Raw genomic sequence first — 60,948 nt, 5'->3', positions numbered from 1 at the left:
TGACTTCAGGTCCCCTGAGGTTTGCCCTATACATTTTATGTCCCCTGGTTTGATGTCACTAGTATACATATCCCCTTTTTGTGTGACTCTGGATTGAAGGTCGTGTTGGTCTTTATCTTGACCGTCTTCACATTCTAGGTTAAGTCGGGCTGTGGTGTGCTGGGTTTGGACTTCTTGGTATAGAGCTTTCTGCTTTAGGGCTTCTTTCTCTAATAGATCTTGTGTTTGCCAGTGCTGCATGGCAAATTGCCACTCTCGTGCTTTGTAATCTTTGTCTCTCCAGCCTTGAGTTCTCCAGTCATTGGATTGACAGTCTTGGGTTGTCCAGTCCGTAGATTGCTTTTGTGAGTATTGCCAGAATTGGTATTGCTGTATTTGGGATTCTGAATCTTGGCATAACTGCTTTGGCATTTTCTCCACTTGAGCTTGCTGTCCTTCGGGTTGAACACTTTGGGACCATTCTTTTGGGGATTTCTTCTCTTGGGCCTGCTGGTCTTCAGCTTGCTTCTTTGAGTGTTGCTCCTTCTTAGTCTGCTGGTCTTTAACTTGCTCATCTTTAGATTGTCCTTCTGGGTATCGTTCCCCTTTGGCTTGCTGATCTTCAGCTTGCTGATCCGGGAGTTGCTCTGTGGTTTGATTAAACTGAGTTTGCTTATCTACGTAGTGCCTCTTTGGGAATAGCCAGTCTTTGATTTGCTGGTCTAAGGATTTCCGCCTTGGAGATTTCCAGCCTTTGCTTTGCTGATCTAAGGAATGCCTCTTTGGGGATTTCTGGCCTTTGGTTTGCACGTCTAAGGAATATCTCCTTACGTATTGCAAGCTTTTAGTTTGCTGGTTTAAGGAATGCCGTCTTGAGGATTTTCTACTATGGAGTTCCTCCTCAGCTTTCCATTCTTTGGTTTCTTCCATAACTTCTGATCTAATATTTTGATATGACATTTGTAAATTTTGCTGATTTTGAGGGTGAATGTTTTCTAGTTGACGATCTGGGGGTTGTTGAAGTTGGTGTTGTATTTTAGGGACCTCTACAATATGGGATGTTGAGGCTTCAGGTAATATGACTTGTTTTGATACAGCTTGGGATAGCACGTCTTGGGAAGTTATGTCTTGGGGTGACACATTGTGGGATGGCGTGTCTTGAGATAGTATAGATAGGGATTGCATGTCTTGTGATGCCATGTCATGAAGCAGCATATCTTGGGATAGTATGCCTTGAGGGGACAGGTCATCAGCTGTCAGATTATAAGACTGTTTGACATCAGATGATGTAGACTGGGTTTCCATTTGGGAGGGTTGTACCATAGCAGATTGTAGATCTTCATCTGTCATTTGTTTAAATGTAGAGTCTGGCTGAATGGGCATAATATTTTCTGAGGGCTTTTTCTCTAATATGGGAGGCACAGATTTCAGTTCAATTTCTTCCTCTGAAAATTTGGGAGATGAAAAGATACTTTGCTTTTGTTCATCTGTCACAGATCTCCTATCTTTATTATCTGGTTGGGAGACTAAAGGACTTCTAGAGAGTCTTAACTTGAAAAAAGCATAGCCTCCAAAGAAAACAGACTGTGCATATGTTGTTGAATCATCACTGGAAAACTCTTCTTGAAGCACAAATTGTAATTGAGCATTTTCTTCTGGGGCAGGTTGTTCACCATTTTGAGTAACATCCGAAGGCAAGAAAAACAGAACCTATAAAACAAAGGGTGAGGATAATTAATGTGACAGAATCATTGTTGATGACTTTTTTGTTTTCCAAGTTACTTTTAAACTCTGATTTAAGACAGTATATAGGGCATAACACCTAAATGAGAAGGCAGAAAACAATTACCAGACCTGCCTTTACCGTCAACTCATTGGTATTATTTTAGAAGTCATCACATGGTAGTTTTTCAAATGTTGAACAGAGGGATTTGATTAACATTGCCTCGAAAATTCCTCCCATACTTAACATTACAAAGCTTCTGAGACATTTTATATCATCTAGTCAATATTAATATATTCATGCTTAATCTATAATGGTTTATTGATCACCTAGATGAACTACATCCTGGGGATCAAAGACAATTAGATGTAGGTTTTTCCCTTAAGGTCCCTTAAAGTGTATATGATGTACATATAATTCCATTGCAATTATATATACATCAGCATATATAACAGATAATAGTAATACAATTTAGCAAATACCATTACATAAATAAATACTTAGTGGTTTTTGGGAACATATAAGATGACCTAATTCTAAGTCTGGAAATACTTCCCAAAAGAGATGATATTTATTATGTATCTTAACAGCTGAATAGGAATTGCTCAGGCATAGAAGGTAAGATGAAATAAGACAGGGGTCAGAATCCAGGTAGAAGAAACAGTGAAAATAGTGGGTACAAGCTGGGCGCGGTGGCTCAAGCCTGTAATCCCAGCACTTTGGGAGGCTGAGGTGGGTGGATCACGAGGTCAACAGATGGAGACCATCCTGGTCAACATGGTGAAACCCCGTCTCTACTAAAAATATAAAAAATTAGCTGCGCATGGTGGCGCATGCCTGTAATCCCAGCTATTCAGGAGGCTGAGGCAGGAGAATTGCCTGAACCCAGGTGGCGGAGGTTGTGGTGAGCCGAGATCGTGCCATTGCACTCCAGCCTGGGTAACGAGAGCAAAACTCCGTCTAAAAAAAAAAAAAATAGTGGGTACAAAAACACAAGATTGTAATATAGTGCAGTGTGATGGCAGTTGGTAAGCAGTTAAATATTACTGATATTAGATGGTACCATATTAGATGGTATGCTAGGCTAGGAAATTTGGACTTTCATTTACAAACAAGAGAAATCTATTGGAGCTTTTTAAACAGCTAAGTGACAGCATCTGATACAATCTTCAATGCTTCCTATTAGTTGTCATGTTGGTATTATAATTTTTAGAAAGCTGTTATTACAGCACAACCTGCTGCTTTTTATTCTGACTCCATGAATTACATCTTTCTGAGGTAATTCATGGAGTCAGAAGAGTCTATTTGATGAGGTGGATCAGAACTCAGTGATTAAGTGAATTAATTATGCTTGTCTAGTTGGTTGGTAACAAGTCTAGGTTTACATATTCTCTTACATAAGACATTGTCATTTCCCACTCTCCTAATTAGTTTTTCACACCTATATTTCATCCCTATTGAAGGACTATTTGTGTGAATATAAATGGTACTTTGGGAGAGATTTTTACATTTCTACTAATCCTCAAACTTTTGTTTCAAACGAATTTTATTTTATTCCTTTATTTAAAAAGAGGTTTGAAAGAATGAATTACAGTTTCTCTGTTTATTCAAGCTCTTAAGTGCTATGATTTTAAATTTCTTCATCATTAATGAAAACTCAGTGATTACTAAAAGCTAGACAAGTTTCCAAAGTCATCAAGGAATTGTTATGACATCCCTATGAAGTTATTATCCTTCTTTTACAATTGAGGAAACTGAGGTTCAGAGATTTTAAATAACCAGACCAGTATCACAGAGCTGTTTACCTGCGAAGGATTTAAACACTGCAGTTGAATCCAAGATCCTGTGCTTTCCTATCTGATCTATGCTTCCTGTATTGATAACTTCGCTTTCTCCTTAACTTGAAGGTGGCTATGACTAACGACCATATGAAGTCATACTTTTAAGCACAGAAACTGGCACAGAGAACTTTCCCTGTAAATGTAGAATTCATTTTCTCTTTCCTTTTCTCGAGATCAAGGTACATATTTTATTATTTTTGAATCCTCTGTTGTACTTTGCACATTACTATGCTATTAGCAGATTAAAGATCTGTATTCACTGAATTCAATTGAACAGTTATTTAGTGTGAGTAGCTTATTTTAATATTGTTTCTAAAGGGCCTCAAACAGGGTTTGTACTCCCCTCTAGTTGTATAATACACAGATAATACAAGATAAAAGCATGAGATGAAAATGACAAAAGTCAGTACCCATTTATGATAAAAAAAATTCATCCAGTAATGGAGGAAATGAGGGACAAAAATACTATCATGCATATGGAAAAAATAGCAAAAAATGCAGAAGTAAATTCCTCCTTATCAATATTTATGTTAAGTATAAAGGGATTAATTTATCCAATCAAAATGCAGACATTATCTGAATGAATTAAGAAAAAGTGAACATGATCCAACAACGTCCTATGTAGAAGAGGCTTACTTTAGGTTCAAAGGCACAAATAGGTTGAATGTAAAATGATGGGAAAAAGTTATTTTATGCAAATGCAACCAAAAGAGACCTGAGAGTCAATACTAATATCAGGTAAAAAAGACTTCAAAAAATTATGAGGGACAAAGAAGGACTTTACTAATATAAGTTTCAATAGAGCAGGAATATATAAAAATTATAAACATTTACACACTTAAAAACAGACCCTCGAAATACATGAAGCTAACTTGACAGGATTGAAGGGAGAAATAGGCAGTTTTACAATAATAACTAGAGACTTCAATAACGCCTTTTTTAAACAATAGTTAGAACCACCAGACAGATGATAAGCAAGAAAACAGATGATCTGAACAACAGTATAAACCAAGTAGACTTAATGGACATAAATAGAGCACTCCAACTAACAACATAAGAATACACATTATTCTTGAGTGTACCTGGGACATTCTCTAGGATAGACTATTCAAGCCACACACACAAAAAATGTCTCAATAGATTTAAAAGGTTGGCATTATGCAAAGCATTTTCTCTGATCACAACAGGGTAAAGTTAGAAATCAATAACAAGTAAAATAGAAAAAAATCATAAATATATGGACATTAAATAGTACACTTTTAAACAACTAGTAGGTCAAAAAAAGCAATCACAAAAAATTAGAAAATGCTTTGATATGAAGACAAGTAAAAACAAAATATTCTCCTAAGCAAAGCTTAGGAGAATCAGTGAAAGCAGTGCTAAGAGGGAAATTTGTAGCTGTAAATGTCTATGTTAAGAAGTAAGATCTCTAATCAGTAAGCTAAATTTATACCATGGTTACCTAGAAAAGGAAGAGCAAACTAAATCCAAAGCCAGGGAAAGAAAGGAGATAATAAAGATTAGGGCAGAAATAACTAAAATAGACAATAGAAAAAGAACAGAGAAAATCAATGAACCCAAATGTTGATTATTTGAAAAGATCAACAAAGTTGATAAACCTTTACTTATATTGAAAAGCAAAAAGATAATAAAACAACTAGAATAAGAAATAAAAGTGAGGACATCATTACTGACACAGAGAAAAAGTATTATAAAAATACTATGAAAAATTATATAACAAAAAATCAGATTGTATAAGAAATGGCCAAATTCATTGCAACATACCAATTACATAAAATGACTCAAGAAGAAATAGGAAATCTTGACAGATGCATAACAAGTAAGGAGATTAAACCAGTAATCTAAAACTTCTCAACAAAGGAAACTTCTGGATCAGATGGCTTCACAGTGAATTCTACCAAAGATTTAATGGAAAAAAAAAAAAAAAGGATTCTCAAACTCTTCTGAAAACTTGAAGAGAAGGGGAAATTGCCTAACTTATTCTATGAGGCCAGCATTACCTTGATACCAAAAACAGATAAATATATCACAAGAAAAGAAAATTACAGGTTAACATCCTTTAAAAGTGTGCATGCAAAAACTACTGACAAAATATTAGCTAGTTGAATCTACTAGCATATCAGAAGGATTATGCATATGATGAAGTAAAATTTACAACCAAAATACAAGGATAGTACAATAAGGAAATCAATAAATATAATATATAATATATTAATAATATTAATATAATATAATATAAATTATATAATATATAAAAATTATATATATGATTATTATATATAATTATATGATTATATATAATATATATAAATAATCATATTATATATAATTATATAATATTAATATAATGTTGGAAAACCACCACACAATCATCTACTTGGAGTAGAAAAGGCATTTAACAAAATGGCTTTTATGAGAGTACCTCTCAGAAAACTAGGAAGAGATGGAAAATTCCTCAACATTAAAAGTTTATTTATAAAACACCCATAGCTAATATCATACTCAGTGGTGAAAGACTAAAAGCTTTCTGCCTAAGGTCAGGAACTGCATAAGAATGCTTTCTTTCACTGCTGCTATTCAGGATTATATTAAAAGTTCTAGCTAGAGCTATTACAAAATAAAAAGAAATAAAATTTATCCAAATTAGAAAATAAGAGGTAAAGCCATCTCTATTTTAAGATGACATGATCTTCCTATATAGAAAATCCTCCCAAATTCACAAGAAAGCTACTAGACCTAATAAATTCAACAAGTTTCAAGATATAAGAGCAACCCACAAAATAATTGTTCTTATATAACAGTAATAAACATTATAAAAAGAAAATTTAAAAAGCAATTCCATTTATAATGCCATCTAAAATAATTACATACTTTGGAATAAATCTAACCAGAGGGATGAAAAACCTCTATGTTAAAAAATACAAAAAATTGCTGAAAATAATTAAATACCTAAATAAAAGGACATCCTGTGGTCATGCATAAGAAGATTTAAAATTGTTAAGTTATCAATACTTCTCAAAGCAATCTACAGATTCAATATAATTCCTATTAAAATTACAACAATATTTTTCCAGAAATAGAAAAACAGATCCTCAAGTTCATATGGAATTTTAAGAGCCCCTGAATAGCCAAAACAATAAGGAAAAAGAATAATAAAGTTTTAGTGATTATACTTTCCAACTTTGAAACTTACCACAAAGCTACAGTAATTAAAACAATATGGTACTTGGCATAAGGGAAGATGTATAGATCAATGGAATCATCCAGAAATAAATGCTCATATATATAGTAAATCAATTTTTTAACATAGACACCAGGAGTATCCAATGGGGAAAAGGAGTCTTTTCAACATATAGTGCTGGAAAAACTGGGCATCCATACCCAAAAGAATAAAGTTGGACCCTTACCTACACCATATACAAACATTAACTCAAAATCAGTCAAATACTAAGCTTAAGAGCTAAAACTATACATTTCATGGAAAAAATTGAAAGAAATCTTAATGATATTGGATTTGGCAGTAATTTCATGGCTGTGATAACAAAAGCACAGGAAACAACAAAATAATAGATTAATTATACTTCATAAAAATCAAAAACTTTTGTGCATCAAAAGGTAAAGAAAGTGCAAAGACAACCTACAGAACAGGAGAAAATATTTGCAAATCATATATCTACTAAGGGACTAAGATCCAGAATATATAAAGAACTCTGCAATTCAACAGCAAAAAACAAACACACAATTAAGAAACAGGGAAACTGTAATAGACATTTCTCCAAAGAAGATGTATAAATGGATGTTCAGCATCACTAATCATTAGGTAAATGCAAATCAAAAGCATGAGATACCCTTCAACACCCATTAAGATGGCCACTATATAAAGCCAGGTGTGGTGGCTCATACCTGTAATCCCAGCGTTTTGGAAGGCCATGGAGGAAGGATGGTAAAGGCAGAAATTCAATATCAGTCCTGACAACATAGCAAGACTTTGTTTCTACATAAATAAAAATGAAAAAATTAGCTGAGTGTGGTGGCACATGCCTTTAGTCCCAGCTACTTAGGAGACTAAGACAGGAGGATCACTTGAGCCCAGGAGTTTACGGCTGCAGTGAGCTATGATCTTGTGCCACTGTACTCTAGCCTAGGTGACTGAGTCTTTGTATAGAAAAGGAAGGAAAGCAAAGGGAAGGGAAGGGAGGGGAAGGGAAGGGGAGGGGAGGGGAGAGGAGGGGAAGGGGAGGGGAGGGGAAGGGGAGGGAAGGGAGGGGAGTGGAGGGCAAGGGGAGGGGAGGGGAAGGGAAAAGGGAAGGGGAAAAAGGGAAGGGGAAAAAGGGAAGGGAGGAAAGGAGGAAGGGAAGGGAGGAAAGGAGGAAGGAAGGAAGGAAGGGAGGGAAGGAAAAGAAAAGAGAAAAGAAAAGACGGGCATGAGAAAAAAAGTATCCAGCAATCTCATTACTGGTTATATATTCAAAGGAAGTGAAAACAGCTGGAGAGACATCTGTTCTCCCATATTTATTGCAGTATTAGTCACAAGAGCCAAGATAAGGAATCAACCTAAATGCCTATCTACAGATAAAGGAATAAAATATATATTTTATATATATATATATATATATATATATATATATATATATACACACACACACACACACATATAATATATAAACTATGCACGTATTGTATATAATATATATACACACATATGCAAACAATAGAATACTATTCAGCCATAAAACAGAATGTAATTCTGTCATTTGTGGCAACATGGATTAACCTGGAGGACATCATATTAAGTGAAATAAGACAAATACTGCATGATCTCACTTAGATTTGGAATCTAAGAAAGTGGATCTAACAGAAGTAAAGACTAGAATAGTGGCTGGGGAAAGTAGGGAGGATTGGAGGACCAGAAAATATTGGAAAATGGGTATAAAATTATATAGAGAAAGAGTAAGTTCTGACTTATTATAGACAGTAAGAATAAGTTCTATACACAGTAGCATGACTATAGCAATAACAATGTAGTGTGTATATCAAGATGACTACAAGAGAAAATCTTGTCACTACAAAGAAATGATAAATGTTTACAAAGTGATGAATGTGGTAATTTCCATGATTTGTCATTAGACAATGTATACATGCATTGAAACATCACACTGTACCCCATAAATATGTACTGTTAGCATGTGTCAACTATAAATTAGAAAGTAAAAAACAAAGGGAAAATAATTACTTCCCCTTTTTCCCTGTTGGTTGGTATTGATGGAGATGAGGAGAAATTGGAACCCTTGTACACAGCTGATTGAGATGTAAGATGGTACAACCAATGTGAAAAACCATTTGGCATTTTCTTAAAAGGTTAAACATAGAACTTCCATATGGCCCAGCAATTTTGCTCTTATGTACATATCCAAAAGAACTGAAAGCAGGGACTGGAGCAAATATTTTTACACCAAAGTTTATAACAGCATTATTCACAATAGGCAAAAGGCAGAAATATCTGTGTCTATCAACAAATTAATGGCTAAACAAAATGGGGTATATAAAATGGAATTTTATTTAGCCATAAAAGGAATGAAATTTTGATATATGCTACAACATAGATTAATCCTGAAAATATTATGCTTACTCAAATAAGTCAGTGAGAGAAGGACAAATTTTGTAAGAGTCCACTTATATGAGGTTTCTAGGAGAGGCAAATTCATAATATAGAAAGCAGGATAGAGGATACCAAGGGCTACAGGGATGGGAATCAGGGGAGTGATTATTTTGTGGTACAGAGTTTGTGTTGGGGATGATGAAAAAGTTTTGGGCATAGATAGTGGTGAGGGTTACACAACATTATGAATGTATTCAATGACTTGAGTTACACAACATTATGAATGTATTCAATGACTTAAATTGTATACTTACAAATGGCTAAAATGGTAAACATTATGTTATATATATTTTATCACAATAAAAAAAGAATTACTCTAAAGGTATGGAAATTAAGACAATGTAGGATAAGTGGAACGATAGACATATTGGCCAGAGGGACAAAATAAGGTATCCTAAGAGACCTACAAATAAGTAACAAGTAAATTAATTTTCAACAAAAGTACCAAGGTGATGGAGGAAAGCATTGCATTTTCAACAAATGATGTTAGAGCATCTGGATATCTTCCTGAGGGGGGATGTGCATTAACTTCTAACCTTACCCTACAACTGTACATGAAAGTTAAAATAGATCATACATCTAAATGCAAAAGCTAAAATTAAAAAACTTCTGCAGGAAAAGACAAGAAGAAAATCTTCATGACTTGGGGATAGGGAAAGCTTTGTTAAATAGAACAGAGAAACCATAACCTTAAAAAATGATAAATGGAACTTCATCAATTTTTTTTGAAAGAAACTATTAAGAAAATGAAAAGGCAAGTCACAGAGTGAAGCAAATATTAGTAAGGGACTTGTATTAAGAATTAATTAGGTTGCTATAAGGTGAATAAGAGGAAGATAATCCAATAAAATTCAGCTAAATATTTGAACAGACATCTCAAAAGAAGATACACAAATGGATAATAAACATATAGCAAGAGTGTCATCATTAGTCATTAAGGAAATGTAAATTAAAACTATAATGAGATGCCAATACATAATGATGATATGGAGTGATTGTACCTCTCACACATTGTTGATGAGAATGAAAAGCAATACAGCCACTTTGACGAACTCTGGTATTTTCTTGTAAATATGTGGTTACCATACAATCTAGCAGTCAAATCCTAGATGAAACACTCCAGGAGAAATGAAAATGTGTCCACATAAACATGTGAATTCAAATATTCTTAGTAACTTATTGATAATAGTTCAGAACTTTAAACAATCTAAATACTCATCAAAAGGTACATGGACCAGGTATGGTGACACACCCCTGTAATCCAAGAACTTTGGAAGGTCGAGGTAGGTGGATCACTTGAGCCAAGGAGTTTGAGACCAGCCTGGTCAAGATGGAAAAACCCTGTTTCTACAAAAAACACACAAAAGATTAGCTGGGCATGGTGGCATATGCTTGCAGTCCCAGCTATTAGGGAGGCTGAGGTGGAAGGGTTGCTTGAGTACAGGAGATAGAGGCTGCAGTGAGCCAAGACAGTGTCACTGCACTCCAGGCTGGGTGATACAGTGAGACCTTGACTCCAAAAAAAAAAGTAAATGAATAAACAAATTGTGGTGTGTCCATACATAAAAGGAGTGGATTCTTGATAGAGGCAACAGCATAGATGACTCTCAAAAACATGTTTCTGCGTGAAAGAAGCCGTAGAACCCATATACAGAGAGTACTTACTTATGATTCCATGAATATGAAACTTTGGAAAGTCAAAACCAATCTTGGTGATGAGAACATTGACTGAAAATGGGTTCCAGTGAAACTTTTGGGTTGATAGGAATGCACTATACCTTGACTGTGATGTAGTTAAACATAGGTACGTTTCGTTGTTTATAAATCATACTTCTACAAAGTTGATGTAAAAAAGAGAGAAATGAAAACTCCATGAATCACAAGGCTTGTACTGGTATTTTGGGACTTGGCAAGCAGGCTCTGGAGACATACTACAGGGGTCAGAATCCTGATGTTATATGATACTGGAGAGGTTATTTAGCCTCTTTGTGCCTTACTTCCTTTGTATGTAAAATAAAGTTGTTATAATAGTTTTGTTAAGATTAAGCTGATGCTCAGTGATTATAACAGTGACTGACATAGTCAGAATTCAGTAAATACAAACTGTAACAATTATTATAAATGTATGTAGTATCAGTATTAATGGTTTGTTTTTCCCCTACTTCTTTTCTAGTGGTAGAACTGTGTCACACATCTTATGATCCAAGAACACACACCCCATGTCACAGTAATTTGGGCTCCTATTAAGCCTGATATTACATATTTTTGGCAGGGATATAAGGAGCTATGTCTGAACAGAGATGACTGAGTATATAGCAGATAGGACAAGAAAGGAAAGCATAGTTGTTTCGAATGGTGGGGTGAGCGTCAGTCTTAAGATTGTCCCTTTCTGACCTTCCTGAAGTTAGATGTTCTAGTTCAGCATCTGAGCATGCTGCTCTTCCTGCTAATAAACCAAACATCATTGTGTGCAGTATCCCAACAGGAATCTGTTCTCTTAATAACATGGAACACACCTCATCTGACTGCATCCAGCACTTGCTTCTAAAGGATGCAATAGTCACAGAGATGCTGAGCTCTGCTATGCTGATGATCAGTAAGATTGACAAAATTCCCTGCAAATAATGAGAAGAAATAAATTACATTTGAAATGAAAGCTGTTATTTTAAATATATAAGCTGAGAGCACTTTAGACTCTATCGCCAAGTATGGGAAAACCATATTTTAGATGGTTCTGTAGCCATCAGACATTGCCCAATTTTCATCTTATATCTTTCTCATAAGGCAGAGATAACAAACTCCAAAGTCCCTGGGAGCTGTGCAACCATCTTGAGAGAAAACTGAGAGTAAAAGTATTCGTAGGAGGCATCCATTACTCAGTTCCAGCCAATTGTTGTCATGTGGGAACATGGGTACCATGATGCCTATTTTGTTTGTTGTTCCCTAGATAAACTGGATATACATACTTTTTGAGTTGAAATTTTCCAGTTATGTGTTCACCTGTGTGAGCCAAATAGAACATATATGCAGGCTGAATGTAGCCCACAGATTGCCATTTTGCTCATTTTGCTTTAAGGTAATGTTTGGATTGAGAAGCAACGTGGTACCTTATGATGACTCAAGCTTAAAATATGAAGATGGAAAGATCTAGGTTAAAGTGATTTCAGGGTCACACTTAACCTTGAACAAATAACTGTGTGTTTGTGAATCTTGGTTTCCCTGCAATACACCCAGAATCTTATATATTCGATATTTGTTGGTAAAACTAAAATGTATGCAGACCCTACTCTATGCAATTTACTGACTTTTTCCATTGAGCAAGGTATACCTGGTCTTGGATTTTGTGGAACTTACATCACTGTAAGGGAGACAGACAATAACAAGCAATTAGATAATTACCTGCTTAACTAAATTGTGATAAATGCTGTGAAGAAGGACTGGGAGCTCTGTGCTACTATAATGGGGAATCTATGCAGATATGAGAGTAGAGCCGTTGTCAGGGAGAACTTTCTTCAAGAAGTGGTACTTCAGTTGAGATTTAAGTATGAGGCTGAGTTAATTGTATAACTGGCCTGGGGACCATTCAAAGCAGTAAGACGCTGATCCTATGATCATCTTGGGGCAGTGGCTGCTTGACACATTAAGGGATTCTAGGAAGTGGCTGGAATGTGGAGTAAGCAGGATAAAGTCCTGGAATAATGTTGGAAAGCTGGGTAGGATAGGTGTTACAGAGTTTGGTAAGGCCCTTAAGATTTGCGACTTAATCATCACGTTTTACAGAAAGCCATTAAGTAATTGATCTGATTTACATTTTTAAGTGATTACTCTGGTCACAGTAGAGACAATAGATTGGTCTTCAGGACAAGGGTCAGCCCAAGAGATGTCTAAAGCCCACTGTTCTGGCTCCTTTAGCTTATGATGTTTGGGTTACAAGAACTTGTTAAGCTGTGTTAGTGAGAACTAGGAAGAAAGAGTTCATGGTTCTGTAGTCACATAACTAATCTTGCAAGACCTATCCATGGAGGACAGGAAATAGCAAAATCTCATATATCTGGAGATTTAACCCTTTCAGTATATACTATTTCTTCCTGATATATAACAACATAATGAACAACATTATGCTCCTGTCCATTTGGAAATGAGCAAGAATTATAAGGTTGTATCATGTTCTTGGCCAAGTTAGGAGAGGGTTTATTGCTGATGTTGTTTTCTGGTTTTCTTTAGTAACTGAGTCCAATTTTAGAATTTATCTCAGAAAACATGAGAGGATCCCTAGGATCATTTCACCAAGTGATTGTGAGGATTAAATAAAATCTTGTGTTCAGGAACTAATTTCTCATTTCTTTTACCAAGGAAGACCATTTTCCGTGATTCTAGTTTATTTCCCTTCTAACAGGTTCAAATATTCTTAAAATTATAGAAGCCAAGCATTCAAGATATAGCTGGTAGGAGTGAAATAAAACCCTAGGACTTGATTAGGAAACTAGAGGGAAAGGCCTATTGAAGTCACTGACATGGTTAAAAATAATGTCATTGATTACTTGCTAGAGAAATACTTTAAATCATACCAACAATTGCATTTCCCAGTCAAATGATCTCTCATCTGCTTTAATGAATAAAATGGCTTCAATTATGTGAAATAACATATGTCTTAAACTTCTTAAAATCCTTACTTTATTCAATGGCTTCTAAATACCTTCTCCTACTGTATTTTGATCTTAGTGCTATTGAAAAAAATGTTTAGATCATTTTGTTCATTAATGCTGAAAAGGTAAAATTTAATTCAATCCATGTCAATAATAATTGTATTAGCTAAACCTATTGACTATTTAACTGTGCAGGGTACTGTTTTAATTTAAGCAAGCTTCACAACAACCCATGGGGTAAGCGTTCTTATTGTGTTCATTTTCCACATGAGGAAAACTGAGGCTTAGAGAGAATACAATATTAGGCCAAGGTGACAAGTTTATGTGACAGGATTCAAGCCCAGAAAATATGACTCCTTAATGATTGCAACAATAATTCCACAATACCCTTCCCTATCATCAGTTCAAATGCTGACACAATTTCAGTTAATAAAATAAAAATCAATGAATCATTGTATCACCAGCACAGTTCAGATAAGATTTTACAGATTCATTGTGCAAAATAAGATCACTTACAATGAAAAGAGTTCTACCTAAAACACATATTTCTTCAAGGGAAGGTGTCTGGCAGTATTTGTCTTGATGTCTGTAGCTGAGCATGGTGAAAGTAATCCCAGTTATCGCAACCAAGGAACTGATAATATTCATGGCCATGACAACTTGACCCTGAAAGGTAGTTAACAAATAATAAAATAAATAAAATCCAAACCAAAGCCAAAATACCTTGTAAGAAATTCTTAGTGCTTTTATGTTTCCAGATACTGCTCAGGGAAGAGTTGTTCCATCAGATCAGTATGATTGTAAGGCTTAATACACTAAATTCTGACTCATTAAAGTCAGAAGACACACCAAGTTTTAGAATGGGCCAATGATACTCTATGGCTAATGCTGTTTGGGCTGGAGTTTAAAGATACTCTAAATGAGTTCTTTCTTGAACTCAGTGTTTCAATAAAATAATTTCAGACTGACCCACCCAATTGCATTTATTCATTTCTATTTTTTGTGGGGGTATGGGTGGGTGGGGTATGTATATCAAAGTTCCTTTAATGGAAGGGAGTCATTTGATTTGTTCCTTCATACCCACTCCCAGGACTGATACTGCTCTCTCTCTCTTTTTTTTTTTTTTTTTAAAGAAAGAAAAAAAAGCTTCACATTTCCATTCATCAGATATTTGTGGTATCTTTATTGATTGTGTTATGACTACGGTGGTGGAAAATGCAATGATGCATTTACAGAGCCAGTCCTTTCTGGAACAGTCTGTGGCTTTGTGTGGCAAACCTTGGAAGTGTACTTGTGACTTAATGTTTACCCCAATCCCAGGTTTTTATTGCAAGCAGGCACGTTGGCAGCAAATCCACAGGAACATATTGGTAGGCCATCTCTCTCTTGGTCTTTAGTTCCCTTGTTTTCTCAAGGCTCTATTTTGGCTCCTATAGGACATTTAATAGACTAAGATCTCTAGAGAATCAATCCTTCATGTGTATTGGGCTTTACAAAGAACGTACCCAGCCTAGTCTCTTCTGATTCTCATAAATTATGTGATATAGGAAAGACACTTCTTGTTATCCCATTTTACAGATAAATGGAATTCAGGAAGTGTCTGTGAGCAGTCACTTCCACATTTTGTGGAAGAGCTGTGATGAAAAGCCAGGTCTTCTGACGCCTGGTTCAGCATCCTGCCCCCATCATTTCTCCATCTGCAGAGCTCTCAGTGAGTCAGGAGTAGGTTTTCCTTACCAGTAATCTATTTATCAGCTCTGGAAGGAAGTCAATACAGAGAGAACAGCATTTGGGGCTTTATCTGCATTGTCTGCATAATTTCCTTAAGCAGGGATGGGAGCATTTATCCCCCACTCTCCCTCAGAATGTCTCTATTGCTTGTAACTATCCCTAAAGGAAATTAGCAGAAGGCCATAAGAACAGAGTTAAACTGGCTTTCAGAGAAGGCCCACATTCCCAGGACCTTAAACAAGATCAGAGTGGTTAGAAAGAAGTATGAACATTTAAGCATCATTATGCCTTTAATAAGTAATATCTTATTAAATCCTCAAAGTAACCCTTAGAAGTAGGTACTTTTCCCTTCAGGTTAACACAGAAATGAGTGGTAGCCTTGGTTCAATCCTAGAACAATCCAGTATCAATGCCCAGATTTTCTTCTTCTAGACCTTGGGCAGGTTCTAAAGAAAAGCTTCGGTTGGTATTGGAGACAGGTCTAGGATCGGGAAGAAGAATTACTGAGATCTTAGGATCGGTTTTGGTTAGAGCAAGGTTTCTCAACAATGGTACTGTAGACTTTTTTTGTCGGATAATTTTTGTGTGTGACAGAGACTGTCCTGTGCATTTTAGATGCTTAGAAATGTCCCTGGCCTCTACTCACTAGTTGCCAATAGCACCAGTTGTGATGACCAAAAATGGGATCTTCAGACATGGTCCAATATTTTCTGGATCCTGGGGCTTAGGGGCAGGGAATTCCTCCTAATAATGAGCATTGAATTAGAGGGGGGATGCCAAATGGTTTCCAATAAACAACTCTTTTAGTTTACTTGACCAGGGAAATGGGAACCAGTGTAAGAATGTCAGGCAAATAATGGCACTGGCAAACAGAAATGATCTGAACTGCAACCTGGATACATACAGATTTTCCTGAGAGGTAACTTTATTACTAAAGGCTTTATACATAAAGACGATATAAAGCAAATAGAATATTTCAAATTACATAAAGTCACAAAATGACTCACCTGAGTTTTTGATTTCTCTTCCACTGCTGTGAGGTACCCTGTAACCATAAACTGTTAAGAAGACAAGAGACGAAAGTTAACAGGTTATGTGCTTGACCACCTTGCAATAAAGTTTCCCTTGGATTCACAAACGATCTGTTTGCAAATCTCCAAGACCATCCAGTTTTTCCACCTGAGCATCAGGGAGTAGCGAGGGTCAGCATAGATAGGGTAGGTTGGAAGAAACATTGTGCTGGGTTTGCTCAGCACTGAACAAGCGCTCTCTGCCAGGGTCAACTGGGACAAGCAGGCCCTTCTAAGATCCGGAGGAGATGGCTCAGATGTTGGGTCCAGCTGGGGCTCCAAAAACAGATTTCCTAAGCTCTGGGCCTCGAAGAGAAGAGGAGGAATTGTGCCTGTTCTGAGCAGGTGAAGGGAGACTTTCTCAGGGAAGACCCCTCTAAAGGCTGATAATGGGGGCTGATATCTAGTATGGTTACAACAGTCACTCATTTCCCGTAAGTGTAGAGCCTAGTGCCACCTCAGGAAAAGGAGAACTCTGTCACTCCATGTGGAGCCCTTTCCTTTTTTAATGTTCTGAGATGGGCACCTCCTCTGTGGGAATTGGCGTTGGACCTTGGGAACATCTGGGTCTTATGGTCCAAGGATCTGCAGCTGACTTGCGGAGATCAGAAAGATACCTTTGATACCTCCCTCCGCTTGACTCCCCACACTGGACTGCCAAGTCCTATCAACTCTACCTCCAAGTCACTCAGGCTCTCCGTCTCTAGCTCCATTGCCACCAAGCTAGTTCAGGGAAACTCTTTCCTCTTTGGCATGATTGCAGCCTCCTCTCATTGGGTTCCTCTAGGATTGCTGTTATCATTGAATTTTCTCACTCAAAAAACACAATCATACTTCAACAAGTCTTCAAATGTCACTATCCTCTTTATAAATTTTCGGTGGATTTCCCACGCTTTCACACTGAAGTTCCATGTTCTTCACATGACTATAGGAGTTGGCATGACCTGGTTACAGTCTACCTTTATAGCCTCATTTTATGCCATTGTGATAGACTCATTGGTCTTCTTTTGGTTACTCTTTCCCACACCAAGCCCTTGACTCATGCTTTATCTTTGCCAGGGAATGCTCTCCTTCCTCTTTGCCCAGTGAGCCACTATGTGCAAAGCACTTCCCTGACCTCCGAGGTCAGGTGAGTCCTCTATGAAACCCTCACATGGCACCTGGAATTCTTCTCTTAGAGTACTTATTACAAGTGTAGGGACAAGTATTTGGGGTTACTTTTGACTATTTCATGTCTGGTCTCCCAGTTAAATGACAAACTGTCTAAATCTAAAAACAATTTACCACTTTGATCGAAGAGGGACTGTTTTCCAGTATTCTCGGTCTCAGCACCTAGGATGCTATTGAAGACATGGTATGTGCTGAGTAAATATCTTTAAAGTGAAAAGTAGAGTTTTCAAAAACAGCAGGCCAGAACTTCATTTTAATTCTCACATGCAGATTACACAGTCACACTGGGAAAATTCTGTTGTCATATGAGAAAGTGAGGGGTTGGTCTGTTTGATTTTCTGCAGCATGGCATATATAGTTTGAAAATCATATTGACTATTACATTATTTATATTGGGAAAATGAAAGCTCTGCTGGTTGTTTCTGAAATGCACATTATAGAAAAGGCATGAAGTATTTCTGATTATCAAAAGAAACTGGATTTTTTTTTTCGTTTTTACAAATTGCAATTTGTTAAGGCTCCAGAGTGAGAATTGGCACTTGGTTCTGGTCAGGGGCAGGGGTGTCAGTGGAACCCAAAGGAGCTGGGTCCAAATATGTTGGAGGGACCTCCTCCATCCCCCTAAGAAACTGGATTTTTAATGGTCAGTGATAGTGGTCGAATTTATTCATTATTTTATCTATTTATTCATTGATTGATTGATTGATTGATTCATTCATTCATTCATGCATTCAATCACGCCTCAAGCGTGATTCTAGGTTTTCAGAATATAACAACTAAAACAGAGTGTGATATTGCTGTCTTCTCAGGAGTGTATGTTAGGAGAAGCTCTAATGAGGCTGCCCTTGAATATTACGGCAAAAAATTAGGAATCCAGGCTATGGGGACTAGATAGAAAGAGCACTGACTAAGAATAATATTTATGGATGCATCATTACCTGGATGAATGGCACTCATAAAATTGTCTCTGGGGCTAAGAAGGAGGATGAGTGGTAATAATCTTAAAATTCTCCTTAAGCTTTCAGCATCTGTGATTGCATAACACTAGCTAGATGTGTTTAAGTTATTCTCAACTTTTGAGCTCAGTTTGTTTCCTTATTTGCAAAGGAGAAAGTACGATATTTGCCCATGTAGTCTCCCACATTGGTAGTGAGAAGCAAATGTCTTACTATACACACAAGGGTTTTGGAAACTTTTAAGCACCCAAGAGTAGTTATTACAGTAATGATGGTAGTGCAATGACCGAATGGAGTTGCTTCTTTTGCCCTGAAGTGAACTGCCATTTTTGGTCTCCTGGAGGGTCATATTTATGGAATTCGTTACCCTAGGACATGAACCAGTCAAATCTGTCATTACAGCAATTTCTCAAATCAGTCCAGTTCAAATCTGTCATTACAGCAATTTCTCAAAAGCTTCTAAATGACAGTACTCACAATAAGTGCTCCCCAAAATGGATATCCTGAGAGGAGAACAAGGGGAAGTCTTTGAGAGAAATGGATGTAATTAAGTACAAATATTGTTCCAAGGCCCACAATGATTAGAGCAAGGAGGATCTGGGTAGCCTGTGAGGAGAGAAATGAGTACATGAGGTTACAAGTCTCTAACCCTCTTTGGGCCACCCCAGGTCCCTGAGGGTTTGCCTCCATGACACACTTTTCAATCTATCCAAATGCCTTCCTTCCACATTTGTCGATCATTCTCGGATTAAGAGACTCAGTTCAATGTGTTTCCTTCCCCACTTTGCTTGCCTGGATCCTTCAGGTTCAAATCCTTCACTCTTATTCTTTATTATTTTCTATCTTCCCTGATGTTACCAAGTCATCTTGTATCAGACATATTTGAGTACATGTGTGACCATCCCCGGACTATAAGCTTCTTGAGCACAGGGACTACAAAGTATTCACCTTTATGTTTTTTCCCTTCTGTCTCCAGTATTCCATTATTATCCTAACAACCCTTACCCCCGCATTTTCCAGCACTCAGTATAGGCTTTTGGAATTGGGGCTCATCCCAGTTGTCTAAAAGTTTAAAATGTTTGCTGACTTATTGTGGAGAACCTGAGATGAGCTTGCATTTCACCTCCCCTTCATCCAAGGACCAAGCTAGGGATGAGAATGATCTGGTGGGCCTATCAGCTTGTAGGAGTCTACAGGGAAAAAACAGCAGCAGCGGCTCTTCTCAGGACAAAATTTCTCTGTCAGTCTAGGTTTTGTCCCCAGGCCACAACTCTGGGCCATGACACCCCAAGTAATGATTTTCGCTGTTGTACAAAGGATGGGGGTTGTGCATATAGCTCTCCCCTGGGTGCATTTATGATGAAAAACATTTTGTATGTCTTATCATTTGGTTCACGATGAAGCTTTCAATATGTTTTTTTAAGCACTCCCAATTCCTTTAAGAGCACAAAGTGGAAGTCAAACCTCTCCATTTATGGATTTTTACCTTCATGGGAGGTGCCACCATACTCTGAGTTCACTTCCTCAGTGAGATATTTCAAAAAGTTATACTAGTTTATTGCTTCCCCTCTGCTGGGATTCAAAGATCAGTACTAATTCCTCATGAAAGATGAAGGGGGAAAAGTAGAATTAACTCCCTCCCTGAAAATCACTGGACAGAGGTATCTCTGCAGACATACATGAATAAATAAACTTCTTTTCTCCCCTTTGGGAGGACCATTGATTGGAGAGGACTTACCCCCAACACTCTTGGCTCTCCTTTCAGAAAGTCCAGCAGAGAGCTATGAGGTCTGTAGGGAAATGCAGTCAATACGGTTTCGTTTGGTTGTATAGTGATGACATGAGTTGCCTTTGGGTCCTGGGATGTTGACTCCATGATTCAATGGCAGAGCTCTAGTAAAAGAAAGAGTGAGCGAACATTGCAGCCCAAATCATGGTCTCTACCTCACCACCAGAGTGACATGGAGCCCTTAGAAATGAGCCCTTAGTGATCACTCTACTTAGTAGTAGAACCACAGAATCATAGTTGAGTCACAAAGTTTTAGAATTCTAGAGCATGTCCAGCCCTCCATCTTCCTGGTGAAAAGTATCATATCCAGAAGACCTGCTCTCTTGTGAAATTGGTTGCAAACATATGGTAAACACAAAATAGATGGTATATACAAAACAAGTCCTTACACATATGTTCATAGTTATAAAGAAACTAAAAGTTATGGGATATCCCTATGTGATGGGAACTGTAGAAGGTGTTTTGTTTGTTCTGACATGCACTAACATTTATTCCTTTAATAGTTCTACAATGCTGAAAGTGAGGAACAACAAGTTTATGTCACCCAAAGACATACAGGACAGGGGAAGCGGCAAACTCAACTTCACCTGTCTGCAAAATCTGTGTTTTTTAAACTCAATCATGCTCTGCCCTCCTTCGAAAGGAGTTTCTCACCTTTACTTGATGAATTTTCCAACTTACTGTTAAACCATATTCCTTTGTAGTACAAAAATCAGCGGTTAACTTTGAATCTCTATTTTTTCCATCTTTATTGAGGTATATTTGACAAATAAAAATTATATATATTTAGGGGATACTACATGTTTTGATATACATATACACTCCAAAATGATTACCACAATCCAGCTCATTAACATATCCATCACCTCACATGGTTATCTTTTTTCTGTTTTTGTAGTAAGAACATTTAAAAATTCTTTGCATTTTCAAATTTAAAAAATATCAGTAGTAAAGGTGCTATAGGACCAGATGTAGTTGCCACTTTATAATAGAGAATATTTTAGCTTTCAGAAAGATAAGTAAAACTAATTATAGTCAAATCATTCCTGATTTAAGCTACAGAAATACTAATTAAAATAACAAAACTGCCTTTAGGAATCTTGCTTTCCATATTGATCCTTTACATTCCTAAATTCATTATAATTTCAGCTATGAGATCATGAAGGTAAATTGTTTTATAAAACTAAAACCAATGTATACAAATAATAACTTGAGTATTTCCTGGTTTGCAGCAACCATGGATAGCAGGTGTCTCAAAATTAGGACTGACGTCATTTGGACTCAATAATTCTTTGTTGTAGAAAGTTATACATATATTTTAAACTCTGCTACTCTTCAAGTTTATTTAGGAAACCTCATATGCATAGAGAGTGCAAAGTTAAAATGCAGCCACACTGGAATTTCCATAATTGCCCAAGAAATTGAGTTCAATGCAGAGGCCAACACAGAACGTATTACACAAAGAACAGACGAGATAATTGCAGCAATGACTGGGAAGAAAGAATATGCCTATGTGGTACAAAGTGCAGGGGAGATGATCTGAATTACAAAATTGTGCTATAGATCAAAATAGACTAATACCCAAGCAAGCAGACATTATTACATTATTCTTTTTAGCGTGAACATTTGGCTCCAAGCTAGAAGCAGAAAACATGCCACTCAGAGATGGATTATCTGTAACTTATTAAGAAGACTAAGATGTCTTCATTGACTCCTACCCTGAAATTATAGAAGAGAACATAGTTTATGTGCCAATGACTAAATATTATTTTTATTTTATTTATTTATTTAAAATAAATAAATCCAAGACTATATGTAGTCTATTTTTATTTATTTATTTTATTTATTTATTTTGAGCAATGTAGACTCATTCGTATCATTCGTATCACCCAACCTGGAGTGCGATGACACAGTCTTCGCTCACTGCAAACTCCACCTCCCAGGTTAAAGTGATTCTTCTGCCTCAGCCTCCTGAATAGGTAGATAGGTAGAACTACAGATGCATACCACAACGCCCAGCTAATTTTTTTTTTCCATTTTTGGAGGGATGGGGCTTCACCATGTTGGTCAGGCTGGTCTCGAACTCCTGACCTCAGGTGATCCACCCACTGGGGCCTCCCAAAGTGCTGGGATTACAGGCATGAGCCACTATGCCTAGCCAAGAAGGCTATTTTTAAACAATAAAATGAGCACCACTGGTTGGCAGCATGGGTTTGAAGAGATCTGGATTCACATAGTAAGATTTATGGGAGGCAGGGACATGCTTGCTATGTGTTCAGAGGTAATCCTGAGCACTTGAGAAACTCTTTGCTACCTTTCACTTAATGGCTCATGAAAAAGGGCCCAGTAGATCTGTTTTTCAGAGAGTGGCCAGGGAGAGTAGTTTAATTATTTATGGCCTTTAATTTGTAATTAAAGTATTCTTACAATCCCTAATATGAAATATTTAAGCAATATGAGTATGAAAATAATATAGGAACAGCATGCAGAGTCACATGACTTAGCAAGTTCACCCTAGCATGAGTGCACATTTTCTCTTCTTTGTATCGAAATATTTAAGCAATATGAGTATGAAAATAATATAGGAACAGCATGCAGAGTCACATGACTTAGCAAGTTCACCCTAGCATGAGTGCACATTTTCTCTTCTTTGTATCACCTTCTGTTCAGTTTACCGAAAGAAGTTTATAAAGTTTATGACCCTTTTTGGAAGACCTGCTAATAAAACTTTACTGACTTGGGCTTTGAGGAAATTTTTTTCAAGAGAAATTAAATGATGACTCATAGTAACAAACACAAAACAGAAGTTGTTTTTATTGAAAAAATTTATTTTGCAGTGTCTAAAATGGCGGAGATTTCAGGAAAGTCTAGTCACACTTGACCATGAATTCTGGGTTACTTTTCCTTTATCCTCTGAGGCCAAGAGTTACTTATATCCAAGACCTTGAAGAACTCTTTTTGTACTGTTGAATATGATCTTGTGACTGGGTCAAGAAGAATGAACGCTAGAAAATATGTAATTGGTTAGAGTTTTTAAACTTTGATTTTGGAGAATAAAAAACATACTCATAATACATTTTCCCCAAATGCTGTATAGTAGTAGTTCTTCCAACTTTGCCATAAATGTAATTGTAGCAATATTAGTTAAAAATAATGCCATTCTCCAGTCTGCTAATTATTTTACTATTTTTAAATAGGATCATAGTTAAATCATAATTCATCCAAATTCTATAAACATTTCTTTTTTTTTGCTGTAGCTTTTGGGGGAAATGAAAATATTTTAAAATTATAACATCAAGAGCTAAATGGATATAAGGAAGAGCACAGGAAAGCATAAACAGGACAGAGACATTCTAGTAAAGTCTCATCACATTAGCAAGGAAACTTAGCTAGGGAGACTCTCTCTGGAGGCAGGTGGCTGTGTTCATGGTAAAAGTGAGGGGAGACACGTTCTCATTCTCAGCCCGATAGTCTGTATCATTCATTTTCTATGTCTTCGTTCTTTCATGAGCAGTTTGGCTATGTGATTTCTAAAGCCAACTAGCTTCACATGAAGCAATTCTCTACCTGGTCAGCTTCCCAGTAGACATCAGCTGATCCCAGATGACCAGAGCGTTCTCAGGAAGGAGACCGTTTATTTAAACACATTTTTTAAATTACAAAAGTTACCTTCTACATGCACCTCATGAACAATAATTGATTCTTCTTTTTGCCACTTTTTTGGGCCTGGATTATTGTAGCCCGGACCTGGAACACAGCAAGTATGATGTGACATGTCAGCATACTCACCCCAGGGTTGTTGGAGTAGAGCTGTTTCCACCAAAAGACAGAACTGTACGCAGCTAATAAGAGCTCCAGCACAGTGAAGATGAGCATCACCACTAGGACACCCTGCAAATCAGGACATGAATCGTTGGTACCCAACACAAGCTAGCCCTTTTGCCTGACTGAGAGGAGACAGGGCAATAAGCCTCCAGCAATGCAGAGAAAAGGGGACAGGGGTAATTGCTTAATCCTCTTTTCTGCTTTCTCCTTCAGATTTCTTAATAGAAGAAGGGAAATTAGCAGCAACTGTATCATCTCAGAACTTTGGTATCCCACCTAATGACAGATGAGAGTAATCTGCCACTTATCTCTGGTTGCTTTCATTATTTTCTTTTTGACTATGGTGTTTTTATTGTCATGATGATATTTCTAGGTGTGTATTTGATTCTGTGTATCCTGCAGTGGTTTCAGTGCATTCCTTCAGTCTGAAATCTCCTGTTTTTATTAAATTCTAAAAAAATTTCTAGTTATTTACTTTTGCATATGTTCTCTCTTCCATAATCTCTTACTGGGACTCATATTAGATATGTGTTGAACCTCTCCACTTCCCTGTATCCATCATGCCTTTTAAGCTTTCATCCATCTTTTCAAAACACACATAATGTGTGGTGTTCTGTGTGATTTAATGAAATCTAAATTCCATTTTGCTCTTTGTTTCCTGGAATGTATTGAATCTGCTGTTTAACTGATCTGCTCAGTTTTTAATTTCAAAGACAGTTTTCATTTCTGATTGTATGATTTCATTTCTTTTCTCAAATGCACATATCTTTTTTTTAATGTCCTTTTTTTTTTCATTTTGATATCTATTTATTTATTTATTTTGACACAGGGTCTCATTCAGTCACCTAGGCTGGAGTGCAATGGTATGGCCTCGGCTCACTGCCACCTTCACCTCCCCAGTTCAAGCAATTCCCCTGCCTCAGCCACCCAAGTAGCTGGGTTTACAGGCACATACCACCACTCCCAACTAATTTTTGTATTTTTAGTAGAGATTGCATTTCACCATGTTGGCCAGGCTAGTCTCAAACTTCTGATCTCAGGTGATCTGCCTGCCTCAGCCTCCCAATGTGCTGTGATTACAGGTGTGAGTCACCATGCCTGGCCTGGTTTATATTACTTTTTAAACATTTTTAATGATTTAAAATGTATTTTCATAATAGCCTTATTCAAATAATCGTATTGTCCTCAGTTCTTGAGCTTCTAATTTTCATGTTTCTTCATTTGCTGCTGCTTCCCATGTTTTTTTTGTGTTCTTGTTATGCTTCTCATAATATTTTGGTTATTGGATAACTTCAGTGTGTAGATGGTGATAGTGGTAGGGTTCTTTGATAAGTAGGCATTGTATAAGTCGGGTTTATGACATCTCCTTAGATAGTAATTTTAGATTTGATTCTGCTAGAACCTTAGATCATGTATCTTGTAGCAGTTTTTAACTTTATCCCTTTATTTCAGGTTCTCCTAAGTAATTATGAATTTGGATGGCATGCTTGCACAAAGCTTAGTGAGCTGATGGAAGGTTTTCTTGAAATTCCTTGGGATGTTGGGCAGGATTTGCTTTATATTATTTTCACAAATTGAGAAAATATTCCGTCTCAGCTTTCAACATTTTTGCAGGGTACTCAATATGAGCTTTATAGTCCTGCTGAATGTCAAATCTTGTTATAGGTGTTAAAAGTGCTCAATCCTAGCCTCTAACACCAATATTCCTATCCAGACTTCCCTGGTTTTTTGGCCTCAGCTCTTGTTTGATGATTTGGCTTTAGAATCCTTCTTAGCTTCTGGAACCTAAGACATCTTTCTTCTTCGATTTGTTCTTCCTTCTGCCCTCCTTCCTTTCTTCTTCTAACCTTGGCTATCAATTTTTTAATTTTTAAAATTTGTTACTTTTGTCCAGGTAATTGCTGTGTTAATTAACAGAGTACACCTTTGGAATCTGCTTAGTCTGGCATGTTGCAACTTCTCTGATGTTGTAGGATGCTCTTTTAGACTCCAGTTGTCAGAGAATGGGAGGCAGTTTGAGGTAATAAAATTTGCTTTCAAATTAAACCCCCAATATGCCTCTCCCACCCCCATTTCTTTACCCAATATCTGTCCTGCACCAGGATTACACTATCTGCTGGGCTTCTTCCAGATGGGTCTCTGTGCTCTTCCACGTCCTCTAGCTCCTGAACCAAAGGGGTTGCTTTTGACAATCTTGGGGTCACATGGGCAGACCCACAGGAGTGCAAAAGCTTGCACACATTTTCTGAGATTTGCAAGATAGATGGATCCAAGGGAATGAGAGCTACTACCTTGGGCTCCCCATGCTCCTACTACAAGGATTCATAAAAGAAGAAGTCTTCTTCTTTTTTTGTTTTTCTGAGATAGAGTTTCATTCTTGTTCCTCAGGCTGGGATGCAATAGTGCTATCTCAGCTCACCGCAACCTCCACTTCCTAGGTTCAAGTGATTCTCCTGTCTCAGCCTCCCGAGTAGCTGGGATTATAGGCATGTGCCACCACGCTCGACTAATTTTGTATTTTTAGTAAAGACAGGGTTTCTCCATGTTGGTGAGGCTCGTCTCAAACTCCTGTCCTCAGGTGATCTGCCCGCCTCAACCTCCCAAAGTGCTGGGATTACAGGCGTGAGCCATGGCACCGGCCCACATCTTTCTTCTTAAAAGGCCATGGGTTTATGGTTTTAGCACCATGATCCTACATTTATAGGATGGAATAAGCAAGGCTTTTCACCATGAACAGGTAGTAATCATCAAGTCTGGGAGAAAGGTGCCAAGAAAATGCTGCCCAGAGAGGTTGACATTTTTTCTAGAAGTCAAATCCATGACAGGTTTTCTCCCTTCCCACTGCACTCTGTCAGCCCTGTTGGACCAAAGTACAAAATAATTATGTATTTGGGCTTAAGATTCATGTTCTATATCTAACATAATGTAGCATAGAGGCTTGCATTTGAAGATTAAATTAAACACTGTACAGCCTCTGCTAGTCCTCAATTCACTGATGATCAGAAGACAAGCATCTTTAAGGGGTAGGGCAGGCGTCCCCAAACTATGGCCCGCAGGCTGCATGCGGCCCCCTGAGGCCATTTATCCAGCCCCCCCGCCGCACTTCAGGAAGGGGCACCTCTTTCATTGGTGGTCAGTGAGAGGAGCACAGTATGTGGTGGCCCTCCAACGGTCTGAGGGACAGTGAACTGGCCCCCTGTGTAAAAAGTTTGGGGACGCCTGGGGTAGGGGCATCCAACCCCTAGAAAAGAATCCAAAAGAGATAATCCCAGACTAAAATAAAATTTAAATGAAGAATATTTCTGCCTGAGATGAGTAGGGAGAAGCCTGTTCAACAGAGGTTGTACTTTAAAAGTTAAACTCATCGAGGTTGGAATGTTTGTGATAAGAAAAACATTCCAAGAGTGATAGTCTCCCTGTTGTCCTTGATTTCCTCTCTGACTTTGGTACACCCCCCTACACTATGCAGTCTGCAGACAGGCCTTTTCCAACCACAAGTGTTTGTTTATTTCTGTCTGTCTCCAGGCATTTGGCCCAACAGTACCAGAGACTGCCAGAAAAGCAGAGGTTATGCAGAGGGAAGACACCGAGATTTCACACGACAGGTTATTCAATCTGAAGCTACTCACTGTTAAACTGACATTGGTCAGGAGACAATCTCTGATTTCATATATTGGATAATAGTATTCCGAATAAGGCAGTGAAGATAGATACTCCTTTTCTGAGCCGCAATTTTGAGAGGCAGTCCTCAGGGCTACCACACTGTCAGCAAGGAGGAGGAGGCCCGCTCCTGCAGTAACGGAACTTACTGCATTTGAGGTCAGGCTGCTGAGGTCCTGGAAGAGAAACTCTGCATTGGGTTCTCATCACAGAATCAGCAATCAATGCTGTTAGCCCTCTGTCCATTGTACTGCAATGGTGCTTCCTTGGGTCTGTTTCCTTCCTGTTTCCTTGTGTGGACACAAACTGTGTTTTATTCATCTTTGTGTCCCTTGTCACCATTTAGTTAATCATATGATATAATTAGTAAATGCTTATAGTATAAGAAAATGCATGGATAATTCCCCCTTAGGGAGAAGGATTCTGGCCCCTTGACTCTCTGTAGCACTCAAGATAGAGACAGTGCTGCTGTGGTCACTGCCACCATCTCCTGTGACTTCCTTAGAATCATTCTGTTTCCTTAAAGGCTTCCAGAATACGGATTTTGCTTCCCTCTAGTAAACCGAATGTGTGAAGTTGATTTACATAAAAGAGCAGCTTCAAAAAAAGGTGGAAACAAACTGGAAAAGTTGGAAAACATATCTATAGTTCTATGGGAACATAAAATATACTTTCAATTGACAAGCAATATTTGTTCAAAATGACAAGCATATGCCTTCGATTTTCCCAAGTGACAGGGCATGAGACAGAGGCACATGGGATTAGACCCTGTGCTTCTCTCTCCAGCCATTCACAAACAGAAATATTATCCGACTGTAGCCACTTTTCCCACAAACCTTGGAGGGAGAAAGGGAGGAAGAAGCTATGAAGACTTTACTTCTCTCCATAGCAACCATTCTCTCTTCCCTGCCACACACCTACAGAGGTGATTTAAGGAAAAGCCATATCCTGATTCAAGAAGATACGAGGTCTGACTAGCCACAGATGAGGACACATGGATGGTGTATGAGGCTGGATGATGATTGAAGCTGCAGTCTAGAAACCAGGCGTAGGGAAGAGAGTTTTGAAGAGTTCACAGCATTCATTGGTTGGAGTAAGAGTTGTGGACTTAGAATCCGAAAACCTCTACTCTTATCCTAGCTCTGTCTCCGACTCATCTGTGTGCTTGAGCAAGTCCTTCTTACTCTCGGCTTCGGTTATCTCATTTATAAAATGTGGAAGATGAATCGTCTGATCTCAGAAGTGGCTTCCAAGATGCACTGAGTAGACAGAAAGGGAAATCTATGCTTGGACTCGACTCCATGTGTGGGACAGAGAACAACATGTGGGCTCCATTGCTCATATGGTAGCTTTCGGCAAAGATACTGCCCACTGGGACTAGGTTTTCTTTCATCTGCTAGAGACTCAGTGCATGAATTTATGTAGCTACAGAGCTGGAGTAGGAAAGGGCAAGACAACCATCCTCCCCAGCACACATTCTCTTCCAATGATGCTTAAACAGAGAAGAGCATGTGTGTCTTTGCTGATGCATCATCATGCTATGGGAGAATCCTTTCTCCCAAATTGTAGAAGAGGACTTGGGAAATGGTGTGGTGAATGTGGTTCTCTTAGGCCCGATCCACCTGTAGGTCGGTATTCTAGCTTCTCCAGTTTGCTTCTGTCTTTTCTCTGAAGCTGCTCCTTTAAGTAAGAAGCCATAAATCGGGTTTCTAAGGAGGAACCAAAGGTCATATTCTCGATGCACTTAGGGCAATATATAATTCTAAAGTGGTTGAGGAAGCCAAGGGGATGTTGGCAGTGGCGTGAGAGGTCTTGTCTTTGTGTTTGGTGCTGCAATCAGTGCTGACATTACAGAAATTCCCCTCATGCCCACTCCATCACCCACATTCTCTGCCACCTTACTTTGAAGTGATATTTACATCCAATTATCAATAATTGGTTTTTGGTTGGAAATAGTCTCCTCCAGCCTAGAAAAAGATGACAACACCCTCTTCTAACAGAGGAATGAATGCCTCCCTACCTGATATTTGACTGGATGAGGTTTATTTCAGTTGCTTAAGTAGTAGAAATTTGAAAATATATCATGGACTTCTTTCAACTTGTTACCATGGCCATTGAGTAGGGTAAACCAGCTATGCTGGTTTGCCTGGGGCATAAGGGGTTTCCCAGGATATAGGCTATGTGATCTAGGAGGCAAGAAATTTGGGCTCTACTCTTGGTTCTACCAATGGAACAGCCAGGAGAACCTGGGCTCCCCTATTATAAGCTTTGTCTCCCTAAACTGTAAAATAGGAAGTTTGAACGAAAAGAATTAACTCCGACATTCCTTCGATTCCAGCCAGCTGAGATTTGATGGTCCTTCTACTTACAAAGGGTTTAGTTGACTGCTTTCCAGAGATAATCGAGAGGGACCCAGTAACGCCAAACTGCTCAGAAAAGAGAGAAAGAATCAGTTCAATCATCTTGTGGAAATGTGCCCACCATATCACTATCAATCACTCGATCAAAAAGTGCTATAAGAAAATTTTTAGAGAGAGAACACTACAGAAATCGTGTGGGTCCACATTTTTAGAAAGGCCTAGTTCCCACCTGATGTAAGAATGTCTATATCAACTTCTAATGACATGCAGATACTCAGAGGGGTTGGATTTGTTTTAGTGGGAATCACTAGGAACTGAGGAGGCCTGGAGAAAAGGTGCACATGGGAATGAGAAGAGTGCTACTACGTTACAGGGTTGAAGGAGAGGAGGTTGAGATGGACCAGTGACTCAGGTGGATAGAGAGATGGGAACAACCCACAGAAGCATTCAGGAAAGAGACTCTGATGGGACGAGATATGGAAACACACAGACTGGAAGTTATTGGTGTATGTTGCTTGAGTCAGAATGGGAGTTGAGGAAAGTGGGAAGAATAGGCCCTGACGTGAAGTCTTTATCATAAAGCCCCAAAAGTCCGTATTTAATCCCAGTGGTATTAAAGATCCAGTTGGCAGAGGAAAGGTATTCTAAGAAGCTGAAAAGTTTCTTGACTGTGTGGCCTGGATATTGAATAGTCACAGGCAAAGAGGGTCCAGTACGAGCTAACACTACCTTCTCTAAGGAGATGTGGGCCCCACTGGTTATAGGGAGAAGTCAAGGGCAAGTTTTGATCTGGGGCGGGAGCAGGGCCTCCTTACATGACTGCACAGTTTGCGTTCACACAGGAACTATATCCACAGGGAAGTGGTACCTTAGTATATGTCATCTGCCCAGGATGTTTGCTTTTTCTCCTTTGTATAAAATACTATGTGGAGAAGAAATAACCCTTTGCGGGAAGTGTAAGTTTGCCGTGGCCACTCTCTGCAAAACAGATCTACTAGGCCCTTTTTCATGAGCCATTAGGTGGAAGGCAGCAAAGGGAGTTTCTGAAGTGCTCAGGATTACCTCTGAACACATAGCAAGCATGTTCCTGCTTCCCATAAATCTTACCTTTGTGAATCCAAAGCTCTGCAAACCTGTGGCATCAACCAGTGGTGCTCAATTTATTGTTTAAAAATGGCCTTTTCACTCTCTACCTGAAAAGTTAATTATTCTCACAATGGAGGGAATCCAATGGCCTCATCAAAGCCCCAAAGAGGGATATGAAAAAGCATCCATTTTTCCAGAGGTGTGCTGTAATGCCAAGTAAAAAATGCTGTGCTGGTATACCCATTGTGTTACCATTCCTCTTGTCCCCTGCCCTGCGGGAAGACAGACTAAGCCTGTCTGCTGCCCTTCTTGAATAGGGGAAACATGGAGTGGGGCAATGATAGAAGGAAAGTTGAGGCCTTGCCTTCTTTTGCCTCCTGGCCTCTTGGAGTCTGAGTCACTCATGACTATGCACCTGGTTAGCATTTATAAAGCATTAGAGACCCCGTTCTACTCACACACAGAGCTCCTAAAAATGGGTACCCAGACATCAAAGTGGTGGAAATTGCTGAATTGAAGTGGGAAGGGTAGGGAGCAAAAACCAAGATGACCCCCAAACTTGATATCATCAGGCAACACAGGATCTGGACAATCTACAAGAGAGAAGACAGGAAATCTAGAATACACTTCAAACAGATGAAAGTGATTATTTAAATGCACATTGTGAAGTATAAAAAGTATTAAAATACATTATAATTTGTTATATTAAAGAGGAAAAAGTGTTACAAGGAGCCAATAGAAATGTTTCTAGAGGAAGTCATACATAGCTAATCTCTTCTGATAGGATTATTAAAATAGCAAATCGGGAAGTGATAATGTGCACATTTTGACTTTGTTTGAAAAAGATACTTGACAGTTTTAAAATGTATTTCCTTGAAAAGTAGATTTAAAAAGTTGTCCAGTGAGGTGGAAATAGCCAACTTCTCACAGGAGTGTTAATGAAACACTTTTTCAGTTGAAATCAGACAGAGCAGGTCATCTCTTCTGCTGTAATTCATCTTATTTTGTTCATCATTGGATTTTAATAATTATTATTTTACAAGTGGAAGAACTGGAGTTTTAGCTGTTAGCTTGGTCCAAAGCCCATGCTTTTGTTCATAGTTTAATGCATGTGCAGTTGAAAGATGATGCAAACATAGGAAAAATAAAAAAGTCAACCATTCATAGCATCAGTAGTTATTGAATACCTGTTGTGTGCCAGGCTCCAGGGAATGAAGCAAATGAAAATTGCTACCATTGGAGAGCTTATATGTACTGAGTCCTTTACATACAATTTCCATGGGAGGTAGAATAGAATTAAGAGCAAAGTAGTAGGACATGAGGCCTGTGAAGTACAGAAGGCATGGGGCAAACTATGTAGGGACTTTTAGGCTCTGTTTTACCAACTTTACTTTTCATTTTGAGCAAAAAAAGGAATCCCACTGGATAATTTGGGGCCAGAAGAATGTATGTTCTAACTTTTATTTTTAAAAGTTCACCAGCTGTACGAAGAATAGTGAAGAAACAGGGAAGGTAGATCCATCTAAAACTGGGAGTGAACAGGAGTTGGGTATTATAAAAGGGTATTCAAAACCATGTCTGGATTTGAGGGATGATGATCTGGGATACTTGGAAGTCTTATAGTTACTCATGTGGACAGGGAGAAAACAGGTCATGAGATTAGTCTTCATTGTCTCATCTCAAAATATTTGAAAAATGAGCTCAAAGTTAAGAATATCTAATTTAATCATACTGAGTAAAATCCATATGGTTAAATAGACCATCTTTACTAAAAACAAAATAAAAAAGGCTAATTTGTTCATTGTGAAGCCTGCTAGTGGAAAAGATAGAGCGATTTTAGTTCGTAGAAACTGCTACAGAGGATATAGTCTTCCCTTAAAGCTCCATTTTATGTTCCCATTAGCCTGGAATCAGCCAGAAAAGAGTGAAAGAGCTTCCCAGACCCACTGTAGATCTGTAGTCTAGATATATTTACAAAGTATTTTCTCAATGGTCCCCTTATAATGAGATGGACTTACTCCAAGAACGGTGGCTTCTTTTGGCAGCCCACTCTGCAGGTAATCTTTTTGGTACATGTGTTCAGGTTTCTCTCTTTCAGGGATAGTGATGCCCTTTGGTGTAAAGATGTCAAAAGCCCTCATGGTTTGGGATTGTAATAGCATGATGCTGATGATGCTGGAAAGGCATCAAACTAAGTTACTTTCCAAGGTTTGACTTATAGTCATAAGCTTCCCAGGGACCATACATTGTAGGAACTTGGGTTTTTTGCCATTACTCAAAGGCCAGCTGTTCTTTAGAAACAAAACAAAACATGAGGATCGATGGAGCATTATAAAGTGAATATTCTGGGCACAGTTCATCCATTGTGGTCAAGAGGCATGTCACTGGGAAAGAACTGCACACAATTGAGAGGTGAGCACATCACATAGAACTTGCTTTGCAGCCTTGAATGTGTCCATCTCACTCTCCTTCCAATGACCCCTGCTTCCATCTTCTTTTCCCTATCTCCCATGTCTCTGCTTCACCTGTGTTACCTTCCCATACCACATCTTCCAGAATGACACTTTTATTCTACACTTGCACTGATCAATCTTCTACTCCAGTCTTTATTTTATCTTCATAAAAATGTTGGGGGTGAGCTGGGCGCAATAGCTCCCACCTGTAATCCCAGCACTTTGGGAGGCCGAGGCAGGTGGATCACCTGAGGTCAGGAGTTTGAGACCAACCTGACCAACATGGAGAAACCTTGTCTCTGCTAAAAATCCAAAATTAGCCAGGTGTGGTGGTGCATGCCTGTAATCCCAGCTACTTGGGAGAATGAGGCTGGATAATCACTTGAACCCGGGAGGCAGAGGTTGCAGTGAGCTGAGATCATGCCACCTGCACTCCAGCCTGGTGCCTGGTGACAGAGCAAGGCTCTGTCTCAAAAAAAAAAAAAGTCTCAAAAAACAAAACAAAAAAAAAATATTGGGGATGTGGGGATGAATGCTGTTCTACTTTCCTTTCCTGTAGCAAGATGGCCTGTCCCATCCCAAATCTTCCTCCTTGCTTACATTGGCTTAGTAATTAGTAACGTAAACATTTATTTAACTCCTGCTGACTTCCAGGAATAAGACTATTGCAATTCTAATCCTTATAACAACCCTGTCACTTACATGTCATTAAATCAATTTTATACATTAGAAACCTAGGGCTGAAAAGTTCAAGTGATTTTCATGGAATAAAATAGTCACATAAAGCACTCAGCCTGGCACATAGAATGTGTTCAATATGTGATAGCAAATATTAACAGCCTATGTTTACATGACTGGATTGAGATTTATCTGGCTCAGGGGCTTGTGATATTTTTCTCTATGCCATGTCAATTCTCCTCATCTTCCTCTTGCTTCCTGTCCTCCTCCCTCACATTTCCAGTTCCCTTGCAGATTCCAGGAACAAGCCGTTGGCCACTGCCAACTCAGCAGTATTGCCTCTGTGGTGTCAGCAGCAGGGCTCAGCCCCTGAAATGTTGCCCAGATTTGTTTTCAGCTCAGCACTCTCCGTACTGAAGGCCAGAGTTTAGTTAAAGGCTTGTTATCCTTGAAAGGTGCCACAGCTCTGCAGCCTGATGTTTTGCCTCAGCGTCTAGTTGCACATCTGAGCATGTGAGTTGGAGTCGAGTCCTGTGTTCAGCTCCCACATCCACCAATGAATGCTAAACTCATCCTGGGCAAGGTATTTCACCACTTCATAGATTTGTGGCATGGGTTAGATAAGACAGCACATATGATGGGCTCAACATAGAGTGAGGCATGTGATAAACTCACAAAACATATCAGTTACATCCAATACTCATGGGAAACCCAGTTCTGATATTGATGAGCTGGCCGTGGATATGATATTTCCCTTTATTCATCCTCAGTTTCCTTATCTGTAAAATAGGGATAATGACACTATCCTGAAGGTCTCTTGTGAGGATTTGAATGACGTATGTGAGTGCCTTTTGTTGTAACTCTCTGAGTTTTATCAGGTGTTCCATAATAGTCAATGTTGGGACCTCTATTTTATTTCTCCTCCTAGATCTGTGCCTTAGTTTCTCATGCTCTCTGGGCACCAAGTAGCTTATCTGAAGAATTATTAAACCTAAATTTTCATTTCTTGGAATTTGGAAATCTGGGTGGAAGTATGGGTGAGGTTACATGTCCTATAAAAGGAATAATGTTGATCCTAAATCCCTGCAGTGGAGCCAGGGTGAGCCTTCCAAATAGTATATTTAAATAAATGGATGTCTCTAGATTCATTTAACTGGCACATCTTTAAAGCCCAAAAAACAGAAAAAGTTTCAATCTTAGAAAGATTCTAGGTTTCAGAATCAAACTGTAGTTCTGATAAAATTATAATCATTGCTAACATTGATTGAGCACGAACTATGGATGTGGAAAATGATCATCACTGCTAACATTGATTGGGCATGAACTACACGTGTGACATTCTATTAAGAGCGTTGTTCTCATTTATTCTGCACAGCGACTCTCAGAGATGGGTGCTGTTGTTACTTGAATCCTGAAGATCAGAAAAATGAGGCTTGGAGCAGTGAAATAGCTTGCATAAGATTGCTTACCTAGCAGGTAGTGGAGGCAAGATTTGGGCATGGGCCATCTAACACCAGAGTTCTTCTGTATCCCTGTAAGTCTGTGCTTGCCCAGCTAGCTACACCTGATTCTCATCCTCTCTGTTCTTCCTCCCTGACTGTTGAAGCATTGACTGCCGCTCATCAGTTCCATATCCTCCCCCAGGAATGTTGCTAATCTTAGGAAACAGAGGTTGAAGATTTCTATTTCCCGAATTGTTTTCATATTGCAGAAACTTGGCTTCTACCTTGCCCCTTGTGGTTCAGTAGCCCAAATATGCCAACTAGACTCCTTCCTCTAGTCTTTGTGACCAGCCTCTTTAGCTCTGGGTCCCTTTCTTTATTTTTTAGATCTCATAATTTTTAGATCAAGCAGAAAATGCTTGATTCTCAGCTCGAAGCTCAGACGTTAAAGTTTAATTGGTCCTTTCAGACTATAGCCTATCTATCTGATACCATGAACGTTTATTTTCCTTTGTTATTTCTTTCTTTCTTCCTTTCGTTTTTTTTTTGAGACAGAGTCTTGCTTTGTCACCAACGCTGGAATGCAGTGGCTCGATCTCAGCTCACTGCAACCTCCACATCCCAGTTCAAGCGATTCTCCTGCCTCAGCCTCCCGAGTAGCTGGGACCACAGGCACATGCCATCACACCTGGCTAATTTGTGTATTTTTAGTACTGACAGCATTTCACCTTGTTGATCAGACTGGTCTCAAACTCCTGATCTCATGATCTGCCTGCCTTGGCCTCCCAAAGTGCTGGGATTACAGGTGTGATCCTTTGTTATTTCTTAACTGTTTGTTCTGTTTGAAAGAGTGCATAAACCATTCAGGACCTAGGCATAGGCAAGGACTTCATGCCTAAAACACCAAAAGCATTGGCAGCAAAAGCCAAAATAGACAAATGGGATCTAATTAAACTCCAGAGCTTCTATACAGCAAAAGAAACAATCATTAGAGTGAACCGGCAATCAACAGAATAGGAAAAATTTTTTGCAATCTACCCATCTGACAAAGGGCTAATATTCAGAAACTACAAAGAACAAAAACAGATTTACAAGAAAAAAAAACATTCAAAAGTGGGCAAAGGATATGAGCAGACACTTTTCAAAAGAGGACATATATGAGGCCAACAAACATATGAAAAAATGCTCATCATCACTGGTCATTAGAGAAATGCAAATCAAAACCACATTGAGATACCATCTCATGCCCATTAGAATGGTGATCATTAAAGAATCAGGAGACAACAGATGCTGGAGAGAATGTGGAGAAATAGGAACACTTTTACACTGTTGGTGGGAGTAGAAGTTAGTTCAACCATTATGGAAGACAGTATGGCGATTCCTCAAGGACCTAGAAATAGAAATTCCATTTGACCCAGCAATCCCATTACTGGGTATATACCCAGAGGATTATAAATAATTCTGTTATAAAGACACATGTACATGTATGTTCATTGTGGCACTGTTTACGACAGCAAAGACCTGGAACCAACCCAAATGCCCATCAGCGATAGACTGGATGAGGAAAATGTGGCGCATATACACCATGGAATACTATGCAGCCATAAAAATGATCAGTTCATGTCCTTTGTTGGGACATGGATGAATCTGGAAACCATCATTCTCAGCAAACTGACATAAGAACAGAAAATCAAACACCACATGTTATCACTCATAGGCAGGTGTTGAACAATGAGAACACATGGACACAGGGAGGCGAGCATCACACACTGGGGTCTGTTGGGAGCAGTGGGGAGGGACAGCAGGGCGTAGGGAGGTTGGGAAGGGATAACATGGGGAGAAATGCCAAATATAGGTGACGAGGGGATGGAGGCAGCAAATCACCTTGCCGTGTATGTACCTGTGCAACAACTCTGCAATATCTGCACCTATACCCCAGAACCTAAAGTACAACAAAAATAAAAAAAGAGTGCATAAAATACTACCATTACAAGGGAATAAAATTCGAAGAAGAAAACAGATAAGCTCCTTAACTTTCAACTGCCACCTGATTATTTGTTTCATACGCACACATTCTTTACATTCTCTCTTCCCCTCTGTCACTTTGTCTCTCTCCTCTTTATATATATTCACAGACATTCATAACTCTGCAGAGTCATTCTACCCATGCCATCTATAACTGTTCTTTTTGCACTTAACATTACTCTGCAGACATCTTTGACTAAGAAATAGAAATAATAAAAGTTCTACATTTAAAAGCAAATGATAAATTCTGATACATGCCACAACATGGATGAGCCTTGAAGACAACATGGCAAGTGAAATATTCCAGTCACAAAAGGACAAAGATTGCATGATTCTACTTACTTGAGGCACCTACAATAGTCAAATGCACAGAAAGTAGAATGGTGGTGACCAGGGGCTGCAGAGAGAGGGGAATGGAAAGCTATTGTTTAATGGCCATGGAGTTCCAGTCTGGAAAGACAAGAAAGTTCTGGAGTTGGGTGGTGGGGATGGTTGCACAATGGTATGAATGTACTTAATGCCACCGAATGGTACACTTGAAAATGGTTAAAAGGTTACAATTATTTTAAGTATATTTTACTACAATAGAAAAGCCAAAGTGTATATTTACATAAATGGATATCTCTAGATTCATTTAACCAATCACATATTCATGACTATTTAGGTGATCTCTATTTTTTCTTTTTGCCACTATGAACAATGCCATAATGAACATCTTTGCACTTTTGTGATGCCTCCTGCATTTAATTATCTCAGAGTGACATATGGAAGTGCATGCATTACATTTAAAGCTATGATACTTAAATTTTGACATACGTTACTACTTTTGGGAGGATCCTATATTACCAAGATTCTTTATATTTCACAAGAGTCTCCAGGCTGATGCTACGATCTCCAAACACCACAGGCTGAGAGGATGCTTTGTCCTTCCACATTTGCTTTGTGGAGATAGACAGGCAGGACCCACAACTTCCAAGATGGCTCTAAAATCCTTGCTTTGAAGATAAATCACGGCATGGAGTTCATCAGCTCTGCCCAGCAATTTTCTGTATTACAGAATTAGAGTAGGACAGTGGGGTTCTAGTGCAGGATTCAGTCTAATTGCACAGTATTTGTTGAGAGTATACTCAATGTAAGACTAAGTGACACACCAGGAGAACGCAGAACATTGCAGAAAATGACCTCAAATCTTGAGGGAAACCTAAGAATGGTTACCTAACTTTCTTATTTGGCACGTGAATAAACCAAGACCAAGTTGATGCTCCAACTCACTCAGGTTGTCAGATTTAGAGACAGGATGAGAACCCAATTCCCTGGTTGTCTTTTCAGAAGCACATAATCTCCCCCAAAAGTCATGATCTAAACCAAGGTGCCTACCTGTTCTCACAGCCTGCTCCCTTGTGCTGTGGCTGGTGGGTCAGCTCACCTCTGTGGAGTGCTCGCTCAGCTGGATCCTCCCACTGGCTGTTCCTGCCAGACAGATCTGGCTGCTCTGCTCTCCTGCCTCTGAGACTTCCTGTCCCTTTCTCAGAGCGTTATTTATGATTACACAGGATATGAATTTTGCTGTAGTTACAGACAGTTGCTATATAAAAAGTGCCTCTGCTTCCTCTTTCTAAATTCTGAGGTTTGGAAAAATGACGCAGGATAGAAGCGACACATGAGAAAAAGAACCATGTGCAGACTAGTGATTTGTACAGTCCCAGTTAGAATTAATTTTCCCTACTTCTACGTAGAGTTATGTAAGTCATCTAGTTTTGCTTAGCCTGAGTTTCTTGTCTACTAAATGGGGGATGGATAATAATAATTCCACTTTGTGGCTGTTGGGAGAATTAAAGAAAAAATATGTAAACAGTTTACAAAAAGTAGACACTCAATAAATATTGATAATAGTAATGTTAAGTTTGAATTTTGGAGAATTTATTTATTCTCTCACTTTCCAGGCTTTTGGTAAACTGAAAGCAACCTATGGAAAATTCAGTGCCTCCTTGTTACTTCTTTTGGGTGTCTTCGTTCTCCGTCTTTGGCCTCATGTTCAGGGAAGTCTAGGTACATCTTGGGAAAGATGCCAGTGTATTGGAGTCAGAGGCAGAAACATCAGGCTCCAAACAAGCTCATATTGGGAAGTATTTGTTGTTGAGGGGATACTGTTACCACTTTCACATGCCTTTTAAGGCTTCTTGTAGAACAGCCACTGTGCAGAAGGGGAGGGTTTAAGACGGCCCTGGGATGTGCAGCAGCTGGTGACACATGGTCCATATATGTTGTCTCAATTTCCTGAAGGGTGGCAAGCTGTCTCCTAAGAGAGGAACAGACCTAAACCAGGGAGGTTTAAATAACTCATAAAGTACTTGGAGAGTATTTTAGTCTAGTCCTTTTATTCTCCAAATGAGGTGATACTGCTGAAGGAATCTGCAACTCATTGAGGTCTGGGCTTGCTTCACAGCAGCAGTCTGCCATTTGGTTGACATTTTTTTTTTTTTTGAGATGGAGTTTCACTCTTGTTGCCCAGGCTGGAGTGCAATGGTGCAACCTTGGCTCACTGTAACCTCCACCTCCCAGGTTCAAGCAATTCTCCTGCCTCAGAGCCACAGGTAGGTAACTGCAGGTGCCCATCACTATGCCCAGCTAATTTTTCTATTTTTAGTATAGATGGGATTTTACCATGTTGGTCAGGCTGGTTGTGAATTCCTGACCTCAGATGATCCACCCACCTCAGCCTCTCAAAGTGCTGGGATTACAGGCGTGAGCCACCGTGTCCAGCTTGGTCAACATCTTAACCCCCACAACCAACATTGTCTTTGCTTAAGAAAGCTTCCACAGTCCAGACCTTCCTCTGGGTGTATGACCTGCTTTGACCAGACTGTCAAAGAACCTTAGTCATTTGAACTTCTCTCACACTTCTGAGCCTGAGAAGAAGATTGTGAGAAAATTGGTTAAATATCCAGTTCGTTTTCTCATAAATAAAATTTGAAAAAAGATTTTTCAGAGTTTTTGTGAGGATTAAGTCAAATAACATTAAAACGCCCGCCATAGAGCCTGGCAGGTATTAAGAATTGAGAAAATCTGCTGTTTCTTGTCCAACATCTTCTCCCATCCTCTTTAGAGAAAAGTGTATTTTTTCTCTGGTTTGATCCCTGACTTCTAAGTGTAATCTACATTTACTCTAAATTCATGCTCCTGCCCATTGATAGGAATCTCCTCAGCCCTTTGCAAACAGTCCTGGTGCTCTAGACAGGCAAGTGACTCACAGTGCTAGCCTACTTCAAGGGTACACTCTCCCCACAATCCCCAAGCAGATCATGAAGCTAGTCAAGTGGAAGTGCGTCTCATATCTCAGAGGACTCTGCCAGCCTTGGACAGAAGTAACTGTATGTTTTTCTCTAGCAGTGGAGATGGCTGGCTGGGGCTAGGGTACAAGGTCTGGTTGTCCAGAGAGAGATTCCTTGGAGCAGCATTACAGATCTCCTTGGTGTCTGATTTGGTTACTGGCTGCACTCACAGAATTATCTTCCTGTTTCTTAGAATCTCATATCATGTTAGCAGAATGAGAGTGAAAGGATTTTTTGCTCCAACTTCAGCATTTTATAGGTGGGGGAAACTAAAGGCCAGAATTTGCTTAGGGAGTTTGTAGTGACTGGGGTGGTGGTCGATTCATGAAGTTTCTATCTCTGCAATATTTAATTGTTTTCTTCATGCCTTTGCAGTTCTTTAACACACAGGCAGTGACTGTTTCTAGCAAATACTCTCTGCTAAAACAACAGAAGGTTTCTGTCTTTTGGCCGATAACCTAAATTACAGAGAGGTTAAGTAATTTATTCCAAGTCACACAACCTAGTAATTAGCGAAGCCTAGATTCGAATCTAGGTAATCTTAATTCAGGGGCTGTGCTCTTAACTGCAATATTATTACTTTCAGGAACTTGCTTTACTGGTCATCTGGGCTTGTACAATAAACCCCCAAACCTGGTGTGAGACCCTTCCTTCCAAGTGAAATATGAACACATGGTTATTTCCTGGTGCCCTTGATGTCAGAGTAAACCAGAATTGCTGGGACTGACCATTCAGTGATGATGAATAGGGCAAAAGAATGCAGTTGTCTCAGATGGGGATGAGGCTGAGCATCTCTGGCTTTGTGTAACTGGAGGCTACACAGGACAATGGACATGATGGGATGACTAAGCTCGGGGAGTTTCTTTCTACACCACCCTCAGCATCTCTGCCAGGTTTCTGCCTTTCTTGGTCTCTGCCTCTGCTGATGTTGCCATGCACAGAGCAGGCCTCTCACGGTACTTCACAGAAAATATCCTTACTGAAGAGGTGTAGGTCACAGTATTCCTTTAAAAAATTCCACATGAAGAATATTCCTCACTTTTCATAGTTTGAGTGCCTTTTCTGTGCCAGGCTGTGTTCTAGGTGCTTGAATTGTATCCATGAACAAAACAGACAAAATCACCTTCCTTTGTGGGGTTTACATTCTCCTGGAATGTTAAAATAGAACAGAACAGCGAGGAAGCATACTACATAATCCTAGTAATAAGCCTAGCAAGAAGATGAATAGACCAATGGAACAGAACTGATGTTAAGAATAGCATTTTAAACGGTTCTCATGGGATGAATAAGCTTTAACATACTGAAATGAGGGGAGTTTTCCCTTATCCCCTTCCCAGGATGTGTGATGGGGGTGTGGCTCACTTCTTTGGTGCCCCACAGCTCATACCCGTAAGGAAGCATGCAGACGGGCAAGTTGTGGGGAGTGTGGGCTCCGACTCCATGGCAGCATTCAGGGTTGAGTGTTCACAGCTCCTGAAGCCCAAGTGGGCGTGTGTTACCATGTGCCCTTTCAGCTTAGCTGTTCACAGGTAGCTTGTTTTAATCAGTTCAATTAGACCCTCTGCCTTATCGCAAGGACAGAGATCTTTCTGTATCCCAGGGTCCTTGCCCCGGCGTGCAAGAAAAATCAGATCACATGTGGGCTTGGAGAATGAGTGCAAGGTTTTACTGAGTGGTGACAGTAGCTATCAACAGGTGGATGGGGAGCCAGAAGTGGGATGGACTGGGAAGGTGGTCTTCCCCTGTTGTCTGACCACTCAGCAGCCTAGCTCTCCTCCAACCATTCTTGGCCAAATTTCCTTTGGCATTAGCTTTGTTCCGCCATCAATGGTCTGCCAGCATCTGTTGGTGTGTTCTTCTGTTGGTGTGTTCTTCTGCCAGTGTGTTTCTCTCGACGTCTAGCCACTTGTGTGTGTATGCCCGCTAGGGTCTCAGGGTTTTTATAGGCACAAGAGGAGGGGGTGCATGGCTGGCTTGGAAATGCAACATTTGGGCATGAAAACAAGAGTGCCTGTTCTCACCTAGGTTCATGGGCACAGGCCCAAAGGGTGGACCCTTACCAGGGACCTGACCCTTCTCCATCCAGCACTTCCCTACCCTTCTCCCATATCAATACGTTGATGGATTTATTTAAAAATTTGTTCTCTAGCCTAGTGTGAAAATCCTGAAATCCTGAAGCTTTTCCTGAATATCAGTCTGAAGATGCAAATGATAGACAGTTAATGCTTGTAAGACACCTAGCTATGGAGGCATGCTTAACCCAAATCATGAATTTTGCACATTCATCGTCAAAAGCACATCTAAGAATGGTGACAGTAGCAAATGAGAGAAAAAAAGAGAAAAAGAAGAATGAAAAAGGCAAAGACAAAGATACCTATTATGTATTTAAGGGCTCAGAAAACAATACCCCAAAATGAACGCCTCAGAAGCAGAAGTTTTTCTCTGACCTTCTTGGGCCCTCATGTCTCTCAGTCTTATTTTTCTCAGGCTAGCTGTAGAAACAAGAATCCTCCCCAAGGTGGGTCATAGAAGCCAGAACCCCTCTCCCCAAAGCCAGCCATAAAACCTGAAATATTAGCCTAACTCTCCTTCGACTCTATCTGTGTAAAAACTGGCCATAAAGAAATCATCTGGACTACTTTGTTTAACTGTAGGTCATCAGATGCTCATTCCAGAGATCATCCTGTCCCATGCCCAAAAGGAAGGGATGCAGCACAGAGAGTCCAAAATAATAATAATAAAATAAGAAAAAAATATAAAAAAAAACAACTAGGAAGACAGGCCTTGCTAGGTTTCCCACTCAGTCTGTTAGCATTAGACTATATCTAGTCACATTTCTACAGGGTGCCCTTACTTTGTTGAACCTAAGCCTATAAAATGGACAATTTCCCCTGTATTTTTGGGGTCTTCATTCTGAAGGCCTTCATGTCTATATGTTGAATAATTTTGATGCCTTTTCTCTAGTTAATCTGCCTTTTGCAAGTTGACTTTTCAGGGAACCTTCAGAGGGCCAAGGGCAAAGCTCCCCCTTAACCCCTACAGTATTCTTGCCATTTTCAAAGGAAGTCATCCTCCTTCACAAGGAGCAAGCCATTGCCAAGCTTGAAATTTCAGGAAGGATAAATCGTGATCACACAAACATTTTGACAATGAATGATGCTCAAAGAACAGTTGAAGAGTAGGTGAATATTCTGTTTTAGTTCTCAGAAGGAAAAAAGAGGGTACTATAAGCTCTTTTGACAAGGAAATTATTGCAGAATCAGAAAAACTGGAATATAAAAGCTACGATGGGTTCTCTTCTTTTGACAGAAATTTGTCTTTTGTTTTTTAAAATGGTAAGATTAGAGGTGAAATGTTAAAAATGACTTTACAAAAATGATTTTGACACAGTAACAATAAAAGCCTCAGTAATTCCATCAGGTTTTGAAGTGTGTAGTAACAATTCTCTAAGCTCAGGTCCTCCTCAACATTCCACATATTTTGGTGGAAAAATAGATCACAGAATTTTTGGAAGAAGTTATCAGGTGGTTGGAAAAGTCTTTTAAGAAACGTTTCAAAGGAACTTGCCAAATGACTGCCAAAATGGAACCATCCATAAAATGGCTGAGGGAATCAGAGAAGAAATAACGGGAGATAGGAAGATGGAGACAGGAGTATTATGGTGGGCATTAAAGGATTGCTGGAGTACTTAAAGCTGAAACTGAAATTTGACCACAAGCAGAGTGGCATTAAAACCCATGCTATTTAAAATGAGGATGCAACCTAGCTTTTAGGTTCATGTTACAAATTTTTCTGCATTATCAAACGGAAGAGCAAAGTATATACAAAAGCCAAAATGTCTAACTTTATGCTTGCCCTTATATAAAATCTTTGTGTTCTGAAAGTAAGAACAAAGAAGATTCTAGTCAGCCTATGGAGGTTATTGAACAGGTATAGTTTGTCTATAATACACCTCTCTTTAAAAAACTAGTAGTGGAAACATTTGAAATTAATTTTACAGTTTATTTTTATGATAAATATTTTGTTTTTCTTAAAAAGTGAGTACACTTTATATCAGGTGAGGCAACAACCTGTTACGTGGGTTACCAATTCTATTCTCTCAATATTCTTAATATCTTGTAAAAATATTCTTAATTTTAACATATCTAATGTATACACATACATAAATTAAATATTATTTGATGGCAATATTATTTAGAATTTTGCATTTTACTTTTATAATATAAAAATGTTTAATAAAGCATATGATAATGACTTTTATATAACGACTTTAACCTCTTAATTTGAATGCTATGAAGAACGAAAATATTGACTATAGGCACAAAAATCATAGTGTGGTGACTTTTGCTCTCTTTGTATGTGTGCATTTAACTTTTTAAATAGTCTTCCCATTAACAAAGATGAGTCATTAGTCCCGGTTGTGTAATATTAGTCCCTATACTTAAGATAAAAATCTTGTGATTGTACTTTAATATTAAGAAAGTCAATATTAAAAACTTATCAGAGAAAAATGGCCACTCAAATTTTAATCAGCTAGTGAAAGTAAAGTAACTTTGTGTATTCATATAATTTATAGTGTTTGCCTGATGTGTAAAAAAGCCAATTTTTATTAAGGCATTTGTTATCAGAATTCAGTTTAGTTTAACACAAGTGTTTGCATTTACATAATCGTAAATGGTGTGAGTAAAGATCAGTCTATCTGACTTACCAGGTTTGTAAAGACTTTTGGATGCTCCAATGAATTCGAATCCCATCTCTTGGTGATACAGTCATTGAATTCCTCAAGCACAAAAATATTTACAGGCAACTGTGATTCTTTAGTCTATAATAAACTTGGAGAGAGACCAGATAAAACTAGGGTTGTGTGTAACCTCAACTCATGCCTTACTAATCCTGCCTAGAACAGTCTCCCAAAGGTGCCCTTACCTTCAACATCTAGTTTGATATCCTGACAATTTCATAGGTTTGCATTTTATGTCTATAAAGTTTACTTTATCCTATACCCTCCTTTGCACTAACATGGATCTGGGCGTGTTAAAATTACAATTATTTCTGTCTCCCAAAAGCAGCTGATCTGTACTTAATTCTACATTCTTGATCCTCAGAAATTGATTATATTCTTCAAGTTGCCATCCCATTTCTGTCATATTTGTCCATTAGATAATCTCATTTGTAGCTTCTCTAAGATCTGGGACTGATTGAATTTAACAAAACAATTTGTTGCAATTTATTATATTTTAAGTTCTGGGCTACATGTGCAGAACGTGCAGGTTTGTTACATAGGTATACATGTGCCATGGTGGTTTGCTGCATCCATCACCCTGTTATCTACATCATGTATTTCTTCTAATGCTATGCGGGTTTTTTTGTTTGTTTGTTTGTTTGTTCTTAATTGAATACTATTAACACTTTCTGTTAAAAGGGGCTTAGTGTGAAAGGGTTTTTGGAAACTGGACTGAGAACAACATGTGTTTGTCTGTTTCTTATTTCTCCATATCACTCTTCACTTCCTCAGTGAAAGTGTCATAGTTCCTTTTATGTTCACATTTTCCTTTTTTTTCCTGTAAAACTTTCTGGTACCTATTATTATACAGGTTTACAAGCTCTTAGAAACATCTAGAAATTAAACAAAGCTTTATTAAATCTCAGAGACTTCACAATCATGTTATTTTCCTTCCCAAGGTGGACAAAAAATGCATTTTCATTTTGTTTATTCCACCAGGGGTAACTCAGAAAAAAAAAAAAAACCTTATTAAAGTATAGACTCTATATCCTTAATTCTTTATAGCTCTGCTCACTATCCACAGCATAGGAGAGCTTCTTTTACTCATGTATCTTCTGGGAAAATATATGAGTCATTCCTGTGACACTATGTGGATTCTTTACGTCAATGAAGGTCCACTTATTTTGAACTGGAAGTTCTGGAAAAATGTACATATGACAAAGTCACACATCTGATTATGTTATTGTATGTATAGTGAAAAACTAAATATTGGAACCCAATATTTAGCTAATGGCTGAAGAATCTATCTGGGCTAAGGTGACTACTACAGACTTGAGAAAAACACACAGAGATGAGCAGAACTCCTATGCTCCCCCCAAAACCACATAAAATACACAGACACATATGCAAACAAAACAATCCCCACAAACAAAACACAAACAATACTCTGCTGCTGACAAAATTCTTGGTTGAGTCATTACTTACACAGCTATTAATTGTACAAGCTAGAAATGGAACCCAGTTCTCCATACTTTAAACTCATTGTCCCAATCACAACATCTTCACAAAAACAAACTGAGATGTCCCTAGTCCTAGCAAAGATACTGTTTCCTAGGTGAACCTTTGGCTTCCCCAGTAATTTCATTTGAAGACAATTGTCTTCTACATCTATGTTCTACTGATGTCCAGCATCACCATGAGACATGTAATATGAATCCTCATAGGCAACACAGCATACAGGAAACAACACTGGTCTTGGACTTACAAACTCTGGATTGTAACTCTGAGTGAGTCACTGTGGCTTTCAGTAGCTTTTTTCATCCATTAAATCCTAGAAATCAATAAAACCTGGAGATTTTTAAGGTAATTCTAGCTATAGCATTAAACAGTGGTGCATTCTAAATGGTAGGGAAAGGTGTCTGAGGTAATTATTAGTGAAAACAATTTTAACCTCACTTTTAATATTAGAATAACTTGAAATTTATTTGCTCATTTGTACAAACTATATTCTTTCTATAAATGCCTATATTAGTCTATCAATTTGAGATTGCATTCTTTAATATGGAAGCTTCACCAGTTAGAAAAGCAGGCTTTTCCAGGAAGTCTATGGCAACTGTCTAGAGCTAATTAACAAGATGTACAATATTGTAACCGCTTAATGGGTTCTCCTTGCCTACTGCCTAGACACAGCTGATTTATCAGGACAGGGGAATTGCCATAAGGAGAGTTTAATTCATGCACATCTGACTCTATGGGAGACCAGTGTTTTTATTACTCAAATCAGTCTCCCCAAAGACTCAGGGATTGGGTTTTTAAAGGATAATTTTGTGGGTAAAGGGTCAGTGAGTTGGGAGTGCTGATTGCTTGGGTCAAAGATAAACTCACAGGGAATCAAAGCTGTCCTCTTATACTCAGTCAGTTTCTGAGTGAAGACCACAAGACCAGATGAGCCAGTTTATTAATGTGGGTGGTACCAACTGATCCATTAAGTGCAGGTTCTGCAAAATATCTGGAGCACTGATCTTAGGTTTTGCAATAGTGATGTTATTCCCAGGAGTAATTGGGGAGGGTCAGAATCTCACAGGCTCCAACTACATGACTCCTTAACCATAATTTCTAATCATGTAGCTAATTGATTAGCCCTACAAAGGCAGTGTAGTCACCAAGCAGGAAGAGGCTTTGTTTCAAACTCTAAATTAAATTCCTCCCAAAGTTAGTTTGGCTTATGCCCAGGAATGAACAAGGACGGCTTGGAGGTTAGAAGCAGGGTGAAGTTGGTTAAGTCAGATCTCTCTCACTATAATAATGTTCTTAGCTATAATTTTACAATGGCCTTTTCAGTATCATCAGTATTTTCAGAGTCTCAGGGTTTTGTGATCAGCTCTCTATAATGTGAGCTTTCATCTCCACAGGAGCTGTATGGCAGCAAGTTGGATAATCCATTGTCAGCTTTCTATTTGCCTTTTCTTTTGAAAGAATAAGAATAACAAGAAGGAAAAGAAGGAGGGTGGCAGGAGGAGAGCAGTAGGAGAAGGAAGGGCTGTGCCCAAATAAGAAATTAGCCTATTCCCACAAATTTCCACCAAAATTCTTCTTAGGTCTTATTGGCGAGAACTATGTCACACTGCCATTTTCATAGGCAAGGAAGGCTGGGAAATAGCATCTCTTAACTGTGCAGAGTTCCACTTCTGAATAATCATTCTTTTATAAGAAAAATGGGGAGATCAGATAATAAAAAGACAAATTATGTTGACTATTAGTATGTTTTCACACTGCTATAAAGAAATATCTGAGCCTGTATAATTTATAAAGAAAAGAGTTTTAATGAACTCACAGTTCCACATGGCTTGGGAGGCCTTAGGAAACTTACACTCATGGTGGGAGACTAAGGTGAAGCAAGGGCCTTCTTCACATGGTGGCAGGAGACAGTGTTGAGAGCACAGGAAAAACTACCACTTATAAAACCATCAGATCTTGTGAGAACTCACTCACGATCACAAGAACAGCATAGGGTAAACTGTCCCCATAATCTAATCACCTCTCACCAGGTATCTCCCTAAATACCCAGGGATTACAATTCAAGATGAGATTTGGGTAGGGACACAAAGCCTAATTATGTCAACTATTGACATTGAATTTGCAAGATCATTTCCATTGGGGTGTGTGCATTTACCTTCATGAACAGGGTTCCTTGTATATTTCAAATAACCCAGTTATGAAGTTACTCAGAGATTTGTCTGAAGATATTTTAAAAACTACAAAATGATACCTTTACAACGTGAACAAATTTCTTCCTATTTTCTTAAACCAAATGGTAGCACTTTTTCTTAAACCAAATGGTAGTAAAAGAGAATGAAACTGTTTTACCATCTTTTTGTTGCTATTACTAAAACTCATTTGGAAACATTTTATTTTTCATGTTTACATGTATACACACTCCTATATCATCTAAGATTTTAGTGGCATTTAGAAAACAAAAATTTATTGATCAGGTTTTTTTCTGTCATTTTGGTTAGCAACCATTTTTTTTAGTATAAAAGGAAAATATTTTTAGAAAACAAATCAAAACTGAATGTTTTTTCTCACTGCAGCTGATTCAATTCCCCCAAACTGGTAAGTGATTATAAACAACAGGACTTGTTCTAAACAACTCACTTTTCTCAGCACAAAGACTGAAGACTGCCAGTTTTCAGTCTTCAATTTGCATAACTATTATGAACTTCTTTCTATTCAGTTTGGAAAAACCCTGACTTTCCCCTACTTGGTGAATACTTAATGAATTTACCCACAGGATTCTTTCTTTACTGGGCACATATATAAACCTGTAAACTCAGCTTTTCAATTTATATTTTATTTATAAGCTCTAGTGATCTTTAATTTGTTCTTTGACACAAGTGTAAAATCTTGTCAGCAAATGGGATTCAGATTTTACAAACCTTCTGACCCAATACACATGGGATTTGAGATTCTTTTAAATTGATACATGATATTTGTATACATTTATGAGGTAAATAAAATATTTTGTTACAGGCATAGAATGTGTAATGATTAAGTGAGGGTATTTAGATTATTAATGTTGGTTAAAATTTTTACAAATTTATCTTATTGATATAAAATGTCATCGTCTTTAAGTGGTGTTCAGACAAAATCTTTTCATCACTGAACCAAATATAAAACTGCCTTTGCAAAATTATGACTGAGACAGTGAAAGAGATCTAACTTAACCAACTCCATTTTGCTTCTAACCTCCAAGGTGTCCTTGTTCATTCTTGGGAGTAGGCTGAATTAACTTTGGGAGAAATTTAGTTTATGGTTTAAACAAAAATGGTAACAGCCCTTTCCCAAAGCAGACCTCCTTCTTGCCTGGGGACTACATTGCCTTTGTAGGACTAACATTAGACACAAGATTAGAAATTATGGTTTAGGAGTCACACAGCTGAAGGCTACAAGATTCTGACCCTCCCTAACCTGCTCCAAAAACCAGTGCTTGAGATATCTTGCACACCCTACACTTGATGGATTAGGTGGCACCACCCAGATCAATAAACTGGCTCATCTGATTTTGTGGCCTCCACCTAAGAACTGACTCAGCCCAAAACTCAGCTTCAGGGCAGGTGCAGTAGCTCATGCCTGTAATCCCAGCACTTTGGGAGGCTAAGGAGGGTAGATCACCTGAGGTCAGGAATTTGAGACCAGCCTGGCCAACATGGTGAAATCCTGCCTCTACTAAAAATACAAAAATTAGCTGGGCATGATGGCACACCTGTAATCCCAGCTACTTGGGAGGCTGAGGCAGGAGAGTTGCTTGAACCTAGGAGGTGGAGGTTGCAGTGAGCCAAGATTAGGCCAGTGCACTCCATCCTGGGCAACAGGAGCGAGACTCCATCTCAACAAAACAAAACACAGCTTAAATTCAACTCCCTATGATTTCATCCCTTATCAATTAGCACTCCTGGCTTACTGGCTTCCCCTCACTCACCAAGTCATCCTACAGAGTTTATCCAAGTAAACTCTGCTCCCTGAATGCTCGGGGAGACTGATTTGAGTAATAATAAAACTTTGGTCACCCACACAGCTGGCCCTGCATAAATCACTCTCTATTGCAGTTCCCGTCTTAAAGTATTAGCTATGTCTAGGCAGTGGGCAACATGAACACCTTGGGCAGTTACAAATATATGACCACATTAAATTTTGTCATTAAGTGTGCAATTAAGATTAATTGTAATCACAGCATTAAATATGCACATTGATTTATTGCATATTTATATATTTTAAAATTTGAATTTGGATTTAAAATATATCTATTTCTGAAATTTAAATGTATTTTTAAATTTAAATTACATTTATTTGTGGTTATCTTTTATTGTAATAAATAATACTGTACAAAATGTTATAATAATGACATTTCATTTTTAAATGCATTAAGTTAAAAAGTGGCTTAGCGTAAGTAAACAATATCACAATTGTTTTACAGTTATGATTCTTTAATTACAGTATATGGTGATAGAAATTTTCTAAGAGCACTTTAAAAAAAATCCCAATTCTTTAAGATGTACCACATGGTGTTAAGGAATTTCATAGCTCAATTCCTAGAGTGTAAGTGTCCACACTATGGAGAACACCAGAATAATAGAGAACTTTCTCTTGTATTTGCTTTTTCAAATTTGTTTGTGACCTGCACTTGAATAAGAGGGACTCAGAATTAAAAAAACAAACAAACAAACAAACAAAAAAAACAGCCGTATGCTTTTCCCACAACTCTTCCTTCCTTCCTTCTTTCTCTTTCTTTTTTTCTTTCTTTCTCTCTCTCTCTTTCTTTCTTTTCTTTCTTTCTTTCTTTCTGAGATGGAGTCTTGCTGTCTAATAATGAAGAGTTCTTTAGTCACTTTAGTAGTTAAAATCTAGTTTTATGCAAAAATCAAAAAACAACTGTCATTCATGTTAAAATTTCTTCTTTTCCTCAGTTTGACCTGCTTTAGACAAGGCACCTGATATGTAAAGTAGGGGCCAGTGCTAGTTCTTCTCCAACTGTCCTCCTGGAGGATTGCTAAGAGGGATTTCTTATCCTCACAGAGTCAGGGGCAGAAATGAGGAGAGAGGGGCAGGAAAAGTCTTTATTGATTGGCACTTTCCCAAATCAATGTCAGTGCTATGCTGACAAGTGGTTGTTGAAGACATCTGTGGTTCCATCACTGGGATTCCTTGGCTGGGGTTCCCCTCAGTATCCTCATGGACTTAGCTGGCAGCTGACTATGTATCCTGTGTCCTGTTCCTGGATGTCCATCAGAAAATCTCCAGCCTCATTCTCTTCAAGGTCTCCTTGCTCCCTCCTGGTTTCTTTTCAGAGCAAGCTCTAACCACCCAGGTAGAATCTCTTTCACACAGCCTGCATGTGGAAGTGCAGACCGCCCCAATACAACCTACACCTCTTGCTTAACTGTATCACCATAGGAGCCCCTCTAGGGTGGCTAGGTGATTTCTGCCTCCTGGTCTTTATGCCCTTTTGTGGTTATTTCCCTGTGACTATAGGCAGGATCTGTGACTTACTTTGAATAACCAGAATCCTGCAAAGGTGACAGGATGTATGTGATTTGGGGTATGTGATTACGTGATCACATAACAGAAGACTGTAAACTCTGTCTTACCGGTGTCTCCTTCTCACCATTGCTGGCCTTGAGAAAGCAATCTGTCATGTTGCAGTCTTGATGTGGTAAGACAGTGTAGGCGGCCCTTAGGAATTGAGAGCGGTCTCTAGCCAATACCCTCCAGCCAACACCCGGCAAGAAACGAGGCCGTTTATCCTGCAACTGCAAGGAACCAAATTCTCGCAACAATATTGTAAGCTTGGAAGTGGATGCTTCTCTAGTGAAACCTCAGGTGAGACCTCACCCCTGCCCATACCTTAATTGGAACCTGGTGAGATCCTGAAGCAAAGAACCCAGTCCGTCCTGCCCAGAGTCCCGACCTGTGAGATAACAGGTGTGCTGTTTTAAACCTCTGAGTTTGGGTGATTTGTTATATAACAATAGATTAAAAACACTGGCCATATAGTAGAAAGCCCTGGTCCTAAGGATTTTTGGTTTCTACTGGTGTGTTGAACCCAAGTTCCTCATTTTCCCTAAACTGCAGAAAATCTGTCATGATCCTCATGTGGTCCCATCCCAGCCTCTCTCTCTGAGCTGGAGATGAAGGGGAAATTCCTCCTTTCTTCTCCTATAGTGAGAGGAGGGAGGAAATCACACAAAACATCAACAATTTCCTTCTCATGAAATTCTCCAGTACAGTTTCCAAATGACATTCTGTTTCTAACGAAATCCTCTTCCTTCAGTCTTACTGACTCTCTTACTCTCTTACTCAATCTTTAAAGTTCTATAATCTGATTGACAAAACCATGTTTGGCTCTTTTTTCTTAATTTCTACTTGGGTGAATGGGGTTTCATTGTGTAAATTGAAAGCGATTGCCTTCTCCACGGCAAAATAAGAACAGAGGTGGTGGGAGTGGTCTCTTCTGGTGCAGGCAATGAGAAGCATGGTCTGTAGAAAAGTTTACCACATTAACAAACTGCCATCTGCCTTTTATCATCCATTTGAAAGCAATTCTAAACAGTATTGGTCACGGAATACTCCTCTGGGATGGGGGTTGGGAGGCGGGAATCTAAATTCTACCTGAATAATTAATTACCTGCTCCAGGGGCTGACTCCTCCTGCTGCCCTGCCCTTGGCACAACTCTTGTCTTTGTGCCATCTTTTGTCTTTGGGCCGCAGATGAAAGTGGACAGAAAGTGTTTCCTCCTATTCTCTGTTATATACCTAGAGGGACAATTTAGCTTCTAGCTCTACCAGCCAGCCAGAGCTGAATTATAGAAGACGTGGTTCCTCAGGACACTTTGCTGCCATCTGCTGGGCAGTTGTGAAAAGTACAGAAAAAAAAATGGAGCCTCAGATTTGCTGTTTTCCTCCCGCACACTCATGTGAGGGTGTTCTGTGTGTGCACGTGTTTGTGTAAATCCATGCACATCCAACTATAAGAAAGCATATGGATCATTTATCACCATCTAAGATATGAAGAACTGAGATGCAAAATTCCCTCCATATCTTTTCTTTGGTCTAGCAAGAGTGGTACCAGAAAGCCGCTCTGGTGGTCTTGAGGATTCTAGGTGTGCCTGTGTGCAAGTTTTGGAGGGAAGAAGTAAGGAGGGTGTTCAGCTATGGAAGAGTGGTCTAGCTCTATCATCTACGAAGGTGAGGCAGGGAATGATGGAAGAGGAAGAAAGGAAGCTCATAAATCTTGACAAGATTATACTGTCAGGCATTGTTCTCTAAGTGCTGGAATGTAGATATTTTCTCACCATGGGGTACTATTATGCTTTAATTATCTCAATTCTGCAAACAGGGAAGAAGAACCAAAAAGTTAAGGAAGTTGCTCAAGATAATTTTTTGCGTGTTTGAAGTAGTAAATAGGCTTTTGGGCAGAGTGTTCATACATCTGGTCTGCTGGGTTGGATATAAGTGACCTTTCTGAGCCTACACTGACACTGAGTTTCAGGAAGGATAAGTGGCCGTAGGCTCTAAGACCACACTTACTCATGCTAGCAGCCTCTCTACGTTGGCTTTTGATAGGCAATTGTTTTTTTTCAGTGAGCAAACATGGGGGCTACCTTTGCTTCTGCCCTTAAAAATAAAAATAAATCATCCAAGCCAACTGCAACTCTGCCATCAACACTTGCCCTGAAGACTGTTGCAAAATGTCAGCAGCAGGTCCTTGCAGGAACCTGAAACTTAGGTCTTTGTTTCCAAAGTTTGGGAAACACTCATAGTGTCTGAACACGGGGTGAGAAAAAGGAAAACTAGGTTGTTTATAACTGTTGGGAAACAAAAATGTGCTATGTTTTTTTGAGGTTTATCTTCAATTGCTTTCCATTTGTTTGACAGCAAGTCTACTGCTTGGTTAACGTGAAGTATTGCTTAGGCAGAAAGTTTTCCTTCCCATCATTCTGGAGGGTGTAGTTCCTCCGCACTTTACGACTCACACTTGACATGTTGTCCTGAAGAGAGTACTCACTGTTGTTTGAGGGGGCTACAGTGACACACAAAGAAAAAGCGGGAGACAGAAGGTCAAACAAGGAAAAACAACTAAATATATTTGCCACTCAGGGACTTTTATAAATTGCAGAACTGTATAAAAGTGATACATTAAATAATAATAAAATAACTTTGAGGTTCATAGCAGACTTATATTTTCTTCTTTTTCATTTCTGTATTCCTTCTGAAAGGACCAGCTTTATAGAAAGATGAGATGATAAATAATTCAGACTAATTTATAATGTTTATATGCTAATTCCAAAACTTTATAAACATAGATAAAAGTATAGAAAATAACAAAACAGATATCTACATATTTCCCCCAGAGATTCAAGTGATATTATTATTTTCTGTGATTACTTAAATCTACCTTTTTTATCCCTACAGAAATAAAACACTACACGTAGCCCCCAAAGCGCTCCCTGTCTCCTCCTCCCCCTGTCTTCTTCTCCAGAGGTATCCACAGTTAGGAGGGAACCTCCTCTGTCTCTAGCCTCACATTTCCTTCCAGCAGAACTTACCATAGAGAAACATGCCTGTTTATTTCCTCTGCTTAACCTACTACTCTTCAGGGAAGGAGGAATGCTGCACAAAGTTGCAGAGTTTGGAAGGAGGGCTTGGGTTTGTGTGGCTCAGCCCCTCTGTGTTTCTTCATTTGTTTGGGAGACAGTCTGCCTACTAGAAAGCGCCATCATCTGCTCTTCCCTTCCCTTACTAGGGTTTGGAGGTCCTCCTCTTATGGGAGAGGCCTGGGGCAACCCAGCTCTGCCAGTGACTGGTGGGACACATCCATTGAATTTCATTTGGCCTTAAACTGAGGGAATGCTTTTCCTTCAACATATCAGGAATAAAATGGTATTTTGATTTTTCACCTGAGCATTTACTATATCTTATTTAGCAAGTCACTTTAAACATGGGACTAGAAGAAAGGGATATTATTAGTAATACTAGTCTTTTAGTTCCCCTAAAAACATATATTCAGAGACCAAGACCTTTGAAAAATGAACTAAAACAGACACTTGGGGAGACTGATGCATTTGATAGTGTCAGGAGATAGACAACCCTAGGCAGACAGGAGCAGGTGTCTAGTAAACCCCACCTTCAATCCAAAGAGAGTTCAAAGCCTGAAAGCCAAGCTACAAACCTCAGATAAATCTGAGTCTGAACTGAGAACCTCTCTTCCCATTTGACATGCTTTCCTCGGATTGGTCCCCACCCTTCACCTATTTTACATGTACCTACCTTTCCCTAATTGGTCTTTTACATTGTCATGCCCACTTTCGAGTGGTGCCTTTGTTTTAGCCTTTTTTGCATACTCACAAACTAATCAGCATGTACTCCATTCTGAGCCCATTAAAACCTGGGACTCAGCCACATGGGAACTGCCCACCTCTGGGTGAGAGAGACCACCTGACTTCGGGTGGGAGACCATCCTTTTATCTGCTCTCTGCTGAGAGCTGTTTTGTCACTTAATAAAATTCTTCTCTGCCCTCCTTGCCCTTCAATTGTCAACATAACCTCATTCTTCTTGGACGTGGGACAAGAACTCAGGACTCACTGAACATAGGTACAAAGAAGGCTGTAACACTGTGGCCCTCTGCCCTCTGCCAGTGGAGAGCAGCCACCCTATGCAACAGGAAGTAGCAGCAGGACCGAGCTAGCCCTGGAGCCATGGGCAGGAGCGGAGCAATGGGACTGACAGAGCTGTTAACATGCCGCTATTCACTGGACTGCAGATGGGGGGACTAAAAGAGCTATTAGGATGTTACAACACCCCCTCTGGGGTTTCAGGAATATGGGCACCCTGGCCTGGGTGCCACCATGTTCCCCTCATCTGGATGCCAGAGTCCACTGCAGGAGTTGCTTGTGACATGCCTGGTCCAGCTGCAAGCCCTGCATGGAGCCCACTCCTGTGCCAGTGCTTGGAATGGCTGACACAACTCCACACTTGCTCACTTACACACCCCCTCCCACCAGAGGCTTAGCGCACAGTTGCTGCGGGCAAGGGATCTGCACTGGAGTGCAAGACAAGTACGACCTGCCAGGCTGAGTAGACAGGGTATCTCCTGCAGTAAGCCTGGGCCCGAGCAAGGCCTGGGCAGGGGTATCACTGGCTGGAGGTCTTCAAGCTGGCAAAGAGGCCAAGAAAAATCCTGTGTTACATCTGTGGTAGCCTTGATTGGGTGATTTGAAGTCAACAAACAAGTCCAGTGTTGGTTCAACATTGGCAACCCAGTAGTATGTCACTTAGGGGGGTCATGGGACACTGGGAGATGAGGTCGACAAACCTTGTTTGAACATGGATGCTTTTGGAACACTAAACACCTTAAAGACTCAATGTTAGTTTTGCTCTTCTGCCCAGGCTGGAGTACAATGGTGCAATCTTGGCTCACTGCAATCTCTGCCTCCTGGGTTCAGGCAATTCTCCTGCCTCAGCCTCCTGAATAGCTGGAACTATAGGCTCATGCCACTACACTGGCTATTTTTTATATTCTTACCAGGCTGGACTTGAACTCCTGACCTCAGGTATCTTCCTGCCTCGGTCTCCCAAAATCCTGGGATTATAGGCATGAGCCCCCGCCCCTGACCCCACGAAGTGTTTTTAACATATGAAACAAAGAGGGAGGTTTACATAAATGCCAGTGTTTTAAGTTATTATTAATATGTGTCTGTGCTACTGGTAAGGTGCTCTCTGTGGCACATTTCACTAGACCATCACAGCTCCTTTTGTGCCCTCTTCCTTCCTTTGGCATCTTCATTTCTAAGTTTATTCAATCTGCCATACATACGTGTGAAAGAAATGTGCTTTATCTTGAAGCCAGGGAACTTAGGCTCTAATCCTGCATCCTGCACATCCTGGCCCTTTGATCAAGTGACCTGAGGTTGAGCAATGTCCTGAATGGCCCTGGGTTACCTTCCTCTGAGTGTGTGACAAATGGATGAACTCTCTCTCTCCCTGACCCCAAGCTGGGAAGGGCCCTACCCTGTTCTTCTTTCAACCCCCTCAGTAGTAAAAGTTACAGGTATCAATTCCTGGGTACATCACACTGTAGTCAAAGCCTAGAAAGCTAGATTGCAATCCCTGACAGCCCAGAGGAATGTTCTGAATATCAAAGACAAAAAAATAGGAGATCTTAAACTGAAAATAATAAAAGATAAGTAAATGAGTAAGGGCTACACATCTTACTCAGTCACACCTTTACCTCACCAAATACTTTTTGTCATTTCTACCTTTCCTCTTGAGATTTGCTGCCAGATATTAGAACTTTTTGATGCATTTGCAGGGAGATTTTATTTATTCATGGGATTACATTTGTAACTTCATAAAACCCCAAAGAGAATTCTATATCTTGGTGAGTGAAAATTCTAGGTGGAAATGACCTACTATACCGCCTTTGTGGGAATTGTTATACATGCTCTACTATTTGCAATACAACTACACATTGTGGCATCTGCAATGTGGAATTCTGGTTGGAAAATTCTAATTGCTGTAATATTCTGCCTAATTATCATCTTTATGACAAGATTAATAATTGCTGGAAAACTATAGCCAAAGTTAACACTAAAGTTACTCTAGCCACCCAATTCAATGCCACTTAGGCAAAGAAAAGTGTAACACTGCTGGTAAAGTTAGTGACATCTGGTGGAGGCAAACTGGTATTATAATTCATTAAAATGGCTAAGCAGGTATCACACTCTACTGTCATAGTTATGTCCTATAGAACCCCCACTAATTATGGTAACTTAATACTCATATTCAAACCTTACATTCCGAACCTTCTTGTAAAATTTATCTCTTTTGGCCTAGAAACAGTCAAACTTTAAATGGTGCCTCAGACAGAAACACACATGGACACCTTTCTTCTGAGGACCCTTAGATTGATCTCAAGAGGAGCCCTAGTTGCTGTCCCCAACTCGATGCCCCTTTTTAGCAGAAAGTAGCCAGAAATAATCTTTGTCCGACACCCTCTAACAGCAGTTAGGGTTACTACTCCTGAGGGGAGGAATAATACAGGAGCCAAAAAGAAATTATTTAAGCAGTTAGTGAGGGTAAGAAAGTTCTTGTCAAGATTTTTCTTTTATTAAAAACCAGCCCCCAAATAATTTCTTTTCTAAGAAAAGCAGCCTAAAAAATCAAGCTGCAAGAATAGATAAGCAAGCTAGAAGCTTGCAAAGGTGAATGCCAGAAGCTGTGCCAATAGAAAAGGGATGCCTGGAAGCCAGGCATATTCAACACGGATGTTCTCTCTTCCCTTTTCACCACGTGTGCCGTAAAAAATCAGGCAATATGGTGCCGGCCAGGTGGAGACTCCATCTGCATAATGAAAGATTAGGGTGGCATGGCCAGCACTTCCCATACTATGTAAATAGCACACCTGGTCCAACCAATCCACTACACCCAAGGTAAATCAGACACAACCTACTCAAACTCATCTATAAAACCAATCTCATCTCGCCCCAAACCCAGAAATCCATTCGGGACCCTTTCCTCTGCTTGAGGAAGTGCTCTTATTTCTTTCATCTGTTAAACTTCTGCTCTTAAACTCACTCCTTGTGTGTCCACATCTTCAATTTTCTTGGCATGAGACAACGAACCTGTGTTATTACCCCAGACAAATGACAGTGCTTCAAAGGTCCCCTCCTGTGGCAGAAGCTGGCATGATGTGATTGATAGTGAGGGGTGGGGTGGACTTTCAAAGGAAGGACATTCTGTCTCTATCTTTCTTCTCTCTTTCTCTCCCTCTCTCGTTCTCTCTCTCTCTCTCTGTCACTCACACACACATGCACACACACACACACACACACACACACACACAGACACACAAACATACCTGTTTATCCTCTACATTCTTTTAAGCAGAAGATACTATTCTTTATTCTGTGCTCAAATAACAGTTAATGTCCTGTAGACATCCCTAATTTCATTGTAATCTCTGTTTTCCTTATTTGACTATAAATTTCTTGAAGCCAAATCATGTATGTTATTCACTTTGATAGCCCTGGCATCGAACATGGTGTCTGTTATCCAGTAAGTATGAATAAAGGTTGAATGCCCACAACAGGTAAATAAATAAAAGAAATGGTGTGTATCAGAGAGGGGTACAAAGGACAGGGAGAAGACATAATGAAACAGAGTTTGAATGTAAAGCTAAAATCAAAGAAACTGACAGTTCAGTTTGAGACTGGAAAAAAAGAG

At 39.1% G+C, this 60,948-nt stretch overlaps 2 protein-coding genes across 7 annotated transcripts; both read right to left on the bottom strand.

Annotated features, from left to right (window-relative positions):
- Positions 1-209: 209 nt before the first annotated feature.
- On the bottom strand, positions 210-20,672 carry MS4A14 (membrane spanning 4-domains A14). Its single transcript, XM_003920464.4, is given in 7 exon segments — positions 210-347; positions 349-1,689; positions 11,740-11,838; positions 14,386-14,535; positions 16,608-16,658; positions 19,274-19,402; positions 20,535-20,672. Coding segments are annotated over 7 exon segments (2,046 nt in total).
- A 2,720-nt stretch (positions 20,673-23,392) lies between these two features.
- On the bottom strand, positions 23,393-39,799 carry MS4A7 (membrane spanning 4-domains A7). Of its 6 annotated transcripts, XM_074401546.1 has the most exons (9): positions 39,492-39,799; positions 38,961-39,160; positions 38,457-38,511; positions 33,535-33,691; positions 31,975-32,109; positions 30,440-30,496; positions 28,040-28,246; positions 24,375-24,476; positions 23,393-23,590 (listed from the first exon to the last, which is right to left on the bottom strand). In XM_074401546.1, the coding sequence occupies exons 4-9, from the start codon at positions 33,676-33,678 to the stop codon at positions 23,516-23,518; spliced, it is 720 nt and encodes a 239-aa protein (XP_074257647.1). In that variant the 5' UTR covers positions 33,679-33,691; positions 38,457-38,511; positions 38,961-39,160; positions 39,492-39,799; the 3' UTR covers positions 23,393-23,515. The 6 variants fall into 6 exon arrangements, with proteins under 6 accessions (XP_074257647.1, XP_074257646.1, XP_074257648.1 ...); XM_074401545.1 differs by lacking the exon at positions 38,457-38,511 and having other exon boundaries at positions 38,931-39,160; XM_074401547.1 differs by lacking the exon at positions 38,961-39,160.
- Between the last annotated feature and the right edge of the window lie 21,149 nt (positions 39,800-60,948).

The sequence above is a fragment of the Saimiri boliviensis genome, chromosome 6 (genome assembly GCF_048565385.1).
Source record: "Saimiri boliviensis isolate mSaiBol1 chromosome 6, mSaiBol1.pri, whole genome shotgun sequence".
In the NCBI taxonomy this organism is placed as follows: domain Eukaryota; kingdom Metazoa; phylum Chordata; class Mammalia; order Primates; family Cebidae; genus Saimiri; species Saimiri boliviensis.
The sequence above is the reverse complement of the archived record's forward strand: the minus strand, read 5'-3'. Positions and strand labels throughout refer to the sequence as shown.

Coding starts and splice junctions, on each gene's coding strand:
- MS4A7 (XM_074401545.1), bottom strand. CDS start 33,678: ATGCTATTACAATCCCAAACCATGAGGGCTTTTGACATCTTTACACCA. Junction 30,497..31,974: donor CATTTTTAGGAGCTCTGTGT/GTGAGTAGAACG, acceptor TTTTCTGAGCAG/TTTGGCGTTACTGGGTCCCT. Junction 28,247..30,439: donor AGCAGTCAACTAAACCCTTT/GTAAGTAGAAGG, acceptor TTTCTCTTCCAG/GACCTCAGCAGCCTGACCTC.